The sequence below is a fragment of the Zootoca vivipara genome, chromosome Z1 (assembly GCF_965207765.1).
Source record: "Zootoca vivipara chromosome Z1, rZooViv2.hap1.1, whole genome shotgun sequence".
Taxonomy (NCBI): domain Eukaryota; kingdom Metazoa; phylum Chordata; class Lepidosauria; order Squamata; family Lacertidae; genus Zootoca; species Zootoca vivipara.
In genome coordinates this window covers 54,912,183-54,980,188 of record NC_142583.1, presented here as the reverse complement: position 1 = coordinate 54,980,188, position 68,006 = coordinate 54,912,183, and the positions used below count along the sequence as shown (strand labels likewise).

General features: G+C 45.1%; 2 protein-coding genes across 4 annotated transcripts; one reads left to right on the top strand and one right to left on the bottom strand.

Moving 5' to 3' along the window:
• Positions 1-27,262: 27,262 nt before the first annotated feature.
• Positions 27,263-59,037, top strand: DAPP1 (dual adaptor of phosphotyrosine and 3-phosphoinositides 1). The gene is made up of 9 exons (XM_035112008.3): positions 27,263-27,682; positions 45,216-45,338; positions 46,291-46,424; positions 51,823-51,953; positions 53,760-53,807; positions 54,547-54,609; positions 55,024-55,109; positions 56,356-56,443; positions 57,611-59,037. The coding sequence occupies exons 1-9, from the start codon at positions 27,579-27,581 to the stop codon at positions 57,662-57,664; spliced, it is 831 nt and encodes a 276-aa protein (XP_034967899.1). The 5' UTR covers positions 27,263-27,578; the 3' UTR covers positions 57,665-59,037.
• A 594-nt stretch (positions 59,038-59,631) lies between these two features.
• On the bottom strand, positions 59,632-67,479 carry LAMTOR3 (late endosomal/lysosomal adaptor, MAPK and MTOR activator 3). Of its 3 annotated transcripts, none has more exons than XM_035112010.3 (7): positions 67,235-67,479; positions 64,810-64,852; positions 64,524-64,558; positions 63,011-63,069; positions 61,747-61,880; positions 61,220-61,283; positions 59,632-60,445 (listed from the first exon to the last, which is right to left on the bottom strand). In XM_035112010.3, the coding sequence occupies exons 2-7, from the start codon at positions 64,816-64,818 to the stop codon at positions 60,372-60,374; spliced, it is 375 nt and encodes a 124-aa protein (XP_034967901.1). In that variant the 5' UTR covers positions 64,819-64,852; positions 67,235-67,479; the 3' UTR covers positions 59,632-60,371. The 3 variants fall into 3 exon arrangements, with proteins under 3 accessions (XP_034967901.1, XP_034967900.1, XP_034967902.1); XM_035112009.3 differs by having other exon boundaries at positions 67,356-67,479; XM_035112011.3 differs by having other exon boundaries at positions 67,399-67,479.
• Positions 67,480-68,006: the final 527 nt, after the last annotated feature.

Below are 68,006 nucleotides of genomic sequence, written 5' to 3'. Positions count from 1 at the left end.
CATGCCTCCTCTGCAAACTCATATCAGTTTTAGAAGTTAGCTGTCATAACAGCTTCTTCCAAATAATCCTGGGGTGGTATTCAACTGAGTTTTACTTAAATTAAACCCACTGAAATGTACCTAACATGACTAAGTTAGGGTCATTAGTTTCATTGGGTGTACTCTGAGTGGGACTTAGAACTATAGTTTGCCAAAGTGGTAAGCTTTTTCAGAGATCTCACCTGACAGAACTACAGTTCCCTGGGAAGAGGGAACGATGTTAAATCAGCTTTAGAGAGTGGATAATTGTCTTATGGCTGTCTTATTCCATGGATCCTTTCCTCTACACACTCAAAATTGATTTATCTGTTACTAGAGGAGCACTTCCCTATGTCTGGATTTCATGATGTGCAAATAATGTTCATACCACATGAGTCAGGCAAATGATACGACTCCTTTGGCATCCATGATTAATCCTCTAAGGCAGAGAGGCCTTAGCACCAACATTTTATCTGTTTAAGGCTACAGTCTTATGCTCATTTACTTGGACCTAAGTCGAGCTGTCTCCAAACTTTGGGGGGGCACCAGGGCATTGGGCAAGATGTTCCTCCTTGGGTTGGCCTATTGCCTATTCTTCAGGGCTCAGTCTACAAAACTGCCCACAGGGAATGCTCCATGGAACCATAGACTTGAAAGACCTCAAATGACATCCAGTTCACGCTCTGCCAATTCAGGAAATAGACTACTACAGCAACCCTGATAGGTGGCTACCCAGCCTCTGCTTAAAAACCTGCAATGAAGAGGAGCCTATCCCAGTGGTACTATCAGGAGCAGACAGAGACCAGGAGCCTGCTTAACAGAAGGAGCAGGTTGGCTTAGCACATATCACCATCTAAAGAAGTAGTCCCCATAAGACCATTAGGCCCAGAGGCTAAAACTGCCTAGCTGTCAACACTGAGTCCGCCACCTTTTGATACAATCTGTTCCACATTGAATAGCTTATACTATCATGATGTTCTTCCTAAAGTTTTCTCTACATCCTTCTTCTTGTAATTTGGGTGATGCAGTGGGGTTTTGTTGTTTATGATGATGGTGGAGCTCTGGCTTCCATCGTGGTGTCCAGAAGTGGTTTAGTCATGCTGGCCACATGACCCAGAAAGCTTTCAGCGGACAGATGCCGGCTCCCTCGGCCTGAAGGGAGATGAGCATTGTACCCCATAGTCGCCTTTGACTGGACTTAACCATCCACGGGTCATTTATCTTACCTGTTGGTACAATAATGATGGATTAGTAGTGGGTTAGGACTGGACTGTCCACACATCATTAGACCAAGTATTTTATTTTTCTTAATCACCAACTGTTTCTTTTTAACCTGGAGCTCGAGAGCAGAAGAATGTTGAGCTGTGAGATCAGTCATTAACAAACCTGGAGGTGGAGCTTATCTGCACTGTCACGCTTATTAAGTGAAAAGTGTGGAAGTCAGCTGAATTTGATACTACTGAGGTTTATGATACCAGGGCTCATAAATCCAGTAAAGCGGGGAAACAGATGAGGATGGACTCTCTGGTGCATGAATTCTCTTCCTTAACTTAGAAAAATAGTCACCCAAGGTTACAGTGAAGGGGGTAACTGAAGAAGAAGCAGACAAAAACTCACATGGCAGCTGCTTTTGCCTATTTGCCAGGTCTAAAACCCAGACCGGAGGAATCATTCTGACGTAAAAAAAACCAAGGCAACCAGAAAAGGCATCCATTTATGGACAGCTGTTCAGAGGCTGTTGCGCTCAGGCCCTGCTTATGGGTTTCCCATGGGTATCTGGTTGGATACTGAGAAAGGAAGTTGCAGTGCTAGGTGGGCCTTTGGCCTGATCCTGCAATGTTATTCTTCTTTTCTGAAATGTTCTGTGCATTTTTAACACCAGAAACCATTAAAAAATAATAAGCTCGAGCTATTCAGTGCATGAAGTGCAGCAGCGTTTGCTAAAAGCTTCACGCCTGTCACTATCCCTGTGAAAAGTGCTGATCTTTCAGATGAATCTTAAAAAGCAATTGATGTGTTATGCAGAGTCATTTCCTGGCTGGCTATGCTGACACATCAGAACATGAGTTATGGAGACATTCTGTGAAGGAAGGGAGAATGTGATGGTTGCCCAGTTAATTTGTTAAATGGCTGTAAGGACTCCGAAACAAAAATAATTGTCCTGGTTAATGGCAGATCTGTTGTAACTGTTGCAAGCATTTGTAAAATGAAGAGTGGAGAGAGGAGCTGGAGTAGCCTGCTGGAATCCTGCAGCTCTGTGCATTTGCATCTGTGTACCTTGGACGCGGGTGGTGCTGTGGTCTAAACCACAGAGCCGAGGGCTTGCCGATCAGAAGGTCAGCGGTTCGAATCCCCGTGATGGGGTGAGCTCCCGTTGCTCGGTCCCATCTCCTGCCAACCTAGCTGTTCGAAAGCATGTCAAAGTGCAAGTAGATAAATAGGTACCGCTCCGGTGGGAAGGTAAACGGTGTTTCCGTGCACTGCTCTGGTTCGCCAGAAGTGGCTTTGTCATGCTGGCCACATGACCCGGAAGCTGTACGTCGACTTCCTTGGCCAGTAAAGCGCCGCAACCCCAGAGTCGTCTGCGACTGGACCTAATGGTCAGGGGTCCCTTTACCTTGAGTTACCAAGTGAAGGATGACCTTTCATTCTGGAGCAGGAGGTTCCAGTGCTTAGATGCCCAGGAACTGGGAATCCCTGCTCTAGAATCTATTTATTTATTGCTGTGGAAAGACACTGATGATGGTTAGACAAATTCATGGAGGATGACCATGGTTAGTAGCCTGTGTTCTGCCTCCACTGTTGGAATATATCACAAGCTGAGAGAGCATGGTTGCATTCAAGTCACAGGAGCAAAAGAAGAGCCTGCTGGATCATGCCAGTGACCCATTTGAGTCCAGCATCCTGCTCTCACAGTGACCAACCAGATGCCTGGGAGAAACATGCAACCAGGACCCAAGCACAAGAGCCCTCTCACCTCCTGCATTTTCCAGCAACGGGTTTTCAGAAGCATGCTCCCTCCAACAGCAGAGGTGGAGGTTAGCAGTCATTTGCATCCATATCCTCCATGAATTTGCCTAATCTTCTAAAGCCATCCAAGTTGATGGCTACCACTGCCTCTCAGGGGAGAAAATTCCACAGTTTAACTGTGTGAAAAAGCACTTCCTTTCATCATCCAACATTTAGATTCATTGGATGTTCCCAAGTTCTAGTGTAATGCAAGAGGGACAAAAAAACTTTTCTCTATCCACTCTAGCCAGGTATAATTTTGCACACTTCTATCACGTTGCCTTTTCCTCTAAACTAAAAAGCCCCAAATGCTGTAACATTTCCTCATAGGGGACTTTCTCAAGAACTCTGGTTGCCCTTTTCTGAAGCTTTCCAGGTTCATAGCCATATGTTTCTGGTTGTGCACTCTGAGAGCAGACTGCTGGACTAGGTGGTCCTTTGGTCTGATCCAGCAGGGCTCCTATATGTTCTTATTTAGAGATTTGTGCCATCAGTGGAAAACTGGTCAGGGCTGAAGAACTGATGCTGAACCCTTCAAAGTGCCCCTTGGCTTTTCGCTGACGCGTAACGATAGATGTTGACTGAATTTCATGCGCTGTTGCAAATTCTCCACTTCTCATGAGCTTTATCTGAGATCCGGTTCACATAACCCTTTGCACTTCTTGGCATGGGAGCTGATCCGTGCTACTGCTGCATTGCAGTGGACACTCATTGAAGCGGTTGACTAATTGCTTCACCACATGGCCAGGTGGCCCATCAGCTTCTGATGAGCTGAGGGTAAAAATACATACCTCATCACAAGCTGTCCACCCGCATCTTAGAACCAAAGGGGAGGGGATCGTGGCCTTGGGTTACTTTGAAATGTTAAAGGGGAAGGGGGAGAACAGGATGGAAAATGTCAGCTTTTTGATTAAAAAGACCTGTTCACACATACACCCAAGCATACCCACACCAGCAAGTCCAGATGAACTGTGTTAAGTGGGGGGGGGGGAGCTTCATTCCAGTATACCATGATCCTAATTATGTATCCATTTGCCAGGCTTATATTGAAATGTGTATTTAATGCCCCATGTATTTAAATCACATTTAAAGCACCCCTCACAGAGCTACAGTTCCCAGCACCTTTAACTAACTGCAGTTCCCAGGACACTTTAGGGGTTACTTTTAATGTATGGTGTATATGCAACCACAGTAAGCAGAAATCAGAATTTTCTGTAAGAGAAACACTTAGGAGTGTGAAATACCTGAAAGCTACAAAAGGGCTTAGAAAAGTCACAAGGCAGAGTTCTCTGGCAGGGTGACTGAATCATATTGTACAGCTCTCTGGGAGCACAGCGCCAGATGTTTAAGGTTCCACAGGTATCTATTTCAAGTACCTGTTTCAAGGATACCTACTTTTCGGAGGTATCACTCATCACACGTTACATCTTTTTTTTTGCAAAGCGGCACACAGGGATGGCCACTAGCCATCACATCTTCAGAAGCCTCCAAGTGGCAGTAGCAGCAGCTGTAGTAGTAGTCAGAATTGACAGGTAGGTACCACAGGACCCATAGCCAAACCTGTTCCAGCTCTTCCAGTGCCATAGCTTGCACTTGCTTACTGAATCACTTACTCTCTCTCACGGAAGGGAACAGTGCAGTAGGCCTGCATTTCCTTGGCAGTAGCCACTAAGGAACTGCACTATTACTCTTGTATCTGTGCTAGAGATAGGGATGTAAGAAAGCATCCTTTTCCAGTCTGCCCTGCATTCATCCCACACATCACTGCTTGCATTACGCTGCAGTTTGTCTTCTGCAAAAAACTATGTTATTTGTCTCTCTGTCTGTTTTGGTGAAATTACATAAGTTACCTAATTATCTATGTAAATTATGTTGCCGTTAGGTTATTCCACCCTATGCATTTCTGTGCAAAAGAAACAGAATGCAAGGGGACAGCGGAAACATAATCAGTTACGGTACATTATCATTTGTGGACTGAAAGCAACAACAGTCAATAACAATGTCAAGCATTAGTTGAACTGGTTTCTGTTTTGCACCTTGGATGAATTAGTGAACAATTTCCACTGCTTCTTTCTGTTTTCATCTGAATTCTCTTAGCTTCTCTAGCTAGAAAACAATAAGTTGCCTTCTCAGACAAAACAAGTGGGATTGCAGCACCAACCAACAAATACTAAAGCTTTCTTTCCTCAGAGGGCTCTTGTGAGCCTCAGTTCAAGCTCCAGGCATGGGTCCGACAGACCTTTCACATGCAGTTTGTACCTGTCTGCCCATGCCGTTCATGAGGTTGAAACTGGCTGTATGAATGGGTGATTCAGCTCTACGAACAACAACTGCTTGGGAGCAGGGGACTGAGAAGCAGATTTGAGATACAGAATTCACCATATTGGGCATGTTTTCATTCCTGGATTTGTACAGGAATCAGGTCCTTTACTGTCCAGCCTTGAGTGGCTGGCAGCTCTATCTTCTAGTCTAGAAGAATCTTACTTTAATTCAGGGATGGGGAACCTCCCCCCCCCCCATGTTGGACTCATCATTCATAGTCCGGGGTGGTGGGAAGTGGAGTCCAATTACATCTGGAGGCCCAAAGGCTCCTTACGCCTGTTTTAATTCTTTCTGTAGAAAGGAGGTGGGATAACAGGATAATGAAATCACATCACCAAGGCTTCAGCTACTACCGGTAATTATGAAAAGGGAATCCTTGGTTTTTCTTTGTTTTATTATTCTTTATAACTTGGACGATTTATATACCACTTTTATTTAAACCAATCTCTAAGTGGTTTATAGCACAGGTTAAGACACAGTAAATAAAATAAACAGATGCAAAAAAAGCCCAGAAAACTTCCATATTCTGTATAGCACAATTAAACACTAAATAACGTATTTTCTTTAGCATAAAAATAAAAATGCACCTAATGCTACAAAAATACATAGAAAATTTCGCATTGAAAAATACAATAAGCAACTAGGCATAATTTTATCTAAACATCATTACAAGTGAAAACCTACAAATTCCACATTTTTAAATAACTGGATAAAATAAAACCCAAGCATCATATGCCCAATCATTCATAACAATTAGACAAGTGAATCCAATTAAATTCTCAACCCCCTTTACAGCAATAAAAGCCAATTTGATCCAATACAGTATGGTTAAAAATGCATTCTATAGAGTTCTGCTCAAGTACACACTCACAACATGTAAACATGTAAACTCTCTAAACCAATATACTCAAACTTACTATTCTAACACACCGTCAAACCCCTCCCATACTTTAATCTTACATTCTCAATCAACAGCCCACTCACTTAGCTATACCGTGAAACCTGGATAAATCTGGACAAATACTGACTCACTTGCCAGCAGGGGTTTCTATCCCAAGTAGCCTGTTGGATTAAAAAACAAAAACCACTTTCTCCAACCTTCTAGATAGGCTAGGCAAGAATACTTCACCTATCCTCACCTTAAAAAAAGCTACTATAAAAAATAGTGCCTTGTACAAATACCACAAAATTTGCCTGTCTCTCGCCTGAGGGGCCAAAAGCTTTCCTGTGGGCATGTGTGCTTAGGACTGCTGAGAGGTGATGGGGGGGGGGGGGGTTAAGAGAGAAATATGCCAGCAATTCCAGGAGGTCTCAAGTGAAAGTTCAGTGTCCTTAATTGGCTTGCTAATCGTCTTTTGCTCTGCTGCTTCTAAATCAGTCTCCTGCATTCGGTTGCTTTCAAATTTTCTTCACAGTGTAAGCTGTTCTTTCGTGGAAGATTAATTCCCAAGGAAACAGGAGGCACAGTTACCTAACCAAAGACCAAACAGGGCTCTTGCAAAAAGAAAAGAAAAGAAAAAGCAACTGGATAATTTAACAACAACAATTTTTTTTTAAAAAAAATGATACTGATTGATGGTGATCCAAACCATACCATAACTGCATTTTGTCATCTGTTAATTAACCAAAGGTGATCTGGCGGTTCATGGGGCTTGTAGTGCATGCAATAGATCTTGATGCTAGCCAGCATCTTGGGTTGTCCACATGATGCTATATACCGGTACTAGCTGGACTGGCAGAACACTGCATGGAAGAACTAGGGAGTGTTTTGCTATGTTTGAATAGGTGGCTCCTGAGAAGGTAAATGCAACCTTGTTTTTATAGGGAGCAAGAGACTAATTTCTAAGACTTCCATGACCTCAGGACAAAACGGGAATTTTCTGCTATGTGTGGAGAAGGGCTGTAGCTCAGTTTGGAGCATTTGCCTTGCATGCAATCCCAGGGACCTCCAAGTAGCAATGGGAATGTTCCCTACTTTAACAGCCATGGAGAACTACTGCTGGCCAGTGAGCTGCAGACTTCCCCATTCAAGAAATGCATGCGCAGAATTGCACACTCTCTCCACTAAAGCAAGTGAGCACTCTTGTGCTTGCAGTGATAGTAAAGATGGAAACGACAGTGCCCCTGAGGGAAACCAAGTGGGTGGTTAATTTTATTCATTCACTTATCTGAGCATTTACAAATGGGTAACTCGTTTTTAAAATGTCACGGTGGTGAACAAATAATAATAATAATAATAATAATAATAATAATAATAATAATAAAAACATCACAACATCATACAGTTCACAACAAATGACCAATATGATGAAGATCTTCTATAGCAGGGCTTAAACGTCAGCATATGAATCTGTGCTGTGCTTTAGGCTTAAAGCCACATTGGAAAGTCAGTTGGCTATTAAGAATCCTCCCTTCTAAAAAGTCACATCTTCCAGAACATGGTTGTGGGATCACTACCATTCAGCTGAGAGATGTAATGGTGCCCTCACTTATCGATAGTGGCTGGTGCTGGGAATGGGTTACTCTTTTTAAATGGTATTCATAACACTTTGATCCCATTCTTTCTCCCAAGGAGCTAAAGGTGCCTGTATTCCTCCCTCACCTCCTCATTTATCCTCTGAAGGAACCTTGAGAGGTAGATTAGGCTGGGAGAAGATACAGTAGGTGGTACAAGTTCACCCAGGGAACTTCGTGGCTCAGCAGTAGGCCTCATCCGTCGTAATACAATACTCTGATCTAGCCGCACTGGCTCTCAACAGCCCTTGCATGCCTTTGAGCCCTTTCATCGTAATGTGGGGTACCTTTAACTACACCTTGAATAAAGGACTAAAGGTGAGCGTGGAGTTGTGTATCTGGTTTTAATCTGTTATCCTCGTCTGGGAAGTGTAGATTAGATCAGTCTGTGCAGGTGTCACTAAACAAGATTTTCAACAGCCCTTGTCGTCATGGAAGGACCGGTCATACCACCAGGCAAAATGAGGCAACTGACCCAAGTAGCAGATATGGGGCAGGGAGTGGTAGCTCCCTCCCGATCCCCTGGCCATACCCCATCATTGGCTATATACCCCCTAAACTACTGGGCTGCTTCAGGTGCAGTGGAAGATGCTATCCCGTTGCCAGTGCTGAAATAAGATTCAACTGCCAATCCAGTCAATGCTCGGCAAGGAATTGGGTGGAGAGGAAACACTATCATGTCCCTTGCTTCAGGCAGCACAAATGTCTCATGCCAACTCTGGCCTAATCCAGCAGGCTCTTCTTTTGTTATTATGTTCTCTCCCCTCTTGATTTGGATCCAAACCATTCCTGGGATTGCGTGGGGGAAAGGATGCTACATCAGCTTGCCCTCCACACAAAGTATGGCCATTCAGTAAGCAACATTTTTTTACCTCCTTGGGGGAGTGTTTTTTGTCTTAATTGATGAGGAATGCCAGGTTCAGATCTTCCTTCCTGCCCCTCTCACAAACAAGCTAAGTTTAGGTTGTCGTTTGGAACCATACACTTGTCTGCTAGACACGTACAAGTATAAAGAGATCTGTAACCTTTCCTTAGTGTGGAGGACCCTGAGGTCTAAAGAGGGTTGCTGTTTAATTTAGCATGGCACTGCTTTTCTCAGCACCCGTCCTGTTCATATATATTGCTTAGTGACATTTGGGCATGAGGAAAGATTTGGCCAGTCGTGATTTGGAACCACTTCTTGCTCATTCAGAATCAGTCTTGTGGTTTGTGAATGATCTGTGCAGAAGGGGAGACATTTGGATGCCTTGATTTTCATGAGAAGGAATCATGAGCTGGGGTATTGAAACTTGTTCATACTTGTTTTTGGGGGATCAGAGCCAGTTAAAGTTGATTTGATGTTTTATAAGACTAGCAACATCTGCACGGAAGCCATCTGGGAAACAGTTTAGGCAGGGAGATAACTTATATTGGTATGTTGTGAACTATATTGAGAGCTGGGGTAGGGTAGTCTTTAGAGTCTATTCCACAAACAACTGGATTAAAATCCCCACTTAACTCTGGAGCTCACTGAGTTGCCATGGACCCATCTCTCAGCCCAAGCTGCTTCACAGGGTTGTTACATAGCTGCCAAGTTTTCCCTTTTCTCACGAAGAAGCCTATTCAGCATAAGGGGAAATCCCTTAAAAAAGGGATAACTTGGCAGCTATGGGTTGTTATGAGGGTAAAAATGAGTAGGTGAGAGAACTAACTGAAGGGAAGGTGGGATAAAGTTGTTGTACAGTAAAGAAATACAGTGGATGGGATCAACTGGCTCATTACTATCAGTATTTTGGGAAAGATTCAAGCACGTACTAAAAATTTTAAAAGGTAAAGGGGTAAAGGGTCCCCTGACCATTAGGTCCAGTTGCAGACAACTCTGGGGTTGCGTCGCTCATCACGCTTTACTGGCCGTGGGAGCCGGCGTACAGCTTCCAGGTCATGTGGCCAGCATGACTAAGCCGCTTCTGGCAAACCAGAACAGCACACGGAAACTCTGTTTACCTTCCCGCCAGAGCGATGCCTATTTATCTACTTGCACTTTGATGTGCTTTCAAACTGGTAGGTTGGCAGGAGCTGGGACTGAGCAACGGGAGCTCACCCCGTTGCAGGACCCACAGCGCCACAATTAAAGCGGATTAAAGTTCTCTGTCACACACACACACACACACACACACACACAACCACTTTTTTAAAATGACTTTTTGCAGGGAAATGCATTAGAAAGTGTGGTATGATTAGCAGGAAGACATATGAACACCCCACAAACCAATCAGGGAGAATTCTGGTTTCAGTACTCTTTGTACCTGCAGAAGTTTTGGGGCAAACATACTGTATTGTCCTGTAACTTCCTACTAAAATCATGTAACTTTTCATACCACAAATGTTCCGTGTCGGGGTTGTTGTTTTTACCTGCTTTGGTTGCAGTATAGTGATAGCGTTCCTCCAGATGCCAACAATGTGGCAACACTGAGGATGCACTGCAGTACAACTAATAAAGCAGAATGATGTTGTGGAGACCCAAGTCACAAATGTACTATTACTGTGTCAGTGACATAACCATAAATCTGGAGGAGCCCATAAGTTTTGTGCAAACAAATCAAGATAAATGCTCAATAAACAAGTTGTCTGGAGAAGCTCCACAAGGAAGCCATTGCTTAGGTCAGGCATCCCCAAACTTCGGCCCTCCAGATGTTTTGGACTACAATTCCCATCTTCCCGGACCACTGGTCCTGTTAGCTAGGGATCATAGGAGTTGTAGGCCAAAACATCTGGAGGGTCGCAGTTTGGGGATGCCTGGCTTAGGTGAATGCAGGATTTATGAGTTGAATGGTGAACTTAATAAACTTCCAAGAGAAAGGGGGCACTGGAAAGTCCAGATAAAGGAGTTGGGATGCCCTTTCCAACAACATGCAAGGAAATAATTGCAACAGTTGAGCTATCAGTAAACACCTTCAAGAAGCTTAAATCAAAATACCAGATATTGCAGGTTCTCCAATACCCCCCTTTTAGCCCCTTGAATCCTATAGATTTCAGCAACTGAAATTAAACTTGTTGACTTCAGTACCAAGATCTGAAGCTGGATCTCTTTTCCAGGAGGCTGAGCCAGTGCAACATTTTCATTCTTGACACCAAATAAAACCTGCATCCAAATTCACCCGCCAGGTTTTCTTCACACATTTGCTGTTGACTGCTATCTTTATTTTTGCACTTCTGAGCCATCATCTCCAGACTATTTTGGACTTGTAAGTTGTTCTGGACCACTGTGGTGGGGTAGGGGGGGAATATATTGACTAATAAAAACAAATTTTATCACCTGCAAAATATGAGATAGATTAAATGCTCATATGAAATCTTCTGAGGAGATCTTCCTCTCTCATCCAGATTGAGTTACTGTAAAGTCTTTAGGTGTAGGCTTGCCAGAAACTCTGCTACACCATTTGCAGTTGGTTCACAAAGTATCCTGTGTTTTCATCTGACCAAGAAAAGAAGCATTTCCTTTTTAACTCTTCTAATGGAGTGGGAATCATCCAAATTTGGGATTATGTCTGGAAAAGTGAACCCTAAAGTTGCACCATTGCATTGTATGAACCTCCGACTGTCACTATTTTGGAGTGAGATTCAGCTATATTGGTTGCCTCTTTGTTACTGGGCTCCATTGAAAGGCCTGAATGCTCTGAGATGAGCGTTCCTTGAGGAATATCTCCTCCTGCATGCACCTGCCTGACTCAATTAGATCTACACCAGAGCTCCTGCTTCATGTTCTCCTACAGCCTGAAGTTCAGCAGGTGGATATAAGAGGCAAGAGCCTTTTCCTTCAGCTACTGCAACGTGGGCTGTCGAATGCCATCCTTAGCAAGGCCTGTCCGGCTTCTTCATTCTTCTGCTTTTGCCATATAGAGAACAGCTGGAATTTGGGGATCTGGCACATGGACTTGTGAGCGTGGTGGCCACTTATGCATCTCCCCACCCCCACCCCAAAAGGAAATGGATCACGCAGGGAAAAGGATTTTTCATCACCAAACATTTGTCTATGCTAAATTTATATCTACAGATACTTGCTACACTTTAAATGGAAATACATTACACCTCACCAGAGTGGGGAAGGCTGTGACCAGGCGACTTGGGAAGCAACATTCCTGTATCACTTGGTGTTCACTCTTGATGGGCAGCTTCAGGGCTTTTCCTGCTCTTCTTCATCTTTAAACTGGACTCGACAGCCATTCAAACAGAGGACCATTCTTTGTAAAGTAGGACGCATGGCTGCCCTGATTGTCAGCCTTGTTGCTCTTCTGTTCTTCTGAGTGGTCTTTTGTTTAATTGTTGGGTGATTAATTCATCTATTAAGCTATCGTCCCTAACTGATCAATTAACACATGGGAGCAAGTAAAAACCCAACTGATTGATTGTTCCTGACCCTGTGTTTTAAAGCCTGCCTGGTCCCTTTTGAAACTCTGGGCTGTCTGTTTGTGTACTTCCAAATAATTTCACTGTTCTTTGGATTTTGTGAATTGGTGTGTGTGTGTGTGCGCGCGCGTGTGCGCGTGTGTGCTGCCTTGGTTTTCTTTTGAAAGAAAGACATGCTCTTCTATCTTATTTAGGAGTATTTTGTTTGTTTGTTACATTTATGCACCACCTTTTCCTCCAAGGGACTGAAGGTGATGTGTATGCTCCATCTCTCCCCAATTTTATCTTCACAACAAACCTGTGAGGTAGGCTAGGCTGAGAGGTAGTCACTGGCCCAGGCTTGGTGGGGCTTGGTCCTAGTCCAACACATTACCCCACACTAGTACCCACTAACTGAAGTTTCTGAGGTGCCTTACAATATATTTAAAACACAATAAACCATTGTTGTTGTTTAGTCATTTAGTCGTGTCTGACTCTTCGTGACCCCATGGACCAGAGCACGCCAGGCACTCCTGTTTTCCACTGCCTCCCGCAGTTTGGTCAGACTCATGTTGGTGACTTCGAGAACACTGCCCAGCCATCTCGTCCTCTGTCGTCCCCTTCTCCTTGTGCCCTCCATCTTTCCCAGCATCAGGGTCTTTTCCAGGGAGTCTTCTCTTCTCATGAGGTGGCCAAAGTATTGGAGCCTCAACTTGTATGGTTCAATAAACCATACAATGATACAAAACTCATGGAAGCAGAGCAGAGGTGTATGTAAGTTTCTGTATGCCCACCCCAAACCATTCTCTGATGTTTTGACAAGTGTCATTCTACAGCTCAGTCTCCTGGCCTTGAACTGACTTTGGAAGCCGCTAGATCAGGGGTCCCCAGACTACGGTCCGCGGGCCAGATGCGGCCCAATTGGCCTCCCAATCCGGCCCGCGGCGACCCCCACTGCCCGCTGCCGCCTCCCGCTCTTACGGCGCGCTGCACAGCGGTGCGCTTCCAGATCTGAAAAAAGCACCGAAAATCGTTTCTGCACATGCGTATGGGCCTCTCCCGACCCAGAAGAGGTCATTTCTGGTGCACTTCCGGGTCAGGGGAGGCCCATACGCATGCGCACAAACAATTTTCAGCGATTTTTCCGGCCTGGAAGCGCGCCACCGCACCAGTAAATATGTGTGCGCATGTGCACGGGCGCGCACTCCCCCACCCTCCGGCCCACTGCGCACGCACTCCCCCGCCCTCCGGCCCGCCGCACAATCGGCACGGCGGGCACCGGCCCCAAAGCGGGTAAGTCTGGGGACCCCTGCGCTAGATGGTTGACCCACACAGGCCAGGAGAACTTCCTTGCTGGGTGGCTGCTGCTGCCTCCACCTCTCTAAGCCCTAGTCCTGGAGGCAGATGCAAGAGGTGCTGGGGGAGCACCTCCCAGTTCATCATCAGCATCATTTCCTGCATTTCTTTTGAAAGAGCACCAAGGCAAGTAACAACAACAACAACAACAACAACAACAACATTGTTATTTGCTCTCTGAGCCCTTAGGCGTGCACCTGAATGACTGAGCAGCAGTGACCTGAACAAAAGACCCTCCAGCGGTGACCACGAAGGGGCCAGGCAGGCTTTAAATAGTCCCTCCGACAAGGAACTGAAACCTGACCTGTTTTTATGTTGCCATAGCCACTTGCCTCTCTGCAAATATAATGAAAACAAACACTTCCCTTCTATGAACAGACCAAATTGGGCTAAGCTGTACCTGGGAGGAGGAGGAGGGTAGAGGCTTCAGTTTACCTGACCCAAACCAGGCAAGCTGGGCTTTGGACAGAAGCCTCTGCAGCCAAGCCACCCTGCCTTATTTGCCCATAAGAATCAATCTCCGTGGCTCACTTGCTTGTGTGCCATCTGTGTTTTGTTTATCTGAATGGGGTTTAATACAGTCTAATTATAACTCCTCTGAAGTGGGTCGAGAGATCTGCTATGAATAGATGCCATAAACATAAAAAAAGGAGGGTTGATGGACTGGCTGACCTGTTGGCAGAAAGTGAGCATGTCGGCCACGTGGGGCCCTTGAGCAGCTGTTATCACCTATGCGATAATAAATAACCAAAGGAAGAGGACTGGATCACACTGGATTGGGCGGTGGCGGTGGGGGGGGGGAGGACAAGGGCGAGAAAGTAAGGCATCACTTCATGCTCAGCTCACCTGCACCAGTGATTAAACTAACAAAACCCTTCATTCAGCAAGATGGGATTTTAATTACATTTTCACTGCAACTCTTCTTCCAAAGAGCTCAGAATGGCGCCCATGGCTTAACCCCCATTTTATCCTCCCAGCAACCCTGTAAGGCTATATCTACAGTACTTAGAAGTAAGTCCTATTGAATTTAGTGGGGCTTACTCCCAGGTAAGTGGGGTTAGGATTGCAGCCTAACTCATTGGGCTGGTTTGCACATAATGCCAAACCACGCTTTATTAAGCTGTTGTTTATTAAACTATGGCTTAACATAATGTGTAAGGCCTGCCCAGCAGCTTAACTACCATTTGTTTATGGCCATCGAGGCATGAAATAAAACCATGGTTGATTTATGAACCTTGGTTTGTTTTATGTGTTACCTGTGAACCTAGCACTCTTCCTTAACCATAGTTTCTTTGACCAGCCCACCCCAGACATGTGAGGCAAGAGCAGCTGGAAATCAAGCCAAGTATTGGAGAAACAAGCCATGGTTGGTTTGTTCCCCTGTGGGACAACTCACACTTGCCTTAGCATTATGTGCAAACCAGGACAGTATCAAACCAATAATCTGCATGGTCCATTGGGAATTTTAAGTTTGGTTTCCCACCTCAGCAGTCTAGAGAAGGGATAGCCATTTAGTCCTTGCTGGACTACAATTCCCATCACCCCTGAACATTAAGAACATAAGAGCCTGCTAGATCAGGTCAATGGCTTGTCTAGTCCAGCATTCTCTTCCCACTGTGTCCAACCAGATGCCCATGGGGAACCTGTAAGTGGGACCTGAGCACTGCAGTGACTGCCTCTGGAGGAAGAGCATAACCATTGTGGCTGTAGCCATTGATTAACTTATCTTTCATGAATTTGTCTAAGCCATGCTGGCTGGAGCTGATGGGAGTTGCTGGAGGTACATCCTGTACTTGGGAATACCTCTGGGATAGGACCTAAATCTGCTATCCATTGCTGGCAATTCAAGCCATCAAATTGCAGAGTGTGGGAATTGGCTTTTGATTGATATAAAGAATGTAACTACTAGGTCTGGCTCCAAAATGGGTGATCCCGTAACAAGTCACCTCCCTTGTGGGGGAGCATTAAAACACCTTTGTCAAGGACAGAGGTGGAGATCTTCAGTTCTGCAGGGTCTGGATGCATCCCTCCAAACATTATCCAGCCCTTGGAACCCTCTATAGACCATATTCCCTTTCCAACCACACCCCATACTGGCCTTCTTTACAGCTCATTGGGTGGTTTTTGTCTGGCTGCAATGCATCCTTGAACTCTGACAATGTATCCTGCTTGCCTAGATAGAGAAGGGTGCATGAACGTGAGTAGAAACTATCCTACTGTAAAAAATAAATAAATGTAACATTAACACTCATTGCTCCACTCACTTTTGTCTCTATCCCCACCTACCACTAGCATATGGCCCTTCTAAGCTTGTTCAGAAGGGGATGTGGCCCTTGGGCTGGAAAAAGCTCTCCACTGCTGCTCAGGGACAAAGAGTAATCACAAATACGAGTGGGCTGGCAGTGGCAGTTTTAGGGTAATGCAACTGGTGCAGTCACCCTGGGTGCCCTCTGCAGGGTGGTGGTGGTGGTGCAAAAACAATGCTGTAGAACCAAGGGAGAGAGGCGGATTTTAGCATTGCACGGGGGGGGGGGGGTGCTGATATTTGAGACACAACCATGGCCTTTTACATTAGCTGGCCTTTAGTCCCTACTTTTGTCCTAAAGTAATTTTGCTTCTAGACTATGTGGCCACAGAGGATCATTTTAAAATAATGCTAAAGGAATCCAATGAGCGATCACTGGAAGGACAGATCCTGAAGCTGAGGCTCCAGTACTTTGTACACCTTATGAGAAGAGAAGATTCCCTGGAAACGACCCTGATGTTGGGAAAGATTGAGGGCACAAGGAGAAGGGGAAAACAGAGGACGAGATGATTGGACAGTGTTCTTGAAGCTACTAACATGAGTTTGACCAAACTGTGGAAGGCAGTGGAAGACAGGAGTGCCTGGCATGCTCCGGTCCATGGGGTCACGAAGAGTCGGACATGACTAAACGACTAAACAACAACAACAACAAAAGGAATCCAAACAATGAGAAAAGTAAATTTTCTGTGAACGAGATACCATGCGCATTGGTAAGGTGTGTCTATTGCCAGTAGTGGAACAGTTTTAATTGAAGAAATATATTTGCAGCCCACATATGGAAATAATGCATGAATAACTTTCTAGATCAGAGTGATTTATTTTGAATGTATCAATATTTTTCAGTCTCTGAATAAAGACATTTGATATTCCTTAAAGATTTTAAGGAATGTAGTAGTGATCATCAGAATGCTCCAGTTTTTTTTTTTAATCTAGGACATAACATTGATATATTAACATATGAGCAGTGGGGTGTCCTAGTCCGATGCAAATTCTAGTGATCACAAGAAGAGCACCAAAAGATCATGTTTGCCCTGAACAGATTCACCTGGATCTAAAGAGTGCATTATCTTATGAACACTCCCTTAAACTCGCCTACAAAGCACATTATTCAGTACTGTAAGAAATACTTCCTGCCTCCTTCTCCTCCCCCAGAGGGGAAAAGAAAATGGATAAGAAGTGCCAAGTAATAGACAAGCACGAATCATGGCTTTTAATACTCCCAAATGGCTGTTCCAGGTAAGACTATGCCTCTCGAGAGGATCTCTATTTATAACCGGCATGCTGATAGGCTGTTGGCACCAGGTGTTAATGTGACAAAGTATTGGTTTTTACCATGGCTCAGATGCCTCAACCCAAAATGGAAGACAGCAGAGCTGAGATTCGTCATTCATATCAAGCACTGGTGAGGGGGAGAACGGAGAGAGTTGGGTGAGTCAGAATATACAGCATGCAGTGCACTGGACACAGCTCAACAGGACTTAAAAGCCTCTTAACTCTTTTGAATGCCTTTCTGGAATGAGGGCCCTTTTCTTCTTAGAAGTCTTTCGTGCAAGGGAGCAGGGGTGGCATTTGAGGACTTTAAATAATCAGCCAAGCTGTCAATGGCTTGGAAATGCCACTGGCGTCTCAAATTCCCACTTGTTATCTTTGTGGTTTCTGGTTACACACATATTAATGGTGGCTAAGCCATGCCCATACAGAACTGAAGAGTAAGCTGGGGGGGGGGGGGTGAACCAACATCTATGTCACCAGAAAGCAAGTATGTGTAGCACGGAGATACCGCTATCATCTGGAAATATACACACCATACATTTAATGCACATTTAATGCTGTTGCTTACTGGGAAGTGGGGGGGGGGAGGTTTTGGGGAGGTTGGCATGGTGCAAACACATTGGATTGGCTCCACAAGTGCACTTGCACCATGTCAACCTCCCGACTGCTTCACCCCTCTCCCTCCCAGTAAGCACAGCGATGCCGGTGAAAGGAGGCCAGGGACATGGTTGGTGCCCCTTCCTCCCTGACAGCTGCCCCTGATTTTTCCCTTCTAGGGAGGTCTGAGTAGTCAAAGAAGTTCTAAAGTAGTATAGTCTACCCTACCATCTCGTGATTGCACCATCTCATCCTGTTGCAGGTATAGGATAAGTCACAGACATCTTCTGTCAGGAGTCGGAGTCAGGCAATAAAGCAATAAATCACCTGATGTCAGTGAAGTTAACTTTTTATTCAAGGAAACAAAACCAGCTCATGCCTAGTGGTCACAGCAACACTTCCTCGCAGTTGCGAGGACTGAAAATCCCTGCCTTCCCACTGCTCACCAGTTCCTTCCCCAGCAGCCTAAGACTTTGTTGTCTTGCCTCTTGTTGCTCTGCTATCTTCATTTATCTGTATGTTCTGGGAGACCAGGAGGAAGGGGAGCTGGAGGGGGAAACTCCCTGGCTTATTCAGCCCCGTGGCCCCCCTCTTCTCTCCAGCCTCTGCTTCTGCCTCTGATTCTGCACTGCTCTCTGCCCCAGCCTCTTCCTGCTCACTAAAGCCTGTTGCCTCTTCAGCTTCCGACACTTCCTCCTCTCAGTTCCCAGCTCCCTCTTCTCCCTCTGACCACTCATCATCCTCCCACCACCAACCCTCTCTGAGCCTTCTTCTGCTGGAGTTCCCCTGGGGGTTCCCCAGCTGATTGCCTCTCACCACTCCTCGCCATCCAGCCAGTCCAGTACATCTTCTCTAAACTCTGAATGGTTGGTCCCTTGTGTCCTTGCATTCAAAAGGGACTATTGGGAGGGTTGCCTGGGCTTTGCACTGGTGTGTAAGTGCCTGGGACAGGCAGCAGCAGCAGCAACAACAGCTACTCATGCAGCATACCGTAAAGGTATTATTGCAGCAAGCAACACATTATGTGTTATTTTGCCACATGCCATCGGTGGCCCCTGATGCAAGAACAGATGTGCCAGCAGGGCTCTTTTTACATCCTTATGACTTGCCAGCCAGTGGGCCTGCTGACTGTGTGGCAGCAGCTACTATTTAAACACCCTGGGACAGAGATGGCCTGTTTCTCAACTCCTTCCCTCTTGACTCTGATCAGATGGAATCAACACACTATGTCCTCTTTACTCAACTTCTCATGCAACTTCCATTTCCCCATTAGGGTGGAGCCATAACCACAGCCCTATGCAAGGGAGTTGGTTTCTCCGCAGGCTGCCTCTGCTAACCTGACAAGGTAGAACGGGAGAGCAGCAGACAAAAGAGGATGGGGTGTCAAAGGGTGGGTGGGAATTGGTTCTCTAGCATTGCTTTGAGGGGCTGTACTTCACTGCTTTGTAAAAGAAATATTCTACAACCTTCCTGTCCGCTCATAATGACGACCACAACTAATTTTGAATTTTAGGAACAATTTACTTATGCAGATACTAGACTAGGGAGCATATGCAGAGTTCCTGCCATTATTCCATTTCAGGCTGCATGCTTCCTATGCAAAATTGCAACTGTGATGCTGTCCATTATGCAGCTTCAAAGGGCCAAAAAGTGCTTTGCTAAATGCATCTTGAACCATTAGGTCAGTTTAAATTCCTTTTTCTTTTTTTTAAAAAAAGTAAGTGTGTGGTGCTTTTCATGGGGACTGTAGCAGGTGGGGAGGAAATGTGCTTTCCTCTCTTGCTGTGGTTCTTACGAAAATCTCCCTCCCCACAGCTGCAATTAGCCCTGAGTGCTGTTAGACATCCATGGCTCTAATAAGAACTTTTCTGTTCAAGGCTAACTGTGGCTGTGTTGGTGTGTGTTGGATTTTCATCAGAACCATGGCAGGGGAAGGGTGGGGGAAGGACCTGTTGAATATTCATTCCCCGTGTCTGCAGTCATGGGATTGTTGTCTATCACATGACGGTATATGTTTTCATTCCACAGAGTGGGAAGTGACGAAGACAGGATGTTTTTGTTCCTTGAAGTGGGACTATTGTCCTTTGTTCTTTCTCTTTGCTGCCTGATGCTAGAGAGAGGGGTAGCCATGTTGCAGTGCTCCATGTGTGTTTATATGTAAATAAAATAGATTAGCCGAATGCTGAGTTGCTGAGGTCTGTTACGCAAACTGCAAAAACTCTGCGGATCCCTAAGCTTGCTAATGCTTTTTGGCATCAGTTGCTGTGAATTTCGTGCTGGAAAAAGCTTTTGAAGCTCCTGAACGATTGACCAGGAGGGAAAGAACATGCCAGTCAGGCATGCGTCTTTGCCACGGTCCTACTCATGAGTAGACGCTCCTGTAACAGGACCCACCCACCCACACTCTGGTCTTCATAAAAGATACACACACCCAGCCCCACACCTGTTACTGTTATTTTTAAAAACCCAAAGATGTTTTTACTGCCATACCTTATTCGGCCTTAAGGGAGCTAATGAGGGGGAGAATCAGGAGCCACAAGTTCCTGGGACTAAGGCCAGTGGGAGAAGCTGGCAGGAGGCAGGCCTCTGTGAGAACTAGGTCTGGCCAGCAATAACACCTAGTCAAGGCTGACTGTTCCTCACTGGAAGCCTGCCCAGTCTATGCCCACCGTTGAAGACGGCATACCTTTGAATACCACTTGCTGAGAATCACAAGTGTGGAGGTCTGTGTTGTACTTACGTCCTGCTCGCGGGCTTCCCATAGGAAGAGGCTGGCCACTGTGAGAATAGGATGCCAGACTGCATGGGCCCTTGGCCTTATCGGGCAGGGTTCTTCTCATGTTCCTAAAGTTTTGGGCTGCACATAATAACATTTTAAACCCCAGAAGCAATAATAACAGAACAGGTAGAGTCGATAGACCTTTGGGCTTGTCCAGTAGGGTTGTCTTTACATCCTCGTAGCTCTCCCAGAACATGGAAACAATGGGATACTTGGTTGTGAGGAGTCACTCTAGAGAACAGCTGGAAAAACTGTGGCCCTTCTGTTGTTGCCGACTACAGTTCCCACCATCATATTCTGCCTTGTTCAGGCCACACCTGGAATACTCTGTCCAGTTCTGGGCACTACAATTTAAAAAGGATACCGACAGTGCTATTTTTCTAGGGAAAGGTGCCAGAACTCACCATGAATGCCTCCCCTTTTCTCTTACAATGGCAATGGCGCCCACCTAAGAGGTGCCAGAACTGATTTTCTGTGAGTTCCGGCTGAAAAAATAGCCCTGGGTATTGACAACTGGAATGTGTGCAGAGGAGGTCTGGAAACCAAGCCTAATGAGGAATGGTTAAGGGATCTGGGGTATGTTTAGCTTGGAAGAGAGGAGGCTGAAAGGAGATATGATAGCCATCTTCAAATATCTAAAGGGCTGCCACATGGAAGATGGAGCAAGCTTGTTATCTCCTGCTCCAGAGGGTAGGACCAGTACCAGTGGATTCAAGTTACAAGAAATGAGATTCTGACTAAACATCAGGAAGAACTTTCTGACAGGTAGGTAGCCGTGTTGGTCTGGCGCAGTCAAAACAAAATAAAAAAAATCCCTCCAGTAGCACTTTAGAGACCAACTAAGTTTGTCATAGGTATGAGCTTTCATGTGCATGCACACTTATACCAACGACAAACTTAGTTGGTCTCTAAGGTGCTACTAGAAGGATTTTTTTATTTTGTTTTAACTTTCTGACAGTAAGAGCTGTTAAACAGTGGAATGGACTCCCACAGAAGGTGGTGAACTCTCCTTCATTGGATGTTTTAAGCAGATGTTGGATGGCCATCTGTAATGGATGCTTTAGTTGGATTCTTGCATTGCAGGGGGTTGGACTAGATGACCCTAGAGGCTCCTTCCACCTCTAGAATTCTATGATTTTATGGTTCCTGGCTGGGGCTGATGGGAATTGGAATCCAACAACATCTGGAGGGCTATGGGTTACCCATCCCTGTTCTAGACTCTGAGAGGATATCATGGACCAAGCAACTTTCTGAGGTGAGCCCGTTTCCTCACTCCATTGATCCTAAAGGTGGGGATTTGGAGGAGCATCTCCTCCTCCATTGATCAGCCCGGACACTGAGGTCCACCTCTGAGGCCCTTCTGAGAGAATCCTGGGAGTTGTAGTTTACTCTCCACAGAACTCTTAGTTAGCATCCTTGGCAAACTATAGTGCTTGGGATTCTTTGGGGGAAAGCCACGTGCCTTAAATGTATGGTGTGGTCTGGATGTGACCCAAGTCTCTTTACTGATCAACCTCTGCCAGTCATCATGGAGGGTCATCAGTAGGAGATGCTTTAGTTGCAGCCTCCATTGGTGAGCCTGTATTGAGCAGGAGGTTGGGCTAGATAGAGACCTTCTAACTCCACGATTGTGCCCTGTAAATATGTTTGTTGCTTTCTAGTGGCACTGGTTGTTATGATGGATGCACCTGGCACCCTCACTTTTCTCTTTCCAAGGAATAACCTCTCAGATAAACTGTGCCTTTGGGATGGAGGCCAACAAATCTCCTGCTGCTAGAAAGCCGTGTGTCAGTACAGATTGAATTTTGGTTGGTATTTGAAGCACGATGTACTTAGATGATCAGGCCTCAAGCTAGCCCTGTGAAATTTCACCCTCGATCGGAAGTACTTAGCAAATGTACAGACAGGTACCTGTATTAGTCTGCTCCAGCTAGGAGAGTTTTGCAGGGCATTAACGACTAGCAAATTTGTTGTGGCATGAACTTTTTGTGGCTTATCAGAATGCTGTCAGTTCTGATTTCTCTGTCCAGTTCAAAGATTTCACCTCTGTAGTCAGGGCAGTCTCGAGCGGGTCGGCCGCCCTGGCGCTGAGGGGCGGAGATCGCTCCGGCGCCCCCGCCCTCGCAGGGCGCAGCATGGTTTCCGCATGGCTTTGCCGTGCGGCGCCCTGCCTACTGGCCCAGCGCCCTAGCACACTGCACCACCGGGGGTCTACCTAGAGCCGGCCCTGTCTGTAGTGGGAAATGCCTCCTAAACTGAGTTACTTCATATTATTACTTCATATTATTTGTTGCCATTTCTCTTAGAAATGAAAATTAAAAACTCACAAATTATATAGTTACAGAACTGGGCAAGGGTTAGTCTGGGTGTCATTTTTGGGATGCCCTCCAAGCAAGGTGGGATTCTGTAGCGGGGAAAAAAGACTGCTGGAATGATCAAATCAGTCTTTTTGTTAAGTCGGTCCAAATCTGTTAAATATCTCTTTGCATGACTAAAGAGTACAGATGACTGGTTGCAGCAGAAACTATGAGATGAAGAAGCCTCCAGAAGGTCGGCTAAGGGGCAAGGCAGGCTCTCCCCTTCTTTTCCATCTGGGGATGATGTCAGAAGAACAAAAGACCTGGGGCGAGCCTAGTCTTGGACTAGGCTGGGACAGTGGCGTAGGAAGGGGGTGCGGTTGGTGCTGGTCACCACGGGTGTCACCACTGAGGGGGGTGGCAAATATGGCCATAGCTAGGGGGTGGTGAGGAAGGTCCCCGCCAGGGGCGCCAAGCTTGTCCTCCCCTTTGTGGAGCACTCTCACTTCTCGCCGCGGCGGCAGGCTCCTCCATTCCCCCCCCTCCATCTTTCTCTCCAGCGGCGTCTGGATGCCTTGAGCTGATAAGGAAGCCAAGAAGCCGAGACAGGAGCAGGAGCGGCGGCGGCGGCAGGAGAGCATGTGCCTGTGCCATTCACCAGGCGCTCCGGCGCTGCTTCACTCTCCTAAGAATAAAAGTTTCCCTGGTCTCAGTTTGGGCATTGTTGGGTCTCCTGGCTTTGCCCAAGGAAAGGGGAGGGGGAGAAAAGTGTCCTGTTTCCTCTCCCCATCACCTCTCTGCCTTCCTCAGGACCCATAACAAGCTGCTCTCAGGTACAGTAGCGGCAGGAGGGGACAGCGAAGGAGGAGGAGGAGGAGGGAAGAGCCATCGTGTTCTTAGATTGGGGACAGCCTCCCCCATCCTTCTCCCCAACCAGTGGAAGGACCAGACTCAAATTCCTTGCCTTTTGACCCCTCAGCAAACCTTTATTCCCCCCCCTTCTCTCTTCCCCCTTCCCCCCAACGAAGTTCTTTTGGAGTGAGAGACTTTTCCTCATGCACGTGTTTTCGTGTTGGTGTTACTGAGAGAGGAAAGGGGGGTTAGTTCTGTGAGGAAGGTGAGGGGGGAGAGAGAAAGAAGGAAGGAAGGAAGGAAGGGCCGGTGCTGCCAGGAGGACTTACAGAGTGGGGGTGGGGGTGGCCTTGACTAGGGGGCGCAATCTGGACGGTTCTGCCAGGGGCACAAGATCACATAGCTATGGCTCTGGTGACAAAATGGCAAAAACGTGTTTTTACAATTAAAAGTGGGGGCTCACGATACTTTTTTTGGGAAAAAAATTATTTAAAACGAGTTTAATAACTTCATCTGATATTTAATTAACCTCAACAAGTCAACATAATACGTATTGAAACTTTTTAGTTCAGTCAACAAAACGCAGCTGAACTCGACGCTGTGTAGTGGAAAGCATATGGATAAGGAAAGGGGTGTGTGTGTGTTTCTGTCCACTGATTCGCCAAAGTCTGTCTCTGCAGTTTGTACTTGAGCAAGACGTAAACAACCGGTGACTCATCATCACTCATCCCGCAACCAATCCTGTCCACTGCCGTGCCTGTCAGTCACCCCACGTCATTCTGTTGAGTTAGTTGTGCATTATTACTGAAGCTTATAAGTGCCGTGCTGAGTTTATTTTTGTCACACTTTTTAGTTCATTGATTCATTGTGATCATCCTCTTCTCTATGATATTGAGCTTGGTACGTAACGTAAACGTTATGATGTATGCTATTTGTTTGTATTTGTACGTTAAGCAAAAGCTGCAAAATAGCGAAATTAAGTAAAAAAATTCATTCATAAGAAATTCCCATCACAATACATTTTAGATATAATTTTGTTGTTGTTTTGAAGCAAATTTTCTTCTAATAATGAGGGTCTCTCCATAAACCCTTTTTGCATTTTATCTTTATTAAATTTACTATTTATTTGATGGAACTGGATCCAACCCGATAGTAAATGTTTTATTTCTTCATATTCCTTTATCTTCAGCTTCCCTTCTTTTTCTTCTAGTAAGTCTTTATATTTCCCCTAATCTGGACTTTCTCTCTGTACTAAAACCAAAACTATGGCTTTGGAGATCCCCCTGGAAACATAATGGGTCACAAGCACAATTAAATCACCTAAAATAAACAGAAACAAACAAACAAAATCCATAAAAAACACCCTGAAAACCCTAGAAATGTGAAATGGAATTGGGTTGTTTTAAACTGCAGACTGCTTGTGACTTGGTGGTGGGTTATGTTTGACTCTGTTTAAGACTCTTGTGTGTGTCTACTCCAGACCATCAGTATTTTGCAGGAGAGATCCAAACACATATTAGAAATTTTTATTCTGAAAGTGTCTCTGCTAAAAGTGTGGCCCAGTTTGAGAACCTCTGCTGTAAGGAAATCAGGTCCAATGCTTAATTAGCAGCTCACCTGAGGGAGCACACTGTGGGTGTTGACTGAAACAAGAGCGGTGCCCACCAGAGCTACAGGTCATAAGATAAAAACTGAGCTCAAAAGCAGAAGAGAAAGCCAAGGCAGGAGATGAAGTGTGGGCAGCAGTCTAAGAGACAGTGCGTGCTTACCTAACATTGTGGCATCAACTGGCTTAAACAGCGCCAATCCAGGCCAGCCTCTCTAATAGGAGACTATATGCTAATGAGACCTCATCTTGGCAGACAGAAACTTTATGGCTTGTTCCTCATTCCTTTTAAGAAAGTTAAAGTGCTAAACTAGAAATGAAAGATGAAGGTACCTCAGGGAACACAAATTCCAAGTTGGCAGGGAAGAATGTGCCACTTTCATTTACCAGAGTCATTCTTTCCTGCTGTGCCACTTTATTTTGCTTTTTGAGCTGTTTGATCCTCATGCGGTATGCCTGGTTGCTGAATTAGCATGCCTGGCACACCCCAAAATTTCTCAGTCTAGAAGCATCCATACTGGCTATTTTGGTCTTACACAGAGCCTCACAAACACACACAAAAAAGTCCATTTCCTTGAATTAATGCATTTGCATCCCATTGTTCTTCCATGGTTTCATGCTGGCACTCTTAAGCTCGTCTCTTTTTATCCTCAAAACAACCCTGCAAGGTAGAATAGGTGGGGAGATTATGGCTTGCCTGAGGCTATCTACATGGTCTTTAAGGCTGTGCATAGATTTAAATCTTGGTTTTCTCTGATCCAAGCATAGCGTTCTAGGCCAGAGATAGCCAAAGTTGTGTCCTCCAGTTGTTATTGGACTATAATTTCCCTCAGTCCCAGCTAACATGGCCAATGATCAGGGATGATGGAAGCTGCAGCTCAACATCCAGATGTCATGAACTGGCAGGGTGATGGGGAGGAGGAGGAAGAGGATCCCAGCAAGAGGTGTCACTAGAACTGGAACACACTGGGGGAAGCAAGGGATGGAGAAGGAAATAGATGGTGACAGAAGATGGCGAGGGGATGGGGGTCAATGCACAGGAATCAGAGCAGCAGCACCCATCACCAGAGGGGCCCCTGTCTCCATGAACATGGTGTAGAGAGCAATGGCAGCGGTGCTCTAGGAGGCTGAGGCAGGCAAGGGCCCACAGCCCAGCTCGCTAGTTGATCAGGTGGGACTTGCTAGCTCTGGAAGGAGGGGTTTGATTCCTCAACTGGAGTAGACTTGGAGCAGGTGAGGACCATGTGCCTCAACAAGCCCAGATGCTGCAATCAACATGCAAAGTACAAAAGGGAAGCAGAGCGCAGGTGCTTGGTCTGCTCAACTGCTGATGTTGATGAACTTTGGCTTGGGTGTTCCTGGACCTCTATGGGACTGTGCTTTGGGTTTGACTCTGGACTGTATCCTGACTGCTAGACTTCAGATTTGGCTATTTGGGTTGACCCTGAACTGCATTTCCTGACCTTTGGACTTGTGTGGATTGGCCCTCGGACTTGGAACTTTGGCATGGTGACTTGCTGCCAGGTAGGCCAGGGGTTCAGGGCACAGGAGGGCATCTCATTTGCCAACCTGGCTCCAGACAGTTCTCCACAATAGTGCAAAAGAAACCCTTCAGAAAGCTTCAAGCTGCTTTGCTCCCAGTGTGACATCCAAGTTGCAGAACTCTGGGAGCATCGGAATATGGTCTTGAGTAGAGCGCTGAGTGAGACAGGCTGTATGTCGACACTATCAGGCAATTACTTCACTGTTTGCACATATTATGATTTCCAACAAACAAAACAAAATCCAGGCTGACATTTTACCTTCCAGGACTCTTCAACAGCAAAACCATACATGCAAGGAGGCGCAAATGGTTATGCAAAGCAGCAAATGTTCTCTTTCACACATGAATGTGCACACACACAGTCTTGGAGACAAATACTTGCTCAGGCGATGCTAGTTCCGTATATACACATTCCCAGCATTGTAGTGAGTGATGACAGCAGGAGAGGCGGAACAGCCCGGGCGGCATTCTCTGCCTGAACTGGAGAGGCAAGGGAGGGCACTTTGGTGTAAGCAGGGAGGGACTCGTTTTTTTTCACTTCCTCATTCACTCCAAGCAGCAGCAGCAGCAGCAGCAGCAGCAGAAACAGCTTGCTGGCATGCTTGCGTTGTAGAGATTTCCTGTTGTCCACAGAAGGGAGGCAGAAGCCGAAGTGAAAGGATGCCCCTTTCCCCTCCTGCCTCCCACCTCTTTCTTCCTCTGGCCTATGGTGCCCTGAAAAGGAGCCACAACAGGTGCTACGGATGGGCATAGCCGAGATGGAAGAAAGGAGGAGGATGAGCTACCAGCAGGATCAGCGCCGCCACTTGGAGCACAGTGATGTAGAAGAGGAGCTCCAGAATCTAGGGTGAGAACAAGTAGCTGTGCGTCATTCCAGCAGGCAGAGGAACCCTCCATTCCCAGGGAAGCTCTGAGAAGGCTGAGAAAGCCTGCTGGCATTAGCATGACACCAGAGGTACCTTTCCTGCTGACCCTTGTCTGCTTTATTTCTTTAGTGCTAACTCACATGGTAACATCGTGCAATAGGCTAGGCGGACAGGAACAGTTGTATTGCAAACTGACACTCCTGTTTGCTCCTCTCCCCCCTTTTGGAAGTAAACAGGGCAGGTGTGTTTCTGTGCTGGTAGTTGAAGCTCTGAGCCTTGAATTTAAAAATGCATGAGTCTCTCAGCCTCACTCACATCAGAGTGTTTGTTGTGGGGGAGGAAGGGAAAGGACTGGAGATTGTTAGCTGCTTTGAGACTCCTTAAGGGGAGTGAAAGGCGGGATATCAAGTCCAAACTCCTCCTCCTCCTCCTTAATTGCAGGGCTGTGGGTTCAACCCCCACGTTGGGCAAAAGATTCCTGCATTGCAGGGGGTTGGACTAGACGACCCCCAGGGTACCTTCCAATTCTACAGTTCTATGAAAGGGCAAGGGATAAGAGAAAGTGTTCAGTTAGGGATACTTATTTACTTGAAACTCCTTCAAGAACCATCTTTTGCAGTGTAGGTTACTATGCATTCAGCCTCAAAATAAGTCCCTCAATTGTTCTTTAAATGAAATAATGCAGTGTCACTGGTTATCGGCAATATTGCAGCATTATCCAACAGGATAACACTCCTAGCATCCCATACTGCTTTCCCCCAGTGGCAAAATATTCAGTCAGCCAGTTTAATTGTGTATTCAGCCTACAGACCAATTATATGAAGTATTCAGAACTAAGCACACATGCTTCAGATAACATGACAAAACATTCTCGTTCGATGCTGCAAGAATGCAGTTTCTCTACAAGAGATGTGCTATTTGATGAGAAAACATTTGGATCCCCTTCAACAGCTGAATAACAACCACTGTTTCCTATCTCCAGTCCATAGTTTGGGTTTCTGCTCTCTAGTCTCCTATGTGAATACTTAGCTCCCACAAACACAGAGAGCAACTTTGTGCCATTTCTGGCTACTGGTCCATTTTGAGAAATATTGTGTACTCTGTCAACAGGTCTCCAGGCTTTTCCATATTGCTGCCTACCTGGTTTATTTATTTTAACCAGAAATGTTAAGACTGAATCTAGAACCTTCTGTATACAAAGCATGTAGTCTACCACCAAGCTATAATCTATCCCCATGGTTGGCTATAACCACTGCTAATGTTACATTTGCATCTAGGATAAATATGGTTTGAGCTAACCAGGACTGCCTACAGCATTTGTTTTCAAACCCACCTGAAATTCTAGTTTCAAGGTATAGTTAGGAGGGTATTGGCTTTAACCATGGCTCGACTGATAGAGTCAGAACACTAAACTATGGTTCTAGATAACTATGGAAGAGAAAGGGAAATCAGAGCACAAAGCAGGGTAGGATGTGGTGTGAGGGTATGGGAGTTTGTGGCACACTCCTGATCTCCAAACAATGGTAGGGAGATGTGGACTGTCATTTTGAATTAAGTCATTTGAATTAAATCACTCTACCCCCCCCCCAAATGTTCTGCAGCCACTAAATGCCCTTAATACCAATTGCTGAAGGCAACAGTGAGGGATAATAATTGTCCTGATTGTGGTCTTGTCACTAGCTAGACCTTTGTTCTGATTCAGAAGCAGCTGGGCTCTTATTGTGTTTGCCTGGATTAATAAACCCCTAAAGAAGTGAAGCACTAAAAGCTAAAGCCACACAAACAGTATCCCTAAAGGTAAAGTTTGTATGTGTGTTCTTCAACATCAGATCTACTTCCCTTGTGCTGATGGCCTGAGTCTTAAGTAAGTTACATTTGCCATGGAGCCAGCCGAAAAAATGTACAGGAGACACATTGTGCCTTGTAAAACTAAAATATAGTTCTCACTGAGATGCTAAACTGTCTCAGACATTAAAGTTTCTTTCTTTCTTTCTTTCTTTCTTTCTTTCTCTCTTTCTCTCTCTCTCTCTCTCTCTCTCTCTCTCTCTCTCTCTCTCTCTCTCTCTCTCTCTCTCTCTCTGCCATAAATGAGCATGTGATTATGTGATTTCTTGTGAAAAGAGAAAGGGGAATAAAAGTCTGTGGGTCAGAAGTTCCTAAGATTCAGCAGTTATTCACAACACTCTTGGTTTTCCATGTTGAAAAACACAAGGTGGTTTCCCACTGTATAGTTGTATACAGTACATAAAAAGACACAGAGGGAGCTTCCAAGAGACCTCATTCATCCTGATTTGTTTGCAAGGAGATTAGGCGACTTAATGAGATTAGGCTATTTAATAAGCATTCGCCTGATTTATTTGTGAGGTTTGATGTTGTGTCAAAACAAGTGTTATCTCCCACTTTCTAGTGCATTTCCCCATCCCTTCTTGCAAAAGGTCTCAGCTTTCGGGGAAGCAGATTTGTTGCACAAGACCTCCGAATCGCCTAAAACTGTGCAACCTGAACTAGTTGGTTTGTGATTGGATCCCACCTGTTAATATCAACAGTCTGGAAGTGCCCAGAATTTAGAAGTGACAGACTATGTTTTATCTGAATAGCTCAGTTGGTTGGAGCATGGTGCAGATAATGCCAAGGTTGCAGGTTCAATCCCAATATGGGACAGCTGCATCTTCCTGCATTGTAGAGGGTTGGACTAGATCAGGGGTCAGCAACCTTTTTCAGCCGTGGGCCGGTCCACCGTCCCTCAGACCATGTGATGGGCCGGACTATATTTTGGAAAAAAATTATGAACGAATTCCTATACCCCACAAATAACCCAGAGATGCATTTTAAATACAGTGGAACCTCGGTTTACACCTAACTCTGTTTATGAACGCCTCCGTTTACAAACGCCACGGACCCGGAAGTGTTTACATCCGGGTTCCGCGGCGTCGGATGCGCAGCTCGCTTCTGTGCAGCTCGCACATGCGCAGAAGCGATTTGCGCAGCACGCGCGTGTGCGGAAGCGCTCTATCGGCGCTTCGCGCACGCGCAGAAGCGTTCCTTTCGGGGAGCGAATGCCTCCGTTTACGAACGCCTCCGTGGAATGGATTGCATTCGTAAACCGAGGTTCCGCTGTAAAAGGACACATTCTACTCATGTAAAAACACGCTGATTCCTGGACCATCCGTGGGCTGGATTGAGAAGGCAATTGGGCCACATCCGGCCCACAGGCCTTAGGTTGCCTACCCCTGGACTAGATGATCTTTAGGGTCCCTTCCAACTCTACACTTCTATGATCTCACTGCAACCCTGCTTCAACTAATGGCAGACTGGCTTTATTACACAGTGGGCAGAAATTGCTCTCTATTTTTCTGGGGGAACAAAGTTAACAAGAAGATACTATGGGAATGTGGAGCTGTAAAAGCCAGAGAGAAATAAAGGCTGTATTTAAGTGATCTTAGGAATGAAGAGGGAGTTACTATATAATTAGGCATTCATGAGTCTGGGCACTTGTGTCTTTTGTATGAGCTAAGAGAACATTTTATTTATGCTTTTATTTCTCATATATTTATTCCAGCCTTCAAAGAAGGATTGAACATGCCTGTGTGGGGAAAGCTTTTAAGGAGATGTCATGTCATGTACACAAGCAAATAATGGCAATGTAATTAAACGTCACAGGTATTTGCTTGTGTAAAGCCACCGGTCTTAGTTGTCTTGTAAGTAATTTGGAAAACAGAAATTTCCAACACCTTCTCATAAAAGGCAATAGAAACAGAAGTCTTGGGACACCTTTATGACTAAAAAGACTTGGGCTCTAATCTTCAGACGTTTACACAATGATAAATCCATCTGTCTTGAAGGTGTCACACAGAATTCTTTGTGAGAGTGTTCACCTCCTGTGGTATGCGTACCATCTCCAGTGTCAACTTAAATGGTTCATAGAAACAAGTATATTTAAACGGCTCACAAGCTGTTAAGAGGATTTCATACATTCAATGTAAGGAATCTCAGGATAAAGATTAGGGCTCAATCAAGACCAGGTTTTTTTTCTAGGTGGATCGCGTTATCACCAATTATTGCTGCTGTAAGCAGTTAGTGTGCTTAGCTTTGCATAGAAATGTCCCAGGCTGTGTTTTTTGGACTTCTGGCCTCTCTGTTTAGACTTCTTTTATATCCATGGGTGCATGGCACAATTGCTTTTGGACACAAATGTTCATTAGTTTGCTAAGCTGAATTGAAAGTGGCTATTCTGCTGTTTCTAAAATGAGGAAATCTTTAAAATCTTCTTAGAAACTGCAGTGACATCATCTTGGCCTCAGTGACTTTTCTGTAGAGCAGCGAGTATCTCCCAGTAATGCTTTAGCTGAGGGTTGATCTCCACAGCTGCTTTTGGACTGAACTTCCCATCTAGGCTGACTTCTGTTTCTTTTTGGTCAGTGGGTAGAAATGGCAGAACTGACCAAATGAGGAAACACTAAACATGTTGAGCTCCAAGTTGGGCAAAAGATTCCTGCATTTGCCAGGGGTTGAACTAGAGGACCCTCGTGGTCCCTTCCAACTCTATGAAATTCTATGAAACCTTGCTGACAATCATCTTCCTGGCCTCAGCAACTTTCCTGTGAAGTAGCAGATAGCCATTTGGGGCTTAGTTTTCCATCTATGGTTATATTTTGTTAATTTTGTCAGTTGAATTGAAAGCAGAAGTGGTAGAATGACCATCCATTCACAGATTAAGATTCTGGCTTTAAAAAAATATTGTCCACTTAATCAACAACTAGAATCATACCAGACAAGCACTCACATGCTAGCCTTGCCACCCCGTCATTCATTAACTGGTGTATGTATAGAACACTTTTGACTGCAATTTACATCACAAAATATACTTCAAGACCCCTGCTGCCCTCTCTTCTTAGGGTCCTATATCTTTAAACCACACGTTGATTAGGCATCCCTTCAAAGAGAGGACACCTTCAAATGAGGGATTTCCCTCTGTAAAGTAGAATGTGTACATGGTCACCTTAACAGTCATGCACAATGTGAGACTAACATGCAGGGGTGAAAACAGGCACATTTTGACTGGTAGAGTGTGTGTGTGTGTGTGTGTGTGTGTGTGTTTATATACACATGCATACATTGCCAGGAAAGGTCATGAGTAAAATATATCTAAAAATACTCTGGTTTTATGGTTGCCAGAGTGAGATTTCTGAACCAGAAGAGGTACATAGCATTGCTCTGCAAGGCAGATAATGACCAACGTAGGTTAGAAAAGGAGATGAAACTGAATTGGCTTAAGGCACCATCCTGTCTGATGAGACCTGAGAGGTATGTGTGAAGAGATGTTGGCCAATATTCAGAGGCACAACCACAAACACGTTACAGTATTTCACAAGTCAGTTTCAACAGCACATGTAAACACTGTGAATGAGTCATAGATGGTCTTAGCAATATGTTCAGAGACGAGCAATAATTTTAAAAGTGTGCCATGTTACTCCCATGTAATTAGTGGCACTGCTGCTTTCTCTTTCCATTGTATCGTCTATAGTTATATGCCAAGACTTGTACAGGCGTCTTTGCTCTCTGGCTGACTCTCAAATACTGTCAATGTGGAGGGTTCTCTAAGATCAGCGTTTGTCTCTGGTATCATATGTAATGAAGATACTTGATAGAGTCTGGCGATATGCCTACCCTCAATCAATTACTTCTCTTGTCATTGCACCATAAAACTAGATCAGGGGTCCCCAAGCTGTGCTCCATGGACCATCAGTGAGCTTAATTCAGGTGGTCCGTGGCATGTCTGTGGATTTGTGGTTGAAGATGGGAGACAGCACATCAATTGCATTGAACAGTCATGTTGATTTTTTAATTGCTTTTTAATTGCTTCTCACTTTTATGTTGTATTGTGTTGCATTACAATCTGAATCTCATGAAACTGCAATTTCTGCAACAAGCAGAAAGAAAGCATTAAGTTGTCCATCATTATTTTCCATTAGCCCATGGCAGGGGGGAAGTTTGGGAACCACTCAACTGGACCATAAGAAATGGTTCAACTCAACACCATATATTTATCACCTAGGTAAAGGACCCGTGGATGGTTAAGTCCAGTCAAAGGCGACTATGGGGTTGTGGTGCTCATCTCGCTTTCAGGCCGAGGGAGCCGGTGATTGTCCACAGACAGCTTTCTGGGTCATGTGGCCAGCATGATTAAACCGCTTCTGGCGCAACGGAACACTGTGACTGAAGCCAGAGCACACAGAAATGCTGTTTACCTTCCCGCCACAGTGGTACCTATTTATCTACTTACCATACACTGGTATGCTTTCGAACTGCTAGGTTGGCAGGAGCTGGAACAGAGCAACAGGAGCTCACTCTGTCGCGGGGATTTGAATCGCTGACCTTCCAACCGGCAGGTCCAAGAGGCTCAGAAATCTGGCTGCTCAAACTATGATGTTTGCAGAATCTAACATGCACGTGTCTCTTTTAGATACAATTAAATTCCACAGAATATCAGGGCATGGCTATATCCAAATATAGATCTGGGAGTGTGTTTTCCAGCTCAGGGTCCCTGATTTTGGGGGCTAAACTCTGGTATGCAGAAAGTACTCTTTGTTGACTAGTCACGAGGAGAAGGCCTCACCAATCTAGAAGCTTCACAATACCTGCCATTTGCAGGGAAGATGTTGAGGGTCTTAATTCTGTCTACACCTTAGAAGGGATCTTAGAAGCGCCTGAACCTACTTTGGTCATACTCACACCATCCATTTAAAGCAATGGCTCCCCCAAAGAAATCTAAGAACTGTAGTTCACCCCTCACACAGTTCCAGTTCCTAGCAACCTTAACAAACACTTCCCAATATTCTTTGAGAGAAGTCATGCGCTTTAAATGGATGTGACTACAGCCTCTGGTAGCTCATTAGGACCAGCCTCAAACTCCAGATTTTCTGATTTAAGCCCTAGAGTTCCTGCCACAAGGAGCCCAAGATACTCCAGGATTGCCCCATCTATCCTGGTCAAAAACGATCACGCAATTTCAGTGATGTGGGTTTCCTGGGAAACAGGCTAATTTGCATCAGAAAATGTTCTGTTTGGACTGGGAAAATTTTCTATTGCCCTAAAGGGTGACCTAGCTTGGCGTGCTTTTACTTGTATTCAGCGAACGAAGCAAAAAACCTGGAAGCTGCCGAGCTTGCCTAATAGCGTATCTGCAGTTGGCATCCATTCGTTGTTACCAATGAACTTATGCAATGGAAAAATTTCCATGGGGAACACAGAATGCTTGGGGTGGGGGTGGGGAGAGAAATCCTTTAAGTTTTCCCCACACAGCATCACAACTTGTGCAGAGGGGTGGTAGAGTACAGTGTACTCAGTGGTAGAGTACAAGCTTTACTTCTAGAATGCCCCAAGTTAAAGCCCTGGCATCTCCAGTTTAAAAGATCGCGTTTAGGAAATACCTGCCCAAAGATCTGGAGTCATCAGTGACAGGCAATACTTGGCTAGGTGGAGTAAAATTCTGACCTGGTATATATAGGCCTTGTCCATGACATAATGGCTATAGAACACATACGTTGCATGCAGAAGATCTGTTTCAGTCTACAGTGGCTGATTGTGGGTGTCCCCAGTTGGAAACTCCAGAGAGCCAATGCCAGTCTGTATGTCTATACAGAGTGCAGAGCTGCATGGACCAATGCTCTGACTCTGTATGAGGCAGCTTTCTATGTTCCCATCTTCCATGTTCTATGTTGGTATTTTAGAACAGCTCTGTTGACACACAATTTCTACTTGTCTCTGTGTTGGTGCTGACCTTTAAAGCCCTAAGCCAGGCATCCCCAAACTTCGGCTCTCCAGATGTTTTGGACTACAATTCCCATCATCCCTGACCACTGGTCCTGTTAGCTAGGGATCATGGGAGTTGTAGGCCAAAACATCTGGAGGGCCGCAGTTTGGGGGTGCCTGCCCTAAAGGGCCTCGGTCCAGTATACCTGAAGGAGTATCTCCACCTCCATCATTCTGCCCAGACACTGAGGTCCAGCTCCGAGGGCCTTCTGGCGGTTCCCTTGCTACGAGAAGCCAAGTTACAGGGAACCAGACAGAGGGCCTTCTCGGTAGTGGCACCCTCCCACCAGAGGTCAAAGAGATAAACAACTGCCTGACATTTAGAAAGCATCTGAAGGCAGCCCTGTTTAGGGAAGTTTTTAATGTGTGACATTTTAATGTATTTTAATCTTTGCTGGAAGCCGCCCAGAGTGGCTGGGGAAACCCAGCCGGATGGGTGGGGTACAAATAAGAAATTGTTGTTGTTGTTACTTTGAAACTCTTCTTCCAGGCGTTTTCCTTCTAAAGGGGCAAAGTGGCTCACTTTCCTAGCAATCTCAATTCCACACCAACACTTACTGCATTCTCCAGTCAGGTGCCTGATCTAACTTACTGGTATCGGTGTAAATTGATGTGACCTGATGCCAATAAGTTGCATCATCAGACACCTTATTGGTCTTCCTTTTAAAGCTGCAATAAGGCTTAGCGAAGTTGCCAAGTGCAAGTAAACACTGTATTGTTGAATGCATTTTGTGGCTGATTTGTACTGAGAAGAAGGATGACCTTTGTTTTATCAGAATAGCTGTCCAGAGAGAACTGGCCAATTCTGCTCCTGTTTTCCTTTTGTCGAATTTTATTTTGGGTTATGTACAGTCATACCTCGGTTTAAGTACGCTTCGGTTTGAGTACTTTCAGTTTAAGTACTCCGCGGACCCGTCTGGAACGGATTAATCCACTTTCCATTCCTTTCAATGGGAAAGTTCGCTTCAGGTTAAGTACGCTTCAGGTTAAGCACAGACTTCCAGAACCAATTGTGTTTGTAAACCGAGGTACCACTGTATACCTGTTTTCTAATTTGTACATTGTTACTGTGTGAAAGAAGTTGATAATTTTGGCCTAGGCAGCTCCCCAGTTGCATGCCCTCTCCAAAGGAGCTGGATAGATTCAAATGCATGTGCCAGCTTGTATAAGGTTGCGATCCAATGCACATACTTGGGTGTACCTATGTCCCACATATATAGCCTAAGGTGGCACCACTCTGCTGGCAATGTTCCTGACAATGCATGTTTATTCAGTGCAAAGCTCCACTGTGTGTTTACTGGTGCTTACTTACTCCCACATAAATATGCTTATGACTGCAACATTATATGTTTTGGGCACTTGTTTTTGCAAGAATGTGTTGTCCCTTTGCATTTCCTACAGAGTGGATTTGATTTAAATCAAATCTATTTAAATCACGATTTAAATCACTAGTCAGTAAGACTTGATTTAAATCTCTCCCCCCCCCCCCCGAAAGACTCATACTTGCTGGTATAATCTTAATATTTACAACCAGAGGAAGTTTTCATTTTTGGAATAAATTATATATAAAAAAATATTTTTATTGGTTTTTTTAAACATATATATCCATTAAACATTTAACAATCTTCCATATTTTATACATTGTTTTTGACTTCCATCAACCACTTCTGGAGATTCCCCTACTCTATAACTTCGTCTTGTAATTCCCAATTCACTATTACTTTAATAACTCTCACTCTATTTTCATCATTTCAAATTGTTGTTGTTGTTGTTGTTTAGTCGTTTAGTCGTGTCCGACTCTTTGTGACCCCATGGACCATAGCACGCCAGGCACTCCTGTCTTCCACTGCCTCCCGCAGTTTGGTCAAACTCATGTTCGTAGCTTCGAGAACACTGTCCAATCATCTTGTCCTCTGTCGTCCCCTTCTCCTTGTGCCCTCAATCTTTCCCAACATCGGGGTCTTTTCCAGAGAGTCTTCTCTTCTCATGAGGTGGCTGTTATGTACTGAGCTGAATCCTAGAACAATAGGATTCAGAATTAGCGGGAGCTACCCAATCCAACTCCAGGTGGAAGTGAATCCGCAACCTGATTGGCCTGCTGGAGCAGCCAATCAGGCGGCTGGCAGAAGTGAATCTGCTACCTGATTGGCCTGTAGGAGCAGCCAATCAGGCTGCAGGCAGAAGTCAATCCATAATATAATTGGCCCACAGGTGTAGCCCTGAAGTAGCCAATCACGCAAGGCCCATTGTGTAAATAATGTATATAAGCAGATGGTTTGGGGAAAAGAGCGATTCGTCTTCTCTTCTCCTCCTTGATGACTATGAGCTGAATAAAGAGCATGAAATTCACTCTTGACTCTGAGTATATTTCACTGGCGACGAGGATGGGATCCTGCTGAGCTGACCGCCACCACGCACTGCACCGCAGCACCGCCACCTGCTGCACCGCTGCACCGCACCGTGCATCCAGGCTTCAGCTCCAGGACCCAAGGAACCCAGAATGGCAACCGACAGCAGCTTCTCGCCATTCAAACCAGCATCAGGAGACTGGGAAGGGTACGCCGCCCGTTTCAACTTCCTCCTGCAAGCGAAAGAAGTCACCAACGATGCCATGAAGAGGGCGACATTCTTCAGCGTCTGTGGAGAGGAGACGTTTGAAATCGCCCGGGCTCTCCTTGCACCTAGAGATGTCGCTACCGTCTCTTACAAAACAATAATGGAACGGCTGAAGGAGCACTTTTCACCACAGCCCTCGGTGGTAGCTTGCCGAAATGCCTTCTACGCAAAGCGGCAAGCCCCGGGGGAAACCATAACTGGGTTTGTGACCTCCCTCCGCCAAGCCGCCCGGTTATGCAACTTCTCAGAATTGGAGAACATGCTTCGTGACCGCCTCGTCGGTGGCCTGAGGGACGAGATGTTGCAACGACGCCTCTACGCCAAAAAAGACCTCACGTTCCAGATTGCTCTGGAGGAAGCCCTGGCAACCGAAGCCGCCGAGAGGTCAACGCAAGAGGCACGACCGGCCCCGCCATCCCAACCGAGGGTCTACCACGAAGACCTCACCGACGAATCCGAATCTGACAGGGAGGAAGTACACCGAGTACAGCGGCGCACTCAAGCAGCACACACACCACAGCAGCCTCGACGAGAAGGAGGGAACTGTGCAAGCTGCGGGGAGAACCACGAGAGGAGGACCTGTCGTTTCCGCAACGCAGAGTGCAGGCAGTGCAGAAAATTGGGACACATCGCCCGGGTGTGTCGGGCTCGACTCACCCGTCGACAAGCATCAGATGACCGACCCAGGAGCCCCAGGTCACACGGCACCATGCACCAAGGCAACTCGACGGAGATCACGGACTACCAGGTATTCCAGTTGCCCCATCCCAGCACAGAGAAAATTTATATAGAGGTACAGATAGAGGGAGCCCCATGCCGCATGGAGCTGGACACGGGTTCAACTCTATCCATAATCTCGGCCCGAACATTAAGGGAACTGTGCCCTAATGGGGGTCCCAAACTAAGGCCGGCCCCATTCACCCTCCGGGACTTCCAGAAACGTAAGGTCCCTACTATGGGGGTGGGGACCTTCAGGGTGCAATATCGAGGGCGAAAGCAACAATTGGACTTGCTGGTAGTTAAGGGCCCCTACGTTAGCTTACTGGGACTGGCATGGTTTGGACCTCTGGGGCTAGCCATTACCGGGGTGAACCGCACTAGCTTACAAGTGGACGTGGACGCCATATGCAAAGAGTTTCCAGGGGTTTTCGATGGGGCATTGGGACGATATACAGGACCCCCCATTGCCCTACAGCTGGACCCCGCTGTACGACCCATCAGGCACAAGGCCCGCCGGGTCCCGTTCGCCCTGAAACCCCGCATAGACGAGGAATTGGACCGGCTCGTGGAGCAAGGAGTGCTGGAGCCGGTGCCCAACGCCCCCTGGGAAACTCCAATTGTCACACCCGTCAAGCCTAACGGTTCGGTCCGCATCTGTGCAGACTACAAATGCACCATAAACAAGGCTCTCACGGCCCATGCATACCCAGTGCCAGTGGTCAGCCATGTCCTCGCCACCCTGGCTGGGTCAAAAATCTTTGGCAAACTGGACTTGGCCCAAGCGTATCAACAGTTGCCTGTGGACGAAGCCACAGCAGAGGCTCAGACGATTGTGACGCACAGAGGGGCATTCAGAGTTAAGCGGCTGCAATTTGGCGTTAGCGTGGCACCAGGCATATTCCAGAATCTAATGGACTCTCTCCTTAAAGGGATTCCTGGCGTCACCCCCTTCTTCGATGATGTACTGATCGCCGGGCCCACACCAGAGGAATTTGAGGATCGCCTCCGCTCCGTCCTGCACCGTTTCCAGACGGCGGGCCTCAAGGTGAAGCGGGAAAAGTGTTTACTGGGAGTGCCGCAGGTGGACTTTCTGGGATTTAAGGTGGACGCAGAAGGGGTCCATCCAACCGGTGACAAGGTACGGGCCATTTGTGAGGCCCCAGCGCCCAAGAGCAAGCCCGAACTTCAGTCATTCTTGGGACTATTGAACTTTTACCATGCCTTCCTTCCCCATAAGGCAGCGGTAGCGGAGCCCCTACACAGACTCCTAGATAAAAGGGCCCCTTGGGTGTGGGGCCAGCGACAAAGGGCCGCATTCCAGGCAGTCAAAGACTTGCTCGTCTCGAACTCGGTCTTAGCACACTTCGACGAGAGGCTGCCAGTGGTGCTGGCATGCGACGCCTCTCCCTATGGCATCGGCGCTGTCCTGGGACACCAACTCCCGGATGGAAGAGAGGTGCCGGTGGCATACTTCTCCCAGACGCTTGCTGCAGCCGAACGAAACTACTCACAGATTGACAAGGAGGGTCTGGCAATCGTGAAGGGCGTAAAAAAATTCCATGATTTCTTGTACGGGCGGCCCTTTACCATAGTGACTGACCACAAGCCGTTGCTTGGCCTGTTTGCCCCTGAGAAGCAGACCCCCCAAGTGTTGTCTCCACGTGTCCTCAGGTGGTCAATTTTCCTTGCCGGCTACCAGTATGCACTAATCCACCGCCCTGGGAAGGCGATGGGCCACGCAGACGCCCTCAGCAGGCTACCACTACCAGAAACAGGCCCCGACCCAGCGCCTGCGCAAGAGGTTATGACCCTGGAGCTGCTTCCCGACCGACCCATTGGATTGGGATAGAGAGATAGAGGCCTGGGTCCAACACTGCCAGACCTGCCAAGAATCCCGCCCGGATCCCCCAAGGGCCCCAGTCCAGCCCTGGGAGTCCGCCCGACATCCATGGTCACGCTTGCACGTGGACTTCGCTGGCCCCTTCCAGGGAAAAACATTCTTCATAGTGGTGGATTCCTACACCAAATGGCTGGAGGTCGCACTGGTACCATCCACTTCTACGGCGGCAGCCATCCGGGTACTACGTAAGCTGTTTGCGACCCACGGGCTCCCTGACACCCTCGTCTCGGACAATGGAACCGCATTCACGTCAGAGGAGTTCCAGACCTTCACAGCGCAGAACGCCATCCGCCACATCCGCTCAGCACCATTCCACCCTGCCACCAATGGCCAAGCGGAGCGCATGGTGCGGACCACCAAGGACAGCCTCCGCCGCATGACACAAGGGGACTGGGAATACCGCCTTGCCGCATTTCTTCTAGCACAGCACAGCACCCCAAGCACAACGACGGGCCGGAGCCCAGCTGAATTACTAATGGGCCGGCGCCTTGCAACTAGACTGGACCGACTTCACCCCGACAGAGCTCAGGATGAGGTAGTGGTGGGGAAAGGCAGGAACCCCCGGACATTTGTGGCCCAGGACCCAGTGTATGCAAAGAATTTTGGGGCAGGCCCAGCATGGGTACCCGCAACAGTCACCAAGGTGACCAGTCCCGTGTCGTACGAGGTACTAACGGAAGGGGGGCAATGTTGGCGCCGCCACTGCGACCAGCTACGGCGACGATTCCCAGGAGGAACCCAGGAGGAGAGCGGGACAGAGGGGTCCCAAGGGGACAGCAGGGCAGTGAGGCCTGTAGAGCGAGAGGGGTGGGCAGGGGAAGCAGAAGCAGTAGGCACAGAGGGGCGCCCCGAGGCTGGAAGGACACCGGAACCAGAGCTACAACCTAGTGGTTCAGTGGCGCCAGACCAGACAGCCCTGGCACAGCCAGCAGCCTCGGAACACGAGCCAGAACCAGAACCCCTGACCAAGGGGTTATTATATATCTACAGTGGTACCTCTACTTACGAATTTAATGCGTTCCGAATGCACATTCATAAGTCGAAAAAAATTGTAAGTCGAATCCTATAGGAATGCATTGGGAGAAAAAATTCGTAAGTAGAAAAAAATCCTATCTAAACAGCATCCAAGATGACGGATGGAGCTCCATTCGTAAGTAGAAACATTCATAAGTAGAGTTATTTGTAAGTAGAGGTACCACTGTATATAAGATACCAATATTTGTAAAGATCTTCCTCAGATTGCTAATGCCCTGTGCAAAAGATTGATATTTATGAGCACTACTGCAACTTTGGTCCCTCCTTCTGTTTCTACAGCTCAATTACACTGGTTTTATATCTAAAACATCTTGCATTAAATGCCTAGCTTGGGTCACTAGATGTCTACTACAGTCACACCTCGGTTTAAGTACGCTTCGGTTTGAGTACTTTCAGTTTAAGTACTCCACGGACCCGCCTGGAACGGATTAATCCACTTTCCATTCCTTTCAATGGGAAAGTTTGCTTCAGGTTAAGTACCCTTCACGTTAAGTACAGACTTCTGGAACCAATTGTGTACTTAAACTGAGGTACCACTGTACATGTAATAAGTAGTAGATGATTGAGGTGATATTGAGGTTGGCTGCATGCAGAGGCGCGTGTGAAGTATATATGTAGCTCAGCACAGCAGCATTTATGGCATGCTTCATCTGTCGAAAAGGGGAAGTGTAACAATAAGATGGCTTCCTGGAAAAAAAAGACTTCAGGAAATGCAGATTTAGAAACTCGAGAATGTCTTGTGCAGTCGAAACCACTGGTTTACACATGGATGCACAGAAGGCGCTTTAACCCGACCTTTGACAGGTAAAACATTTTTGTTTCGTTCATCTCCACCTCTTTTTCCAAGTTTATACTATTGGGTTCCGCTTGGGACAAATTTACTTATTACCAGTGCTATTTTTCTAGAAAAAGAGGTGCCGAAACTCACTATGAACTTGTTCTCTTATAATGACAATGGCGCCCACCTGAGAGAGAGGCGCCAGAACTCACCTGGGGTCCAGTGAGTTCTGGCTGAAAAAAAGCCCTGCTTGCTTATTTATTTATTTATTTATTTATTTATTTATTTATTTATTTATTGTTGTAGTTGTATCCTACCATTCCTTCAAGGAGCTCAAGCTTCCATACGTGGTTCTGCTCCTCTCCATTTTATCTTCACAACAACCCTGGGAGGGAGGGCTGAGTGGTTGTGACTGACCCAGCAAGCTTCGCGGCCGAATGGGGAGTTGGACTCTGATCTCCCTGGTCTTAGGCCAACACTCTAATCACCGAACCATACAGTACTGGTTTTTATCATTATAACAGTTTTATCTCTTTCTATAATTGTATCTTCCATTGCTGTAACCTGCCTTGGAGTTACTGGGGTAGATAAGGAAACATATGAATAAGTAGGCAGCCCTGTTTAGGGAGGCTTTTAATGTTTAATAGATTACTTTATTTCATTTTTCTGTTGGATGCTGCCCAGAGTGGCTGGGGAAACCCAGCCAGATGGGCGGGGTATAAATAAATAAATAAATAATAATAATAATAATAATAATAATAATAATAATAATAATAATAATTAAAACCAGGAGCGGCCCAAGCGTTGCAGAGAGAAAGGTGGCTGTACCAGGCAGCTGATTTAGGGTGTCTTGAAAAGGTAGCAGGTTGTTAGGTATTTGTTGTCATTTTGCAGCCAGGAAAATACATATGTGGGCTGGGGAGTCGCTTGTAGGGTTTTCTGTCTCAGGTGCCAAAATGACTTGGTCAGTCTTGGGCATCACACAGCTTCCCTTGGGGTGGGGGTGGGGAGGCGAGTAGCAGGATGTGCTTCGGGCAGCAAAATGCCTTGAACAAATTCTTAACACTATTCTTGGCAGATTCCTTTTCTTTCAGCCTAACCCACCTGATAAAATAAGCGACATAAGAATGATAGTGAACTTTGCACATGGAAAAGCATACCCATGGGGTGGTGGTGGTGGGGCGAACAGAACAATATTGGACAGGGATATCATAAAGTCTCTCTGTGTATCTATATATCTAATCTCTTACTCCTCCACTGCCTGCAAAAAGGGCATTCAGACATTCAGGAAAAGTATATTATTATATTATGTGTCAGGAAAAGTATATTATTTTGTATAAATTTTGGGGGGGCTCATGGGGAGGATGAATAATGAATACAAAGATAAAATTATTAGTATCGGTATTCCTGGGTACCAGTCTGGGTTTGCCGACCAGCTTCTCCACTTCATTGGGGTAGGTTTTGTACGGTAGTTTAAGAAATCCCTGGTATAAATCATTAAGGTGGAAGTCTCTGTTGGATGGGTCAGGCACACAGATGTCATCGTACTGTACAATTTGTTGGCTGTAAACAATAGATTTTATAGTGGATGGGTGGAAGATGCACCAGGTGGAGCGGTTGGCAGGTTTCTCCTTTAAAGTGATCCTTAGACAGGGGTCCCCAAACTAAGGCCCGGGGGCCGAATGCGGCCCAATCGCCTTCTAAATCTGGCCCGCGGTCGGTCCCGGAATCAGCATATTTTTACATGAGTAGGATGTGTCCTTTTATTTAAAATGCATCTCTAGGTTATTTGTGGGGCCTGCCTGGTGTTTTTACATGAGTAGAATGTGTCTTTTTATTTAAAATGCATCTCTGGGTTATTTGTGGGGCATAGGAATTCATTCATATTTTTTTCCAAAATATAGTCCGGCCCCCCCACAAGGTCTGAGGGACAGTGGACCGGCCCACTGCTGAAAAAGTTTGCTGACCCCTGTCCTTAGATGTCCTTTGTGTAGTTGCTCAGTAGTGTCTATATGGTAGACATTTCTACACACCAGCCCAATCTCCAAGCGGTGAGAGATGTTCCCGGTGTTCCAATGCTTGCCTATATATATATTTTTTTGGGGGGGGGAGGGTTGGAATGAAGGGCAGCAGAAACTACAAAGGGGGGGGGCAGAATCTTCCACTGCAGACACAGCTCACAAGCTGCCCATGCAATGAGCAATTAGGAGCGCACTTAGAATGTGCTCCCAATGCTTTCTTTTGAAGTTCTTTAGATGTTATGGTGATGCCAAGTCACCACGGTGTGTGTGTGTGTGTGTAGGGGAGTTGGTGAAGTTCAGGATTCAGCCCAGTCAGATCCTGTTCTCCTCCCCTTATCTGTTTATCTATCTATTTCAGATCACATTCCATGCCTAATAATAACAATAATTTATTTTTTATACCCCGCCCATCTGGCTGGGTTTCCCAGGCACTGGCTCATGAAAACCTATGGCATAATAAATGCTATTAATAATCTTCCTCAAGTCTCTGTTGCTTTTTGCTGTAACAGAGTAACACAGCTATCCCCCTGGAAATATGATCTTATGAGATTTTCATAAGAGAAAAGTTTCCCCCCGCCACTATAGCTTACAATACAGCAGCTAATGGATGCTGAACTTTGATGTTTTGTTAGGTGGTACCATGACAGTCTTACTCGCCATGCAGCGGAGGCGCTTCTTCTTTCCAATGGTAGTGATGGAAGCTACCTCCTAAGGAAGAGCGATGGCAAGGCTGATCTTTACTCTCTCTCAGTAAGGTACAGTATCTTCACTATCCCTCACGTCATCCCATACTGTTGAGATCAACAGTTGTGACCTTCCTCTCCTCCTCCTCTTCTTCCTCCTCCTGCTGCTGCTGCTGCTGCTGCTGTTTTTCCTGTAATTTTGTTGGAAGCTGCCAAGAGTGGCTGGGGCAACCCAGTCAGATGGAAAGGATATAAGAAATTTATTTGTTGTTGTTGTTAATATGATGATGATGTCCCATCTCTATTGTATATTTGGTGTCTGGGTTTACCGTAATGGCATGTGACTATTCAATATACAGTGGTACCTCTACTTACGAATTTAATGCGTTCCAAACACACATTCGTAAGTAGAAAAAAATTGCAAGTCGAATCCCATAGGCATGCATTGGGAGAAAAAATTCGTAAGTAGAAAAAATCCTATCTAAACCGCATCCAAGATGGCGGACAGAGCTCCATTCGTAAGTAGAAACATTCGTAAGTAGAAACATTCGTAAGTAGAGGTACCACTGTACTTCCAAATGAGATCTGCCTGATACCATCATTGAATGCTCAGTGTTGCGCTGGGTAGCTTTGAGAGCCTGGTGTGATATTGATATCATCCATCTACCTACCTGCCTGCCTGCCCATATATACCTATCGCTTCTGTATCTACCCCCATCTAGCCCCCATCTACTTTCCACTGTGGTTGCTCTGTATGCCATGGGAACAGCAATAAAGGGACAACAGAAAATGAAACTGGACTTGCTGAGAATGGGCAACTAACAAACTCTTGTGATTGGTGGGATGCAATGGGCAGATGGAGGGAGGCTGTAAAGACAGAGTAGGAACAAGCTGCTCATGCATACAAAGGGTTGTCTTCTCTGATAGCTCACCTGGTGTCTTGACATCTCCATAAAATTTACCATCCTTCCTGAGCTAAGAAGAATGCACATTTCATGTTTCAACAGTCTTATTTTTGTTTCAGAGCAAGGGATTCTGTGAAACATTTTCATGTGGAGTACACTGGGTCTTCATACAAGTTTGGTTTTAACGAGTTTCTAAGCTTGAGAGACCTGATCATGCACTTTGCAAATCAGCCTTTAATTGGCAGCGAGACAGGTAACTTACATTTGCTTATCTATCCATCTAGCTGTTAAAATATTTTAGATATTTGTTTACCTGGGTTGTGTCTGACCTAAGTTAAGAGAAGATCTATGGAAATGAATGGATTTCAGTTAGTCATGTCCATTAATTTCAAGAGTTCAATTCTGAGTAGGAGCTCAGTACCTTTTTATACACTTGGATGTTCCTTTGTTTTATTAGTTCTGTTCTTCTTCCCTCTTTTAGGATATGACAGAATCCACCGATTGTGCTTCCTTATGTTGTATATCAGGGTATAGCCAACAGGTATTTTGGACTGCAATGTCCACCATCCCTTTCCATCTCTGCTCTAGCTGAGGCTGATGGGAGTTGCAGCCCAAAATCACATGGGCTATCTCTGTTTTACATTATATTAGACTGCATTTGGTGTTCAGGCATTGCACTAGTGATATTATTTTGCACAGTAGAGTAAGAAATAATCGATTAGGCATTGAAGCTGGGGTGGCTAAGGTCCACCCTGGGGGCCAGGTCAAGCATTCATTTTTTCTGACACCCCAAGATCCTACTAATTCGGTGGTGGCATCAAAAATGAAATGAAATGAGATGAAAAAATAAAATAGTAGACACTGCACTGCAGTGGGTGGGGGAGTTTTCTGAAGGCTTCAACCCTATGCACATTTGCCTGGGAACAAATCTCATTGACATCAATGGGGTTTATTTCCATTCCTATCAATGGGGTTTTCTTATGGGGTTCACTTCACAATGTATAGGATTGTCTGCTAAGTGCTGGATCTCTTGAGCTTTTTTTTTATCCACCAGGTGTTTTTTAGTTCTCTGGTTCTTCTTTGAACCTCAGCTTTAGCGTCGGCATAGGTTTTTTTCTTAGTGGCAAGACAGGTGAACTAATATCAGTGTACTGAAAGAAGCAAAGATCACCAGTGTTAAAGCAATGATTCTTCAATATCAACATCAACTTCGTTGGACTGGTCATGTTGTGCAGATGCCTGATGATCATCTTCCAAAGCAACTACCGTGTTTCTCATATTATAAGACATGTCTTATATTTATTTTTTCCTCAAAAACACACACTATGGCTTATTTTCAAGGGATGTCTTATTTTTTTCCTCCTCCTCCTGCCGTGGCCAGCATTGCTGCTGCGCCTATCACTATGTCTTATTTTCGGGGTATGGCTTATATTCCTTGAATGCTTAAAAATCCTGCTATGGCTTATTTTATGGGTATGTCTTAAAATATGAGAAACAGGGTACTCTATTCCAAACTTAAAAATGGAAAGCGTAATGCTGGTGGTCAACAAAAGAGGTTTAAAGACTGTCTCAAGGCAAATCTAAAAAAAATGTAGTATAAACACTGACAGCTGGGAAACATTGGCCTGCGAGCGCTCCAGTTGGAGATCAGCTTTTACCAAAGGTGTCATGGGCTTTGAAGACACTCAATCTCAGGACACAAGGGAGAAACGTGCTAAGAGCACTTGGGAAATCCACACCGTGATCAACCCCCGCCCGGAAACCAATGTCCCCACTGTGGAAGGATGTGTGGATCCAGAATTGGCCTCCACAGTTAAAACTGTGTTTATGAAAGACAATCTTACTTGGATACGAGTGATCACCAAAGAAGAAGAAAGAAGTATAGGATTGTGCTGCCAGTATATTCCTGATGCAACAGTTGGTCTGATTTTATTTATTTTTTTGATGTTTTTTTTTACAAGCATTGTTGTATGTATTGCATTTTGGATCAATAATTTATCCTCCTTACTTAATATTCACATTTCAATAGATCTTATCAGATTAGTGATGAAAGGGGTAATAGAGAAGCAAGAGTAGCCCGTGGGTTTGGTGTTGGTGCTGTTTTAAAGAGCTACTGCTTTCCAGGCCAGAAAGGGTTTAATCTCTTTGAAGTGTCATATCTATTTCCTGACATGAGTGTTAAACCCCCATTGACTTGGCCCCGACTGACTCAGTGCCCTGAAACTTGAGCTGTGTTGTTAAACAGCTCCTAAATAGGTTTGTTATTTAACACAAGAGGTGACCGAGGTCCTCTTCCCCCCCCCTCCAATGTTTGGTATTGGTCCAGATGGAAAATAAAGGCTCCAATTATCAACTGATTAGCTGGCAAATAAGATTTATGGGGACTGAAATTCAAGAGCACTAAAATATCTGGCTAACCTGAAAGAAGCAGTGCTGGTCATGGACTATGAGCAGTCCTGGGCTCTAATTCATACTTTGACAGAATCCTGCCCCTGTGGCCTTTGTTCAGGGGTATCCTTTTCTGAATCAGCTCCCTACATGCCCGCATTACTTTTGTTCAGATTTTGGGGTTCAAGGAAAGATCTATCTAAGTATTCCTTTGCTTGGTGAGAGGTTGGTGGATGTGGGACATATACAAACCAATGACCTGCTTTAGCATGCCCTAACTCTACTCCAGTCCTCTACTCAGCCCTGTCTTTTCCTGACTTTGCATGGTCTGGACCACCATAAGTCCTATGTGTAAGGAGTGATTTCACCTTCCTGTCATTTATCCTTTTCTTTGCTGGAGAGGAAGAACAATCAACAATACAACTATGAGTCCCTTTCTCAAAGCTTCCCAAGTTTATTGCTTCCAGAAATAAAACCAAAGAGACTCAGGACATGGCCAGAAATCAGTGCAACATTATCTTTGCTGTTTGTAGCTGTGAGTCTGGACAGTATCTGGGTGAGAGACCAGCTGGGAATCTTGTAGATACTGCCTTGAGCTCCGTGGATGAAAGATGGGATATCAATGGTCAAATAAAAGACTTGCATAGTATCCATCAAAGTCATCCTATTCACAGGAGTTCTGCTTGCACAGTGGAACTTCTCTCTCCCTGCTTCCCCCACCCAACCCCAAATCATGTTCTGGGATTTCCCCCAAGTCTCAAACAGATTTGGGGGTTATGCTGGGAAAGGAGAGGGAGGGTAAATTCAATTGCACAAGTCTTTGTGCAGTTGGGACTACTTCGGATACAACCCGTTGTGGGTGGATGATAGAACACCAGCCCCTATTATACTTGCCTGGACATAAAAGGCCCTTCTCCAGTTTTCCCTACCTAAAGAGGTGAAGTGGATGACTATTAGCAGAGGGCCTTTTTGCTGATTGTGCCCAGATTATAGAATGCCCTCCCCAATGAAACTTGTCTTGTGCTTGCATTAAGATGCTTTTAGCATCAGGTGAAGATGCATTTAATCTCCCAGGCCTTTTAGAACTATGTTATTTTATCTTGGAGCTGTTGATTTCAGCTTGATTTTAAAAGCTGGATTACACAATGCTTAAAAGAAATGTTTTAGAGCATATTTCAGTGCTTTAATTGTATATTGTTTGAACCCTGTGAGAACCACTTGTACCGTGTTGATTTGGTGGCCAACAAATGTTTAAAATATATAACACCCCCCAATCATTATTATTTTAAAAGTTGTAAAGTTTATAATTGGTTTATTTTATGACTGAATAAAACTTTATTGCTGAAACCCATAGGTCACCACAATATAAATAGAACGAACAATCATTTCAGTATACAGTATTCAGCAAACAAATATATATACACAAAAAGAAACAGAAAAATGATACTTCCCTGCCCAATGTAAATCCTTCATCCCACCTTCACTGTAAGCTGTTAAAAATACAACAGAATGAATGCCTATCCCACTTATACACCCTAATTCTTTTCTGATTAACCTTGCACACGATTGTTCTTCCATCCTTTCCCCACCACCAACTCCCCAGCCATCTGCTAGATCCATTAACAGTTAAGGAGTTAATGCTACCTGAGATCAGTGAATCTGATCTCCAGTGTTGAATGACAGACTTGCCTAGTGGCTTACCAGCTCCCCTAATCAGATTCTGCGAGCTCTGTGAAGCTCCTTTCATGTGCCTAAAATGGACAGTGCCACCAGCTGGAAAACAGGCGTTGAACTTCACAGCACCACTTCCACCTTGCTTGCGTCTGTGAAACAATACTCAGGAACAGAAGGTTGACACTTGAGCTAAATAATTCCCAAGTTCATAACGCAAGCAATCCAAATTCCACAAAGCCTGGGAGATTTAAAAAACGGCTCAATAGATTACAAATCTCAAACCTTCCTTTGCCCAATTAAAATTCTGTGAAGCTCTTGTTGCCTCGTGGAAGGTGAAGCAGGTCACACTCAGGGTAATGTGGCTGCTGCCTGTCATAACAGCCACAAAGAGGAGAAATTGCCTTAGGGGTGTAGGAAGGGGGGTGCGGTTCACCCCAGGCATCACCCTGAGGGGGGGGAACAAAATGGCAGGCATGCATCTCGGGTGCCCGTAGGCTCCACGCTGTCCGCCTGCTGCCTTCCCCCCAGCTGTAGGGTGGCTGAGGCCCGGCGGCACTGTCTGTGCATTCATACTGGGCACCCTGCGTGTCGCCTGTGCATCAGTATTGGGTGTTGCGCGCACTGCCGAACGGTTCGCCCCCCCCCCGGCACATCGCACCAGGTGCCCGAGAAACTTCCTCCGCCACTGAACTGCCTGACCGAAGATTGCACCACATTGGCAGATCAGTGGCTGGTTCAGCCGAAGGTCTGCTTGAGGGGGGCAATGTTTTTAAAGGTACCAAAAAAGTGGTACGTAATCTCAGGGTGTGGCGCTCCAAGATGTGCTGGGACACATAGACCTCATCTGCCCATGAGCTAAGGTCTTTGGTTGTGCCACAGCTTGCTGAGGCCCATCTTACGACAACCTGGAGCTGGTCCTTTTCCATTGTGATACCCAGCTTATGAAACCACCTCTTTCTTTCCGAGGCACACATCAAAGTTCTGGAAGGCTTTGCAGAGGCCTCGCACTCCCTTCCCAGAGCCCAATGAGGTAGGGTTAGTCACACAGGGCTGCTTCAATTCAAACTACAAGAAAGAAGATTCCACCTAAACATTAGGAAGAACTTCCTGACAGTAAGAGCTGTTCGACAGTGGAATTTGCTGCCAGGGAGTGTGGTGGAGTCTCCTTCTTTGGAGGTCTTTAAGCAGAGGTTTGACAGACATATGTCAAGAATGCTTTGAAGGTGTTTCCTGCTTGGCAGGGGGTTGGACTGGATGGCCCTTGTGGTCTCTTCCAACTCTATGATTCTATGGTTCCGGGGGTCTTCATGACTTTGCTCAATTCTGCCTTTGCACACAACCCCCCCCCCCTGATCCCCACGTAAGTTGTGTGCCTACTGTACTCTAATAAATATCCTGTGTCAAGGGTAAGGGTCTAGACTATATGATCCATTTAGGTCTCTCAATTGGTTTGATTCTGTGGCTTTTTTAAACTATTGCTTGATCTTCTGCCAGCTCATCTGCCATTTGGGTTTTTTGAGTGCTTCCTGCAGGGTAGTGGCTGCATTTCCCTTTTCTGTACAGGTGACTTAGCTTTCACTTTCTTTTAGGCACCCTGATTATATTGAAGAACCCATATCCGAAGATGGTGGAAGAGCCTTCCATTTACGAATCTGTGCGGGTTCACACGGCAATGCAGACCGGAAAGACGGAAATTGACCTTGTCCCCAACGCGCCGTCAGTGAGTCACTGCTTTTAAGTGTTACTCCCTGTTCAGTAGCAGCAGCTTGGGGGAGATTTATAGTTTTCCTCCAGGTCTGCAATCTGGGTCCTGATTGTATCTAGTCACCTCTCCTCCCAATTTGCAAAAAGCATCTTTGTCATTGCATCTAGATTGGCCCTTAGGGTGTGTGGAGTGAGTCAGGGGTTCCTGGTTCGAATCTTATCTCAGTCATTAGTTCATTAAGTGATCCCAGACTCAGGCTGCTGATAGGTTCATTCTAGGATCCTTGAGGTATTATAAATAATGCATAGTAGGGTTGCCTCTTTTTCCAAGACACACCCTCCTTTTCATGGGTAGAGTTGTCATAGCGATCCAAAGTTAAAAGTAGAAGTTGGCAAATGTGTCCTCTTTTTTTGCTCTTGAAAATATGGCAACCCTACTAAAAGCACAGTATTTTCTTTCTTTCTTTGAGCTTGGCTATGTGTGGTGTCGTTGTTAGAGTGTTGGACTAGGACTCGTGGGACCAGTGTTCAAATCCCCACTCAGCCATGAATCTCATGGGGTGACCTTCAGTCAGAGTCTTATCAGTGTAACCTACCTCACAGGGTTGTTGTGAAGGGAAAAAATGGAGAAGGACCATGTATGCTGCCTTAAGCTTCATAGAGGAAACCAATGAAAGTGAATAATAATAATAATTAATAATAGTCTTTGTAGAGAACAAGGGCTGTCATTTCCTGGAAGGGTTTGTTTGTTTGCTTTTTAAAAAACCCACTTCTGCTTTCTTGCCTGTGTCATTAATGGTCTTTGACCATCTGAGACACATCATGCTGTTAGCCATCAAGGCCTAGTTCAGCATTTTAGTGCCACATTACTGCACATATTCAATAAACACATTGTTGGAAGTCAAACAATGCTGAATTGCCGTAGGATTTATTTTAAATTTGACCCTCTGTGCCCTTTGACAGCATATACCTCAAAGAACATGACAAGTGGCTGGTTTAATCTGTGATACAAGAGGGTGTCATTTCATCAGAACCAACAGAATTAAGACAAGTCACAACAGTTCCTAGAGTGTCCACCAAGAGGAACTCACCTGGAGGGACACCTGACTAAGTTCAGCTTCCTGTTCCTCCAGACATGCAGATGAGATGGGTTAGCTGGCAGAGAAAAGCCCCTAGCCAGCAGCCATTCTCTCTCTTAGCCATCTCTTCTTCAATGGTAACACATCTCAAGAGAATCTACAGTTAGGATGGTTCTCCCTCTCGGCTTGCTGCCAAGAGAGAGACCAGATGGAGCCTCACTTTACTAAGTAGACTCCAGATGTACATATTTGTAACTTTTCTACGTAAGCCTGCCTTTCTGAGATTATGCTGTTAACTCAGGATGAACCTGTAAGTAAAGAACACTGTGTTGTGTATTTCTTTTAAGAGGGACAAAGGGGATTTGTCAGGAAGTATAATATTGTTGTATAGGTTCTAATGAACCTAACACTCACTTTTGCTGTGCACAAAAGGGGAATGTCACTCTGCTGATATTGGAAGCCTGATAACACAAGCTTGGATAGGATCTAATAATATATCCTAATCCACATCCCTAACATTCCCACAAGGTGTAGACAGGGGCCCATACGTTTGGCAGAGAACACAGTGGCCCAGTTTTAAGGATAAAATGAACAGACAGCTATGAGGTCATAAAAGCTACTGCTGTGTTTCGTTTCACCAGCTTGTGTAATGACGATGATCAAAACGAATGTGTAGCCTACTTGTTCCTGCCTTCATCCCCCCCCCACACGTTTGGGTTAACCTTCACCTCTTTTTATTGCAGTTAGGCACAAAAGAAGGATATTTGACGAAACAAGGCAGAATAGTTAAGGTAAGAAGTGTGCCTCTCCTTGCATTCCAATGCAAATGTAATAAATAATAGTAATAATCCATGCTATTTTTCTTGAAAAAGAGGTGCCGGAATTCACTAGGAACACCTCTCTTGTTCTCATAAAATGGCAATGGAGCCCACTTGAGAGGTGCCAGAACTGACTTCCAGTGAGTTCTGGCTGAAAAAAGCCCTAGTAATAATAATAAAATAATATATATTTGATCTGCACAGCAACAAATATAGGGTTGTCAGTACTGTATAAATGTTCTGAAGCAGAAGAGAAGAAAGGGAGCTCATTTTCAATGCCTGTGTTGCCATTAGATATATATAATATATCCAGTGGCACCTTAGAGGCCAACTAAGTTTGTTCTTGATATGAGTTTTCGTGTGCATGCACACTTCTTCAGATACCATGTGCAGATTTACTGAGAGGGCCATGAGACTGAGGGCCGCCAGCTGAAGGACAATAGCCCCTCCTGTGTGAACATCTAATTAAGATCTCATCTGTTTCATTTTAATTGTGTTGTGCTGAATTCCGAGACAGCACATTTTATTGTTATATATAGCATTTTTCTTTTTTCTTTCCTTTTTTTACCAGGTTATGTAATATGAATCCTTTGTTGCAATGGCCTGTAGGCCACGCAAATAAAGTTTTACTTTAGATACCATGTGTTGCCATTTTCATTCTTATATTTTTTCAAATGTCTAAGTTCCTCTAATATCAACTTTATTCTTTCAGAATTGGAAAACCAGGTGGTTTACACTGCACAGGAATGAGCTGAAATATTACAAAGACCAGACGGTGAGTTGGCAAGTTGAACTTGGGCGACCATGTTTCAATCCCTTGAGTTTGCTGCATATGGACATGAGTGTTGAGATCCTTCCAAACCATGTGGGCCAAAGGAAGGCAATTTCTCTAAGCAAACGCCCTCCTGCTAATGGCTCCCAGTGGTTCCCACACGCTCCACATTACCCTGTGGAAGTCTTAATCATTTCTACCGGTGGCTTGTCAGTTCAGTCAACATGGGGAGTGGGTGGATGACGCAAGCACCGCTTCTTTATTATATAGGTGGGTGCCAGTACATATGTGGGTAATAGTGCTTGTGCAGACAGGGCCTCACTTATTCCTCAGCATCTTTATCTGGGGAGTTGGGGGTTCTGCTCATTACAGGGGGAGGGGAAAGAATGATTGTTTCAAAGATAACTTACTTTTAAGTCCACAGAGCCAATCAGAGCGCTTGACCTAACAGAATGCTCAGCTGTGCAGTTCGACTATTCACAGGACAAAGTCAATTGTTTTTGGTAAGTTGAGACCTAGATAAAAATTACCGTTTGTAAAATTACTTCAAATGGCTCTGAATACTCGTGAACTATCATGAATGAAGACAATAAAATTATTAGTCTGTCTTCTCAGCAGCCCAGTGAATGCCCACTCTTCCAATTTACAAGCCTCACCTCTGAACTTCACAGAGTGATTTTCCTGCTGTCCTTGATGTCTCGTCTCAACAGCTTTACACTACAGCTGCCCTTTCCTTGACTTTATTCTTTCCTTCTTGCTTTCTGTCTTACTGTGGCTTAGCATGGGGGAATGGGCATCCCTCAGTGGCAGAGCATCTGTTTTGCTAGCAGAGGGTATCTCCAGGTAGACGCTTGCTTGAAGCCCTGGAGAGCTGCCACTGTCAGTGCAGATAATGCTGAGCAAGATGGACCAGTGGTTCAACTGGGTATAAGGCAACTTCCTTTGTGTCTATGAATGAGCTTATTCTTAACCAAGGCAGCCTTTGAGGTCCACATTTGTTGTTTTCTGCATGCAGAACCTTGGCTATTCAAGAATGCCCCAAAGCACATACCCTTACAAAATTCTGTTGATTAATATGCTAATAATACTTGTACTTTAAAATGTTCTTATTTTTTTTAACCACTCATACCCTCCTCCAGCATTTTACACATGAGAAATCTCCAGTTCTCCTTCAAGGCTGTGTGTACACCCTCTGTTTACTCTGCATCCAGTGTGTTCCCATTGTGGGTCTGGGATAGCAGTATATTGAATCTACATTATCCAGAATCTATATCCTGTATCTATCCTGTAATTTCTTAGCAAATATACTGTATTTTTACATGTTTTTCCACAAACCAGCTTTGATCCAAACTGAGAAAAGAGAATGACCTAGCAGCATTTTAAACTGGTTGTGTGTATGTAGCCAGCCAGCATTGCTGCCGAAGACCCTAAGTTAATTCTGTATGCTGATGAAGTGACAGAGGGGAAATGTCTTTTTCAGCTGCTTTTATTTTGCCACTGGCTCTGTGTTTTACGGTAGCATTTTGACCCTTCTTTTCAGTTTTTTCAGTTTTTTTAATGTTAGCTGCTTTGAATTCTTACTTGGAGTAAAAGTGGATTCGGTTTTTGTTTGTTTATAAAACAAACCAAAACTAAAACCTCCCTTTAGCTTCAATTCTTATTTGGTAAAATGTGGTATGGGTGTTGGCTGCAGCTAGTATTGCTTATGCTTGTGATACAAAGTATTTTTACAATTTTTCTTTTTTACAGTTTAGTATTCCCACTGAGAACATATTACCTTTATGCAAAGACTGGAGTAGAAGCAGACGAATGGATTAAAATACTGCAATGGAAACTGGTAAGGAAGTGCCTATCCCTCAAGATCAGATGAGTGTTTGAACTTTTGCTTGGTGCATTTAAGATAAAAGGAAACATTTCATGTTAAAAATGTGTAATGCCGAACCCTTTATTTCCTCACTGGCCTTACTATGCATGTAAAAAGAGAAAGTGGTATCCCTAGCCTTTAAACAAGTATATAAACTAAGAAGGTCTGTAGCTCAGAGATATAGAGCACATACTTTTACCTAAACAATATCATTTTGTACCCAGCCTCTCCACACAGAGGAGTGAGTCTGCGATCCTGGAGAGCCACTGTCAGAGAGCATAAAGTTTAGACAACACTGAGTTAGCTAGATGGGCCAATGTTCTGATTCAGGGTAAGGCAACTTCCTATTTTCTTATCCGAAAGCCAGTGCAGAAGTCATGATGCTTCTGTGCAGCAGAGACCCAGTTTTCCATTCTATTTGCTGTTATTTTGCACTGCATCAGAGAGGATTTCCATAGTCACCCCCCCCCCCCGAGCTTCATTGGTGAAGGGGGACAAAACCACAAGAGAGGAAATAACTCTGAATCCCTGCTCCACAGGCTGAATTGTAGCCACGGTTTCTTTGTTAGTGTGCACTAGGGTGTGGGCATCTAGTCCCGCTGCACTGAGGTGATGGGGCATAGCTATACTGTACTGAGGAAGGAGGGCAACAGAAGTGAGGGGGCTTCCTTGGACAAGGCATGGAGGACATAGCTGTTCAGCCCTGGAGGCGATGGGTGGCGGCAGCAGTGGACCAGAGGAAAGGATTACAAGCCTAGTATTTGCACATGTTTAGGCTCAGTTATTTCTTGTGCAGCACATAACGGAAACAGTAGCCTGTTTTGCATGTCACTCTAAGCCAAAACTTGACAGCTCAGCCCAGAAGCAGAATGCCCAGAGAGGCCATGGACCTTCCTTCCGGGAACCCACATACTTGCAATAAGCTATGGTTTGGTTTAGTGTGATAAACAAACCAGGCCAACTATCTGCACCGCAGCCACCAGTTAACTTCTGATACCTGCCAGTGCAGGCCTACCAAGCTGGATGATTAGGGGACAATCAAAAAGAACATCACCTTAATGGAGATTAATATAAAGAAAAAAATATCCCATTTGATAAGCTCATCTGTGTTATATAAATACCAGGTTTTTCTTTTTGTAGTCGCAGATAAGGAGACAAGCACGCCAGCGTGACTCAGGCACATTCAGGCCGTAGCTATTTCTTCAGCAAGATCTGCCACAAAGGCCCAGGTTGGTTCAAATTAATGCTCCATCAAAACTGTCATTGCGAACATAAGATCTTCTGCACTGGTTAAAAGCAAAAACCCATCAAGCCCATCCAGATGCCCAAAGAAAACCTACAAAGGTGGCATGTTGGAGATGCCAATCTTTGTTCCCAGCATTTGATAACTAGAAGAATGCGACCTTTAAAGATGGATATTCAGCTTTTAGCTATTGTGGCTAATGGCTACTGAAGGCCTATGCTCCATGAATTTGTCTAACCCTCTTTAAAAGCCATCATACGTATTCACTAACAGCTGATCCTCATACGCTGATGTCTAAGGTTCTACTTCCTATGGTGTGATTTCCACACACCTGCTGCACCAAATGAATGAACTTTCAGCTTAAATGTCTTGGATCTTCTCACAGCATGGGTCATTGTGTTACCTCTGAAGATGTTCATCCTTACACATCTGGCATGGACTGTTTTCTCAGCCATTTACACCATGTACTATAGCATAAGTGGACTTCTGGTCCCACACAGACTTCTGCAATTTGTTAGTGACCCATGACCGTGTCTGAGAATGTTTGCTCCCATGTGCATTGCACCACAGATGGAAAGATTCATCTCCATCGACATTGGCTAATTCAAATGGAACTTGTGTGTCGGAATGTGCACCCAGCAATAAAATCTGCATACATTTAACACGTATGCAGTGTTTGGTCTAGCAGGGAAAACCACATTAGGAAGTTATTTCTCTCACTTGCTGGATCATGGCAAATGCATCGGACAAGACACCCATCTAGTCCAGCTTTTTATCTTCCATGGTGGCCAGCCAAATCTTATGGAAACACACCAGCAGCAGCGTGAGGGGGGGGGATGTGTTCAGCATACAATGCCAATAATTCTAAGCCTCTCCCACATGCTCTTTAGAAACCAAGCTCAATACATAAAGTCACAACACTTGGTTTGGAGAAAATTACCATGGAGGCATGCAAAAGCAGACTGCCAATATATTTTAGTGAAATGTCCTTTTTATATGTGTGTGTTAATGAGCATAAGTACCAACAGCATTCAAAGTGCTCTTCTAATTACTGTAAGGTAAGATAACTTGGGACCAGCCTACTGTACTAGTTGTTACTGTTTTTTAACCCTGTAACGCAACCATTTTTATTCTCTGTGTGTTCTATTATTTAATATTATTCTGTGTTAGCAGCAGGAACATTTCAAAATATACTGTGAGTGCTGGGAATCAGGGTAGGTGTAGAGAACAGGACCACACGAATGAAGGCTTTTCAAGGCTGTATCTGGAACAATTTCATGCATTTTGTATCTCTTGTAAAATTTCTAATAAAAAGAAAAGAGAACATCCTGTCTGTATTCTAGAGTAACAGGGTACAGCTTCGCAAGTAGGGACCTGTTGTTTTTTTTAAAGCATCTTTTAGCGGGAAATGTCAGATGTCTCAAATGTTTGTGCAATGCTCAGATACTTGCAGCATTTCCTTCCTTTCCTGGAATTTGAGACACACTTCTCCCCCTGGGACACAGGTAGTACAGTGCAAAGAGATAATAGCAGTACAATCCTATCATTGCCTATTCAGAAGCCCGATTGAATTCAACAGGACTTACTCACAGCTAAGTGGGGTTACAACTGCATACCTGGGCTAAGAATGAGCAACACTGAAATAAACAGGGATCGTGCTGTTATTCTCTCTGCACAGTGTCCAACTAAGTTCACCCTTGCCCGGGTTTTTATTTTACCTCATCAAAGCAGGAGGGTTCTCCAGATGCTGTTGAACAATAAGTCCCATCAGCCCCAGCAAGTTGTAATTCTACATCATATGGAAGGCCAAAGTTCTCTCCACATCTGCACCAAAGAAACAACACTATCCAAATCTAAGGAAGCTAGCCAGAATGCTGTTTTGCAAGATTCTTCTCGCTGGTAATAATCAGGCTACATATCTTATTCACACACTTTTATTTCAATCTGTTTAGGGACATGCAAAAAGGTAAAATGAAGCAGCAAAGCAACATAATTACATGAACTCAAATAGAAATGGGATAAAACAAGAAATTTCATCCTTCTGTTTTACAAATATATGCAAACGAACACTGATTGATGCGAGCTCAGCTGTAGCTGTACTGAAGAGAACTAGCATGTACCTGTTTTTTATAAAAACTTCCAGGCCATTAGTATTTCTCTATCCAAACAAACCATGAGTCAGATTGCACATCAATGCTAGAAAAGCTTCCCCTCACAATGTGAGCAAATATTAGGAAGTCTTCATTGCAAGACTGGGAAAGGAAAACATATTTTTGCACGGTTCATATAGTGGTAGTTCAAAGACAGGCACACCCGTTACTTGTACAGCAAGTGAGCTGGGGGTGGCCAATTCTGAACAAACAGTAATTTCCCCCCCTATGAAATAACTTCAGGCATGCAGAATATAACTCCATGGGAGTCATCAGCTGGTCTCCACAATACCCTGTAGTTTTAACAAATAAACCTGCAGCCAGAACCCCCTTCTCCCCATCGTATTCTATATTTTGCTCTATATGCAACTTGTTTAAATTATTTAAAACAAGAGAAAGTAGCATTTGCTCCAAGACACTTGTTACACGGCAGTGGGTTGGAAAAAAGAAATCAACCTCTCCTGTCCAGCATTCAAGAGATGCTTCACTCTGGAGATAAAGTGCCAGGTTAAGAGACTTCCACTACTTGCCATAGCTCTTCAAATAAGGGAGCAAGCTCTTTTTCCAAGCTTACGATCAGCCCTACACAAACACATATATAAAGTGGGAAGGGAAGAGATAGAAAAACAAAGTTTATATATCATACTAGAGGGATCCATTTGTAAACGCAAACTGATCACCTGTCAATAAATTATTTGGGGAAACTGAACTTCATGCCAACATTTTGGCACAGGAGCAAGCACCAAAGGAGAGGACATTCTCACTGCCACTGACTATAAACTAGATACTTGCAGAGGCAACACAGGGTCTGGTCCCGGCCCATAAGAGCTTTCATTCCCTTTGCTCCAGTGCTGAGACCACACTCTGCTCCTTGCGCCAAAGCAGCAGTATACACAATCACCTCTGCTGAGCCATCCCTTAACAGGAGTGGAGAACCTGTGTTCCTGCATAATTTTATGCAGGTGGGGGAAACCTAGACCTCTGTCAAGGGCAAACTGTCCCTCCTCACTCCCACACAGCCCACAGGGCAAGGAGGAAGAGAGAAAGAGGGGTGCCTTGCTCCCAGTTGGCCCATCCCCTGCCCTAGGAAAATCTCATGTGGCTTTTTCAAGGTGAGGGGACTAGTGGAGCTGAGCTGTCCTGTCACTGTGACTTTTGGTGTAAAGCTCTGCTATCATATTATCCACAATTTGGGAGTTGGAGAGGAAACTGCCTGCCAATTTCATGCAACTGGCCTTTTTCTTTTAAGCAAGTAGAGAGCTTTTTGAAAAACCACAAGTGTACCCACATATTACAACTTAAATCTAGCAGAATGGGTGCTGAAGGCAGCAAAGCCTCTCAGTCCTGAAGACGTACCTGTGTTGGCATTGCTGCTAGCGATGAAACTCACAACCAAAGGCAACCTGTTGAACTGAACCACCTACAAGAAGCAAGACATTTCATTTCAGAATCCAGCACACAGTAAATGTTTTCTGGCAGGGGGTTCACTAGCCTCTTATGGTTCTAACCAGGTTCCATTTGTTGCTGAACTCCTATCAGCCCTTACCATTGGCCATGTTGCTTGGGGCTGATGGCAGTTGGAGCCCATCATTACAGAACATTACTGGCAGCCATTGGTGGGGTAAGGATGAGAATAGATTTTTACAAGACACTTGCACACAATGCATCAGCAATGTAGTGCTGTTAACAATAATTTTCTAGACTAATTAAAAAGGTAAAGGAAACATCCTGCCAGATTTTGAATACTAGCCAAAACAGCTAGGCACAAACAGATTGCTTGCTGAAACAGAACACCACTCCTCCCATTCCAATACAATGCTTCATTACATTACTTGCAAAATCCATTCCTTTGCCAATTCTTGAAGGAAGGCAATACATCTTACCTGGTATGTGTTGTAGTAACAAATGATGCTTTTGTTTTTTGAAAGCCCAAGTTTGCTGCCCTGGTCTGTTGCGAGTGCAAAGGTTGACAAGAAACCTGGTCGAAGAGCATGCTCTGGAGCATTATCATTGGCAACTAGAACAAGAGGACACTCTGTAGCCGGTCTCCAAATATTTTAACAGACACATTTTGCACAGATAACAGGCATTTTATTAGTTGAACCAGCAGCCCAAACTCAAGGGACTAGTCCTCGCAAGTGTAGTGAGATTGAAGCACAGTGCAATTCCAAAAGATATTGCAATACTATGGCACAGTTAACATTTTTAAAAGAAAAATAGTCAACAGTCATGACTGTGAAAGAAAGAACTTTTTGACAAAGCCAAGGTGTGTTCAAGTGGGTTCTTAATGCTCAGCAAGTGGAGTTAAAGTGCCCTCCAAGGTCAACTATCCATCTGCTTCAGGCAGAATTTCCTGAATTCCATCTCTTCTAACTACCCAAGAGCAAATCCGATACCCATCCTTTCCTTGCCTAAACTGTACTTCCCCCACTCCCCACCCCAAAATAGAATTGAAGGCAGTATACAAATTAAATCATCAAGCAATATACCAGCCTTTTTGAAGCTTGGGACCAAATAAGATGTTGGACTACATTATCCCACACCACTGGCTAATGGTCCGGGATGATGGAAGTTCTAGACCAACTATATTTGTAAAGGCACAAATATACAAAGCATGTAAACATCAAGCAACCATTTGCCATTTTACACTGGTTAATGCAGTATAGTATGGCAATAAAGACTGCAGTTTTGAGGACTGAGTGCACATAGCTCTGAATGCAGCTTTTTCTTCTAATGTAATTCGGGAGGAAACCAGTTCACACCGTTACCAAAGATCAAAGCACCAAGAAAGTGGTTAACACACACAGCTTCCCCAAACAGTTATTATTTTCTTCCACTTATTTTATCCAGGAAAGTGCATCACAGCTGACGAATAGGCATTGTGATCTCTGCTGACTCATGTTTACACTGGAAGCCAACAGAAGACTAGGGTGAAAGGGAGTGGATATGTGTGCTTAGTTATATTTAAAATTTCCCCTTAGGAATCAGGATGCACAAGAGAAGAGTTTAAAAGGTGAAAATGATTTCATGTTTTTGTCTGTTTCAAGGTAGGAGGATATGTCTTGCTTCTGAGCAAACAAGGATTTTATATTGCCATTAAATTGATGCAAATATCCTATCCAGATAAATACACAGGTTATCTCTTACCTTTGATAACAGGTACACCATCTCTGTCTGACACTACAATAGCATGGAGTCCCTCAACACTGGAAAAGTAAAATAGGTAGAATTTTTAGCAACCTAACCAGTAATACTGTCAACTATTTCACATTGATGGTGCCAGCTGCATCTTTTTTTAGCCTTACTCTGCTAATCAACTAATCAATTTAACAATTACAGCAGTAATGTACTGTATTAATGCCTCAATCAAAACCTGCAACATTCTCAAATCCATGTGAAGAATTTAAGGGTTCAAAAAATTATTCCCATTCTTTGTCCAAAAAAGAATTTGATGGGAAATACAGACCTAACTTTTAAGCGAAGCAGATGCATATATTCTACTTGAAACTACTTGGATAAAGGATGATAAAAGTCTAATGAAGTATTATGTCTTGGTTTGTAGTGTCAAAACTTTGGAACCATTTAATATTGATATTAGGTTACCTAATTATTAGGTTACTAAATCAAGGCTGGGACACGGGTGGCACTGTGGTCTAAACCACTGAGCCTAGGGCTTGCTGATCGGAAAGTTGGAGGTTCAAATCCCCTCGAGGGGGTGAGCTCCCGTTGCTCGGTCCCAGCTCCTGCCAACCTAGCAGTTCAAAAGCATGTCAAAGTGCAAGTAGATAAATAGGTAACGCTCTGGCAGGAAGGTAAATGGCGTTTCTGTGCGCTGCTCTGGTTTCGCCAGAAGTGGCTTAGTCATGCTGGCACATGACCAGGAAAAACTGTCTGTGGACAAATGCCAGCTCCCTCTGTCAGTCAGAGATGAGCACTGCAACCCCAGAGTCGTTCGCAACTGGACAAGGCTGGGAGCCACAGACACGTGTGTGAGAGGGGGGGGGGAGGAGATAACATTAGTTTCCTGCTGACATGGTATGTGTTGCAAGTTTCCCTGTCTTAAGCTGTGTACCTCCATGCAATCTCCTACAGCCCTCAGTATGAAGTTCCTCAATAAGTGGAGGGGCACAGCCCCCCCCACGCTTTCCAATTTAGGTACCCAAAAGCAACAATTTTTCAAGGTACAATATTCATAAGGTAAAGGGACCCCTCACCATTAGGTCCAGTCGTGACCGACTCTGGGGTTGCGGCACTCATCTTGCGTTATTGGCCGAGGGAGCCGACGTACAGCTTCCAGGTCATGTGGCCAGCATGACAAAGCCGCTTCTGGCGAACCAGAGCAGCGCATGGAAACGGCATTTACCTCCCCGCTGTAGCGGCACCTATTTATCTAATTGCACATTTGAACCGCTGACCTTCTGATCAGCAAGCCCTAGGCTCAGTGGTTTAGCCCACAGCGCCACCCGCGAACACATTAAATCCTACTAACTCCATAAGCATTACTGACTTAGAAGGACATTGCACTGAGATAAATGAGAATTATTCCCAAGTCTCATTTAGAGAATAGGTTTAGCACTGGGTTTGAAATGTCAACACAGGTTTCCTGATATGTGAAACTCAAAAGTTCAGAATGTAAATCTACAGAATGTAAATCCCTTACCTTGGGAGCTTTTTGTACAGGAACCTTTTCAATTCCTAGAAGAGGAAAGAAAAGGAAACTGTTTACCTTAGTCACTTACAGCACACATTAAGAGGTTATGTACTAGACAATTAACTACCTCTTCCATTCACACTCATCACTCACTGGAACCCTCCATTACACCATAAGCTTTCCCTGAAAGCAGGGGAAATAGCCATTCTGTTAGGCATAATACTTTGGTACACAGCTCTCTGTCACATTCAACAAGCCACTTCAAAATGTGCATTATAGTGCTAATTATACTTACATCTGCCATGTTGTCAGAAGTGTTCAAATGAACAGTCCAAACCCTTTGGAGGAGAAAAAGTTTTTGTGACAAAACGATTTGCCCTTCTATGTGAATATAGCAGAGAACAAGTTTCTACAACGCCACCCCTGCTACACTTAGCACTCACAGTGCTTTGCCTTGCATAGCAAAGCTTCTTCTCAAAGTCACCCAATGCAGAGTTGCTATTGGCAAATGTCAACCCATAGCAATTCCAACCCATGACAAGCCAAATCTGTGAAGCCCAACACCCAGGCATGGGACCATGGCTTTCTAGACAACAGAACTCTCCCAAAAAGAGTATGTGAAAAGCTGAAGGCAATGATTTTAAATGACTTAGTTTCTCCTGTAGCCACAAAAATTCTGAGCATAGCTGTCAAGTTTTCCCTTTTCTCGCGAGGAAGCCTATTCAGCATAAGGGAATTTCCCTTTAAAAAAGGGAGAACTTGACAGCTATGATTCTGAGTAGCAAGGTATACCCACTTATTTGTCTGGAGTGCTAATGTACTATATGACAGGGATCCTACAGACACAGGAGGAGGAAAATCTATACAGTGGTGCCTCGCTTAACGAAATTTCCGCTTAACGGAAGGATTTTTCTAGTGGAGGTTGCCTCGCTAGACGAATTCGTTTTACGAAAAATTCGTCTAGCAAATCGCGGTTTCCCATAGGAATGGATTGAAAATCAATTAATGTGTTCCTATGGGCAAAAAACTTTTTCAAAAAAATTCAATGCATTCCTATGGGATTCACTAGACGAATTTTTTGTTATAAGAAAAGACCCGTGGAACGAATTAAATTCGTCTAGCGAGGCACCATTGTATTGTAATTAGAACCCATTCTGAATGGTAAACAAAAGTCAGACAACACAAAACGTACAGAGTTACAGGACTTCAACAGCCCCCTCCCACACAAAAAGAAAAAAAACCCCAGGGTTACTGTGCTGATCTATTAGGGGAACCTATTCATATAGCAAGAGTAGTAGTATGTGTAGCATTGAACTAAGTTTTACTTGGACCCATTGAAAGTAATTTACATTATTAAGTCCATTGATTTAAATGGGCCTATTCTAAGTAAAACTTGTTTACTACCCAAAGCCTTTATTTGGAGCAACTAAAAAGAACCCTTCTTCAGGCAAATGCTAAACCCCACTCCAAAGGGGTTGGTGGGAGATAATGTTGGGCTGGATGAAACGTCCAGTGGTGCGGAAGAGTTTATACATGGGCTTAATTGGATTGACCCCATCTGGTGCAAAAAGAAAAAAAGGGCCATCAGGCAACAGCTACTCTGCCTTTGAAATGACTCAGTGCTTTACATTACATTGCAGGATACATATACTATATTTTCTAATTTTGCAACCTTAAGATAGATCCGCCCTTCAGTTGCTGGAGATAAGCTCAGTCATTTCCTTTAGACCTCCTCTGCTTCACCACCCACCCTTTGGCCTACCCCATTCTTGTGATTGTAATCTGCTTTAGCTGTTTTTAATTCTAAATTGTCATAACCCGCCCTGGAACCTGCAGGTGAAAGGCTAATAATCATAATCATAATAATGTGTGCTCCTGCGGCTTATGGAGGAGTCATGTGCACCACCAGCAATATGAAACCAAAATCTCACTGTCTCTCTCAAGTGTCAATGGTGATACAACACCAGCAGTATCTTATTGCGGTCTACCAATAATTATAATAATAATAAATTTATTATTTATACCCCAGCCATCTGGCTGGGTTTCCCCAGCCAGTCTGGGCAGCTTACAACAGAATATTAAAATACAATAATCTATTAAACATTAAAAGCTTCCCTAAACAGGGCTGCCTTCAGATGTCTTCTAAAAGTCTGGTAGTTGTTTTCCCTGTAACTGTACCAAGGTGGGGCTGTGACTTCGCCCACGCGAAGAGAAAAAGGTGAAAGCAAAAATGTACCAAATACACACCATTTGGCACTTATATATTTGGGGGGGGGGAGAGGTGGGGGGAGAGAAGCAGAGGATGTCAGCAGCAGCAGCGCTGATGACTCAATCGCCGCCCATCATTATCTCCCTACATAGGAGCCGACTCTTCTAGGGCAAAGGTCCCTTCAGCCCCCTCAATCAAATATTTGAAGGGCTCGGGCCCCCTCGAAGTTGACGGGTATTGCCATTCAAATGGTGTGGTGGGTAATCCGGGGGGGGGGCTTACTCGCCCAACCCCAGCTCCCCTCCCAGTATTGTATTCAAGTTGTCACAGAAGCCCGCCGCCGCCCAGACCCAGTTGCGGAAACAAGGACCGATGGCTCTCGGCTTCAGCTCCGAAATTATTAGGAAAGGGAGAGGACAGCGCAGCCGGCTTATCGCCACCTCCTCTTTTGAATACGGAATGAACTAAACGTCCCCTAATAATAATAGTTATAATAATGATAGTAACCCACTTGTTGGTCCCACAGCGACAAGCGAGGGGCAACACCCGGCGCCTTCCTGCCTTCCCTCCCTTCCCCTTGCAGCTCTCCCGAAGGCCTCTTAACTGTCGGGTCCCCCTTCCCCCATACGCACCTCCGCTTCCTTCCGGGTTCAACGCCTTTAACGGCCGCCCTACCTTTAAACGAGCAGCTGCGTCGTCTCCCTTTAAGTGAGCTCCTCCCCCTCCCGTCTACCCGGTCGCGTGACTGCCAAGCGTGAGGCAGAGCAACTTCTCCGGGTCGTTTCCGCTTCGGCGCCGAGGACGCGGGAAGGCAGACGCACGCGCCACTTCCGGTCTGGAGAGGGAACGGGGGTTGGGCGGGAGAGTGTCTGATTCGAAGTCGGGGAGGCGTCCGCTGCTGCGCACGCGTGGTTGCTGCTGCGTCAGGTGCGTCTTGCGTGGGTGCGCGCGCAAAGCGTCGAGGCTCCAGCTGTGTGTGGTCTAGGCTCCCGCTCTGAAGTGCATTTCGATCAGGCTGCTGAGGAGTGTTGCTGGCATTGCCGTCCCCGGATTTGCCTCGTCTAGAATAAGAAGATGGGAGCCAGCGGTATGTCGTCTAGCCTGGTGAGAGGATCCCTCCGCCCTGAACTGTGTTTTATGCCAGGCTCCTTGGGGTGCAGAAAGACTGGTACCAGACAACTGCAATGTCGGCTAATTTTTATTTGGTCTTTATGTACTTAAACCTAGATTACTATTATTTTGGTAATAATTGAATTTATTGTAAAATTGCTTGAGTTTTGTCA

Bases quoted from the DNA above. Each gene is read 5' to 3' on its own strand.
- LAMTOR3 (XM_035112010.3), bottom strand. The intron at 63,070-64,523 runs GTAAGGGATTTA...TTACTTTTCCAG, and splicing joins CTGTACAAAAAGCTCCCAAG to TGTTGAGGGACTCCATGCTA. The intron at 61,881-63,010 runs GTAAGAGATAAC...CTCTTGTTCTAG, and splicing joins TGGTGTACCTGTTATCAAAG to TTGCCAATGATAATGCTCCA.
- DAPP1 (XM_035112008.3), top strand. From the start codon at position 27,579: ATGGGCATAGCCGAGATGGAAGAAAGGAGGAGGATGAGCTACCAGCAG. The intron at 46,425-51,822 runs GTAACTTACATT...ACTTTCTTTTAG, and splicing joins TTTAATTGGCAGCGAGACAG to GCACCCTGATTATATTGAAG. The intron at 53,808-54,546 runs GTAAGAAGTGTG...TTATTCTTTCAG, and splicing joins AACAAGGCAGAATAGTTAAG to AATTGGAAAACCAGGTGGTT.